Source organism: Apus apus, chromosome 2, assembly GCF_020740795.1.
Source record: "Apus apus isolate bApuApu2 chromosome 2, bApuApu2.pri.cur, whole genome shotgun sequence".
NCBI lineage: Eukaryota > Metazoa > Chordata > Aves > Apodiformes > Apodidae > Apus > Apus apus.
The window spans coordinates 31983799-32054272 of NC_067283.1; the positions used below are offsets into that span (position 1 = coordinate 31983799).

At 39.1% G+C, this 70474-nt stretch overlaps 1 protein-coding gene across 2 annotated transcripts; it reads left to right on the forward strand.

The window, feature by feature from the left end:
* Positions 1 to 392: 392 nt before the first annotated feature.
* On the forward strand, positions 393 to 48657 carry ITGB8 (integrin subunit beta 8). 2 transcript variants are annotated; one of them, XM_051609873.1, is made up of 14 exons: positions 393 to 843; positions 15753 to 15838; positions 18478 to 18652; positions 21382 to 21628; positions 23455 to 23620; positions 26013 to 26171; positions 31223 to 31318; positions 31412 to 31501; positions 34045 to 34179; positions 37139 to 37544; positions 39765 to 39990; positions 41596 to 41699; positions 42797 to 42960; positions 43060 to 48657. In XM_051609873.1, the coding sequence occupies exons 1-14, from the start codon at positions 714 to 716 to the stop codon at positions 43180 to 43182; spliced, it is 2307 nt and encodes a 768-aa protein (XP_051465833.1). In that variant the 5' UTR covers positions 393 to 713; the 3' UTR covers positions 43183 to 48657. The 2 variants fall into 2 exon arrangements, with proteins under 2 accessions (XP_051465833.1, XP_051465834.1); XM_051609874.1 differs by lacking the exon at positions 18478 to 18652 and having other exon boundaries at positions 766 to 843.
* Positions 48658 to 70474: the final 21817 nt, after the last annotated feature.

Here is a 70474-nt window from a genome sequence, read left to right on the forward strand (position 1 = left end):
CGCCCCCGGCGGAACCTGCCCCGCTGCCGTCTCCTGGCAACCGGGGGAGCCCGCGGGCCCGCGCGCGCCGACAGCGGCGGGGCGCGACGGCTTCTGCGGGAGGCCCGGGCGGCAGCGGCGGCCCCGCACCGCCGGCCGCCCTCCCGCGTCCGCCTCTCCCGAGCCCCGACCTCGCGGCGCGGAGAAGCGGCCCCGGCGGCGGCTCGGGAGAGCGGCGGGCAGCGCCCACCTGGCGGCGCGGCCACCCGGCGGGGGTGCGCGGAGAGGCCGGCGGGGGGCGGCATCCGAAGGGGCGGGGACAGCCGGCGGGCGGCTGTTTCTCGGCGGGTGGTGCGGAGCCGCCGCTCCCCGCGCGGTGCCAAGTGCCTCCCCGCGGCCGGGCAGGGTGGGCGGCGGGGCGCCCCTTGCGCGCCGGGCTGGAGGCAGATGGAGGGACCCACGCTCCGCGCTGGGCCGGGGCTCCGCCGCCGCCGCTGCCGCCGGGAGGCCGCGCCTGGCGGAGCGCGGGGGCGCGGCGGGCGCAGCCCCTGAGGTGCGGCAGCCCGCGCCCGCCCCGCCGCACGCCCTACCTGTGCCGGGCCCGCCGCTGCCGCCCCTCCCCCGGCCCCGCCGCCGCCCCCGCGGGGGCCGGGACTCGACACGCCGCGGCGCCGAGACGCGGTCCCGAGGAGAGGGCGAGGGAGCGGGAGCGGGAACGGTGCCGGCCGCGGCGCATGATGTGGGTGCCGCTGCTGGCGTGCCTCACCGCGGGGATCGTCTCCGTGCCCAAGTGCCAGCGCGGCCCCGGAGCCCTCCTGGGGGCGGCCCGGCTGCTGGCGGCCGTGCCGGGACTCTGCCAGCGCCGTAAGTTGCCGAGCCCCTCGGGCTGCTCGCCGTGCCCTGTGGCGGGTTGGGGTTGTGGCTGGGTTTGGGTTTGGCGCGGGGGCCGTGCGGGGCGGAGGGCATGCCCAGGCGCTGCCCTGACAGCTGCAGCCGCCCGGCGCCGCGGGCACACGCAGTCCCGCAGGCCGGGCGGAGGTGTGGGAGGTTACCTGTAGCGAGAGCCGGGCCGGGGCGGCTGGCGTCTGCCCAAGCTTCACGCGGCTGGAGCTCCGCTAGTGCGAGCCTGGGATTAGCTCTCCGTCCCGGGGAGAGCCTTTACGGAGCCGTGGCAGCTCCCAGGGAGTGTGGGGAGCCCACGGGGGAGTGTCGAGCGCCAGGGTGCTGCGGTCCTGAAGTGCCCGGTCACCCTCTGCGTGGCTCGGAGGAGAGGCACACCGAGCCCCCGGGGGATCATAAGCTGCGGGTGGACAGTTCTTAGGGAAGAAAATACTCGTTTACGTGGCGTTTAGTGGCAGGATTTAAAAGGGGTAGAGTTACGGGAAGATTGTCTTCTCTTTACCTTGGGGTAACGTGTATGCTGACAGCTCCCTGCTAGCGATGGTGCTGGTGGTGGCCAAGGCTCTGATAAATGTGAGTAACGCCTCAAATCGCGGAAGGGCTTCCCAGAGCCCCTGGCAGTAGTTTTGAAGCGTGCAGGCTGACAGGAGCCTGTGCAAATGCACCTTAGACCGTACAGCAGTTGATCAGACTATCAGCTCAGTCAAGTGTTTCCTAAAGGATCTTATTTAACTAGTAGTGCTCAGAAAAGCAGATCAAGTTGTCAGTCACCTTTCCTTATTTTTTCCCTTTGTGGTATAATTGCGTCTTCCAAGTTTAAGCCTGCAGTTAATTTAAAATGGTAACATGTAGCCTCTAAAAATAAGATTTACAATGGGAACAATGTATTACTCTTAAGTTCTTCATTGCATATGTGACAAATTCATGCCTAATTCAGTTGGATTTGCCTAGTGCTATTAAAAACAATGGAATAATTTGTTAACTTTCATAGGATCATTTACTTTTTTTGCTTCATCATTTGAATTCAAAACCAAAGTAAATGTCAATAGGAAAAATAAAATACAGTATTCTTAATTTTTTTATGAAACATGACATCTTGTATTTCGTATCCCAGATTCTTTTTCATGCAACATACTTGAGTTGAAAGGCTAATTGAAACTTTATGGAGAGAATAGCTCTGTGCCCGAGTGCAGTGCTGTGCTTGCTTACGAGTGTAGCTGCTGGGTACACACTAGTGCAAATAACGTACCAGAACAGAATGCCATAGAGGAAGACTGTGCCTGTGGCTTCTGAGCCAAACGATGCTTGCTCTCTGTTGTGCTTGATAGTGAAAATATACATGTGTGATACATCATGGGTTACGTGTATATTTTGACAGCAGCTCCCAGATTGGGCAGACTAACTCAAATGTTTTTTCCCTATTCATTTGAAACCTCTGCTAATTCATGAAAGCTGAAAGTCACACTGAATTCTTTCCTTCATACATAATCACTTTACAGGCTGGAGCAACAGTTGAAGCAAGAGTAGTGTCTTGTTTTTCTGTGAATGAACACATTAAATTTTTCATTATTACTGTTGTTGGTTTTGTGTGCTTTTTACTTTTTGTTGTGACTGCTCTATCAGCTAGTGCAGCACCACCTGGATTCCTTGAACTTCTGCAGGCTGCTCTGAGAGACGCTGGGCAACAGCTCCATGTACAGCTATTTGGCAGCTCAGCTTTGTTGAAGCAGCCACTCCTCTTTTCTTCTGCCTTGACAGTGCTGGGCATGGAGAAGAGCGTCATGCTGTTCCCATGCTATCAGCAAGTTTGGATTATTTATGTGCAGAGTTGGCAGAACCTGTATATCTGTTTCATTGAATCTTCAGTTCTAAAAGAGACTGGAACAAATATGAAAAGTACATGGAACTCAAGTCTGTTCATTCTTGTTGGAGCATTTGTGGCTCTTCTAATTGAAAAATGGATAGTTTGATGCTACCTGAGGTATTTGTTCTGCAAACTCCAGTTTGAGTTGTGAGTTACCCCTTGGGGATATGTAAAGGTAGAATTTGGCCCTGGGTTTGGACTTATGAGGAGCGCAAAAGGAAATCTCACAGCACTGTGAAGTTGCAAGTCCCAAATTAAAGGTTCTGTAAGCTCAGATAAAAAGGTTAGTGTAGCTGCCTTCTACAAAGGGTGCCTTGTTCAGTAAGTCTCGCCAAAGGAAATTTGCAGCTCACTAAGCCAACTAAAACAAATACCTGACATAAGAATGAAGCTAGTTCCATAGTGGTTTCTACAGATCCAGAATTTATATTTAAACAGTCAAACCTGACAGACTCCTAGAGATGTAAACCAGTGAACTGAATAAAAGCTGGATTATACAGCAAGAGCACGTGTATGCATTTTGTTAACCAGTTGTGTAAGTGCTCTCTTCAGTGGAAGCGGTTCCCTTGCCTGCTTCAGATACTAACCTGTTGGAACTCAAGTTTTAATCTGTTGTATAAGCATATGGAATATGTAGGGCTTAAATACTGAGAAATGACTGACTGGTCAAGGTTAACTGAGGACAGTAGTTCTAGTCTCAGCAGTGTCTCAAAAAAAAGTTTTTACATATAGTAAAATTTGAAAATTAAGGTATTTGGTGCTTCCAGAAATATTCCTGTAGGAACCTCAAATAAACAAGAGTTTACTTCTGATGTCCACCCAGAGATTGGATGGCATGAAGATCTTTCTTAAACCCTAATTAAAGAGTTGGAGAACAGTCACAAAACAATTCTGTTACACAGTCATGGTTGACAAATATCTTGACGTGTTGAAAGTTGGTATTTTCAGTTTTCTATGAAGTGTCATTTGGAAAGACCAGTTAGGGGGTTGGGGAAAGCAGGGGATCTGTGATCATGGCAGGAACAAGTGTTAATTGATTTATCCCAATAGCATGACTTCTGGTGCCAAACAGATTCATTAATGTTCCCTCATCTGGGTCTTTGGATTTTTGCCAGCCTTGTCACATCAGATTTTCATGTGTGTTCACTCTTGTTAGAAAGTTTAATAAATAACTACAATGTTACTTTCCAAAGGAATATGAATAGTCACTCAAACCACCCATGGAAGAGCTGGTTTTGAAGTGAGGTGGTCAGGAAATGTCCCTGCACACAAAAAATACAACAAACAAACAACAAACAAACAAAGAAGTCTGAAATAAATGATGTATCATAATAGCTTTAACCAGCGTTTGTTGATTCTCTTCTGTGCTGGCCCATTTCCTTTTGGGGCTCAGTGGAAGAAGCTGTGTTGTGTGGGATACCCAGCACTGAGACAGTTCTGCATTTCCCAAGGCTTAAAACAATCCAAGAAGAAGACAAAAGCCATTTTTAATTTCCTGAGTCTGTGTGGGTGATCTGCTCCCTGGGGGTATTGGGCCATCTTTGGGAAAGCCAACCTGGGTGTGTGAGAGGGCTGTAGGTGCAGTTCTGAGGAAGAGGGGGAGGTTTGCTTATCTGCACGTTGCCTAAGGAGCATAATATGCCAATAGCACAGACAAATTTGCTTTGCAGATTGCACACTTCTCATAATCTGTTGCAATTTCATGTCTCTTCAGGGGTTTTATATGCTAGGGTTTTTTTTATTGTATGGTTTTTGCAAGCTGAATGATGCTGGTGGTTGCATGTATAGCATTTTACACTGTTTCCATGCCACAGGTGTTTGAGATGGGGCAAGAGTGGGAAAAGAGAGGAGATGGGCATTCTACCAACTAGAAGAGCAGTATCTCTTGGTGTCCTGGGGAGGCTGACTCTGTCATTTAGGACATGGTTTTGCTGAAGGCAGCCTGAAGATTGCATTCAGCGGGAATGCTCTCTATAGCAGTTTGAGGAGGCAGTAGCGTCTTTTCTAGTCCTTAAACTTTCAACGTTGGAGTTGCAACAGAGAAATCAAGAATTATATACCCCATTAATCAAGAGGCCTGAATGAATAAATTAAATTTTCCATTAAAGTACAATCCAAGTTTAATTTACATCTGCAGAACTTCAGAAAGATGTATGATTGTGAGCTTTGGAGAAGCTTAAGAAAATCTTCACCAAGTAAGCCTTCATCTGCATGTATGTTCGAGGACATTAAAACATCAGATTATAATCTCCCTTATAATTCATGAAGCACATAAATGCTGCTAATATTTTTCAAGTCTTTTGAAAGAACTCATGATGACATGTCCACATTAGTTGTGTCTTGAATTTAGGACAATTTGTGTTAGTTGTTAATCTACAGTAGGAAGTATGAGAGAAGAAATTGTGTAAGTTGACGGGCTGCTGATATTTATCAAGACTTTCTCATAATCATTACTTTGGGAATTAAGTCCTTGGAAACTAGGGACCTCACTTCTTTAGAACAGGCCTTACATAAGAAACATTAGCCTTATTGTACTAATAAAATCTATGTTACATGCATGAATTATTTTGTTACCAATGTACATTTCAAAAACTGCATATAGCAAGCCTATACACTTTAAATATCAGGATAGGTGTATCTTAGGCAGTGATTGAGACTGAAGATAAGAAGGACAAGCTGAATGGCATTGGGTCTTGAGCTTTGAAGTTTGCTCAGTTTTCTTAAAATACACTGATGACACTAAAATAATATGTTTGCCAAAATTCATAGACTCATATAATTGTTTGGGCTGGAAGGGACCTTAAAGATCATGTAGTTCCAGCTGTCCTGCATGGGCAGGGACACCTCCCACTAGAGCAGGTTATTCAAAGCCCCACCTAACCAGCCTTGAACCCTTCTGGAGAGGGGGCACCCACGGCTTCTCTGGGCAACCTGTTCTAGAGTATTACCACCCCCACACTAAAGAATGTCTTCTACTGTCTAACCTAAATCTACCCTCTTCCAGTTTAAAACCATTACTCTTTGTCTTATCACTACACACCCTGGTAAAAAAGCCCCTCCCCAGCTTTCCTATAGGCCCCTTTCAGGTACTGGAAGGCTGCTGTAAGGTCTCCTAGAAGCTTTCCCTTCTCCAGGCTGAGCAACGCTAACTCAGTCTGTCTTCATAACAGAGATGCTTCATCCCTCTGATCATCTTTGTAGCCCTCCTCTGGACTCACTCCAACAGCTCCATGTCCTTCTTGTGGTGGTGTCCCCAAAGCTGGACACAGTACTCCAGGTGGGATCTCATGAAAGCAGAGTACAGGGGAGAATTGCCTCCCTTGACCTCCTGGCCACGCTTCTTTTGATGCAGCCCAGTGCACAATTGGCTTTCTGGGCTGCAAGTGCACATCGCTGGCTCATGTTGAGTTTCTTATCAACCAATCTCCCCAAATCCTTCTCCTCAGGGTTGGTGTCGATCCATTCTCTGCCCAATGTGTATTTTTGCTTGGGATTGCCCTGATACATATGCAGGATCTTGCACTTGGCCTTGTTGAACTTTATGAGGTCAGCATGGACCCACCTCTTAAGCCTGTCAGGGTCCCTCTGGATGGTCTCCCTTTCCTCCAGTGTGTCAGCCACACCACACAGCTTGGTGTAATCAGCAAACTGGCTGAGGGTGCACTCAATCCCATCATCCATGTCATCAACAAAGATGTTAAACAGCTGTCCTGTACCTTCACTGTAACTGGTAGTGCTGATATTTTGGCATAAAGCTGGTTTCTCAAGTCAAATGCACTGAAAACAAAATTCTGGAGAAGAATATAAATTCTTCTGCATTAGCAAACTTTTGTGGATTTTTAAAATCAAATTCTTAGGGCCTTGGTGTTTTTCTTACTACTTATGTCCTCCTTTCCAGCAAAATCTCTCTTCTAAGCTCATGGATGTGTCCATTACTAATTGCTGACTTACGTGTAACCAGTGGAAAGATGTCATACTTCTTTCTTATCTACATAAATAAGTGTAATTTATGGTGGACAAAGTAGGATAGGGTCTGTTTTTCTTCCCTAAGCATTCAAACTTTATTGAAAGATTTTTTATTTTTTTCTTTTGGCAGTTTATATAAATGGACTTGGGCTATTTAGTTTAGCTATTGGGAGGGAAGTAGGGCTCTCATGAATTAGTTCACTGTCCACTGTAATGGAACCTTTCTTTAAGAAGAAAAGTAAGCTTCTTGCCAGCCATTCAGGATTCCCCCTTGTTCTGGTGGCAGAACAAGAATAACCCCTTGAGCAATATGTGTTTCAGGATGATCGGAATTTACACCATTAGAAAGCTGCCAAAAAAACAGCTTCTAGCTGTTATATTTGCCTAAGATGAAAAGTTTGCAAAGCTCATAATTGACTTTTTTCTTCATATGTTTTCTGTGCTTCCCATGACTTCACTGGCATATGCCTGCTATCGCCCATGATGACAGTAATGAGTCTGATATATTTGCAATTATCAAAATGTATTAACACAGATTTTAACTTCAGTTATTGAAGGGGGAAAATTTTATAGCTTTGGGTAGGTGGAATGGTGTATTTATTTCTTTTCGGGCCCCTTCTCTGCCCCCTGACTTGGGACTTAAACTGTTAGCAGCAATATTTCATTGGGTTCAAATCTTGGAAACTGAAGTATTTTTGGTATTTTACTGCTGTTGTAGCTGTGTTATGAATACAGCTGCATGAGGTATGGTAGCATTGCAAAAGTAGTTCAAGTCTGGTTAAACCAGTAACTGCCCTTTCCAAAATAAATTCTCTTCCTTCTTGGCTTTTAAGGGAATGAGACTAAGTGAATTTCACTTGTTCTACTGTTCTTGAGTACAATTTACTTCCATTTCATCTCTGTAGGATGACAGGGGTTAGTACTGTGCTGAGGACAAGTTGCTTTTTTCAGGTGTGGGTTCTTGCTGGAAAGTTGAACCAAGATCCCACCATCTTGTACAAACAGGACTCCCAGGAAATAATAAAATTTGTGACACCTTACAGTACAAATAATGCAAAATTTTCTAAATAAAACTATGGACATCAGCAAGCATGCTCTCCCAATCTAAGCAAAGCTGTTGAATTGCATTTTACTGTCAGAAATGTTGTAGCATTACTTCAGAACATTAAATAAACTACTACCTGTTGAAAATCTTGAATTTGCATGTTTGAAGCTGTTTGTTACAGAGCATTCAAACAGCACCTGCAAACCAGACACTTGTGAATACTTAGTAGCAGAACCACATGTAGAAGTTTGCATTCAAACAGTATGTGTGCACCATTAGTTGAAGTTAATCTGCAACTCTGCGTATTTTATAGCCTGCAATATCAACCTAAAATGGAGTTTGGCCAATGTCTGTTCCTAGAGAATTATGTTTGGGTTTGGGGGTTTTTTATTTGTGAACAATGCATGTATTTCATACCTGAAAAGCTCATTTTTCTGCATTCTCTTAAAAGATCTTTGTGTTCAACCAATTTTTATCTGTATATTCAGGAAAGCACTGTAGTCTAATTTACCTCTGAAGAACTTTTAATTCAGCTGTTAATCATCAAATGGGATCTTAAGACGCTTTTTTGCTATGCTATCACATAGTTGATTAAAATATGACAATTGACTGTTTCTGCATTCAATGAGAATAAAAGTAACAAAAGTAATTTAGAAGAAAATCCCAGAAAGTTTTTACCACATCCCATTTGTCTTGGAGCCAATAACCATGTTAGCAGATTGAAAACCCTATTGAAAAGCAAATTACTGAAATACCAAACACTTTGTATTCCAGAAACAATAACGTTTTTAAAATAGCCCTGCTGAATAAATGCTTCTCCCAAATTTGTGCACTACATACTCTAAGTCCTTGAAGAACAGTGGTTATCTTCTCCAACACCAGTCTTAGTTTTTATTTTATATTCTTGAAGTTTTCTCATTGTGAGTGTAAACTACATATTATGTGTCCAGGGGGTTGTTTTAACCCTGACATGTCTTCCTACTGCACGCATACATGCAGTTTTTCATTACATTAGGTTTTCAGCTTTGAGAATTATGGTCTGAAATGCAAATTAAGTTTGTTCCAACTCATGGTGTATGCAGATAAAAGTGAAGTGAGCTGTTTGCATTGCTAAGGACTAAGATCGTGTCCATCAGGTGGGCTGTGGTGACACTCCTAGGGAATAAATAGCTCTGAGCTGTTACCCATCCTTTGCACTGCTTTTGGATCTGTGAATGAGGGCACAGAGTGAGGAAGAGGTAGTGCTCTTATGGGGCAGAAAACAGGAAACTGAAGAAGACTGATATGCAACAGAAATGTAGATTAGGGATGTGATTGAGGGCAGAGGGCCTGATTTGAGGAGGTGGAGCTATAGAAGGTGCTGGGAGATACAGCTCAGGTTTTTCTTTTATTCAAGGTTGAACTTCTTAACCAGGCAATAAAATAGTCATTTGTGTCTACCTTTGTATTCATCATGACCCCATATTTAGGTGAAGACTTTATAGTACACACAGGAATATACTGTCCATTCTAGGTTGCTGAGGTGCTACTTGCTAGCAGTGCTTACTAATACACAAGAAATTAAGTAAGCACTGAAATGCAGCAGTAGCCATTCCAGGCTTTACTCGAGCAGCAAGCTGTCCAACTCGAAGGGAGATTCTAGCAGCTGGAAATGACTAGAGTATAATGACTCCTATGCCCATGTTCCATCCTAAGAAACAAGGGAGCTAACACAGCTCTGAAGTTCCCTTTAAATCAAGGGATGTAATAAAAAAATATTTAAGCTCTCTGGTTCCATATGCTTTGCATTTTTATTGGTTCAAAGCTGTGCAAACAGGATCTTCCAACCTGTACCATAAAAACTAATGGCTGTGGGAAATTAGTCTCTTCTAATGATACAATCACAATAAATTGTTCTGTATGGTTTTATTTGCAGGAGACAGAACGGGTTGGTTTCAGAAGCCTAATAGTTTTTGACTCGTTTGCAGTCATGGATTTTATCAACAATATTTAATCATCTCCCATAAAAGCAGGAAGTGTCATAGAAAGGAGAGGCTACAAGTAAAGTTGGCCAAGAACAAAAACTGTGTTCTGAAAAATTTCAAGGTTACATTGCTTGTTTTCACTCTGTATTGCGGCTTGGGAACCAAGTCAGTTTGCAGTAGTCAACAGCTCTGTCTCCCACAGCCAAGGTCATGTTTGAGGTTGTGGTTTGAATGTTGTGTTTGTGAGTCCTCACTGCTATATCAGCACCTATTTTGGGTAGTACTGTTTCTAAAATGTTGCTATATGCATCTTTCTAACAAAATTTTAAAAATCCTTTAAATTGATATATATACATGAAAAACTTGAATTTATATGCATCTGTGTGAGACTTCAGTTCTCCAAGATTTCCTCTTGAATTATGTGTAATATTCATACAAGTGATGGAACTTTTCAGAGGGATGAGGCTGTGAAAGACATGCAGGCTCAGAGAGGTGTCAGGAGTACTTCCTTGAAGCCTAGTGTCTATATTGTTCCCTAATTGTGGAAGTGACCATGTGCTGCTTGGAAGCTCCATCTGAATGTGTCATTACACAGCAGACTTCTGATACATTTGCTGTTCTCCAGCAGGAGCTGTAACTGCCCTTGTCTGCCAGAGCTTTCCTAATGCTGTGTTGACTGAGGTCTCCCCTTTTTCCTCCTCCTTTGCCTTGTTCAGCTGATACCCAGCATCAGTTCTCTTGAGTCGCTCAGAGCTTGCACAGTGTGCAAAAAAGGAGGATCTTGGTTGTTTTCCTGCATAGTTTGTGAAGGCATGAACTCTCATACAATGAGGCAGATTGTTGCATTACTTTGCATTTTGATGGCTTTTTATAAAATTTGTGCCACCGTCAGTAATGCCCCTCATGTTCACAGGGCACTGTGTCCATATTGTAATGCAGATCAATTGGGGAACCCCAAAAGTATCAGGGAGATATTGGCAGATATTGGAGCCAATATCAGCCACTGGGACTGGTTTGCTAGTGATGCCTTTCCCTGCATTTAGCCTGATGTGCATGTATATTTCTTGTTTATGTCTCATTTATATATCTTGTCTTCTCTAGAGCCACATTACTGTGTAACTCTTCCAGTATACTCCATTTTTCTTTTTAGGAACACTGTAACATTTTGTTTGGTTGTTTTTTTGTTTGCTTGTTTTGATTACTAATGGAAAAAGAAGGTCTAAAGTTTTGTTCTTGTTGTTTCAGGGGGGTTTTGTTTGCTTGTTTGTTTTAATGGAAAGGTGTTTTTAATCACTTGCCATGTTTACAAAAGTATTTTTCCTTTAACTCACTTGCCAGGTTTACAGAAATATTTTTCCAGGGCTCAGGATTTAACAGTGCCAGCTGTATTTTGCACCTTCTTTTACACATATTTTTCTTAGCAAACACCTGTGTCTCTTGCATACTGAATTCTAGTTTACTGCTGTTTCTCTTGCTGGTAAAGGATATTTTCAAATCTGTGTACAGAAACTAAAGTGCACAACCTTTAACAGAGAAGTGAAACCTATTATTAAATCCAGTGTGTAAGTCAAAAAAAGGCAGAAAAGTTGTCTGGTTTTCTTTTGTCAAGTAATCTTAGGAACTTACTATAATGCATAATAGATGTACAGTTTTCAAGTTGAAATCTCCTTTTCTGGGCAAGGACCTGTTAAGGCTAATTCTGAGGTGTACCTTGTAACCCTCTTAGAAAAACAGTGGTGACAAAGCTTGTTTTTAAAGCATGGCATTGCAAAGCGTAGAGAGAATTATTCCTTGTTTGGAAGAGGGGGAGAAAACCCTAATTCCAGGATTAGGCTTTAGGAGTGGCAGTTAAAGCACAGGCACTCATTTTTTCCTTGTAATCTGAGCAAGTAAGTGTCAGACACAATAATAATGGAAAAAATTCCCCTTCCCCTGTAACATTTTTATAATGCTTTTCATTGTATCTGCACATTCAGCCGAAGTGAATTGAGAAGCTGTGTGTTAGCTGGGAAAGTTCCTGCCCATCCCCTCTACGGGAGTCATGTTTAGCTCTTGAAGAAAGGCAGCATGGTGAAGGTAACTGCACGATACTGCATAAAAGCTGCAGCTTTCCTCAAAAGTGATGTTACCCGCAAGTTATGAAGGTGATGTTACCTGTGGAGAGGGACAGCCTGGCTGATTGCTGCCCTAGAGCAAGATTAGATACAGAATTAAAGGAAAAAACCTCTGTAAAGGCTAGTTTCCTTTCTTCTTGCCTTAACTAGTGCTCAACTGTCTGACGACCATGATCAGGGAGTTTAAGCTGCTAGTTATGTTTTGGCTTTCTCTCTTAAGAAAGCAAATGGTACACCCTCCAAAAACAGCACAAACGTGTACCAACAGTGAAGTTGATATAAATCAGAATTCTTGGCTGTACTTGAACAAAATGCTGCCTGACTGAAAACCTGTTTAACATCCCCTCTCAAATGCCAGTGTACATTACTGTTATTCCATCTCTGAGATACCCTGATCATTATAAAGTTATTTTCATAATAGGGAGGCAAGATATGATTATAACATATATGAAGTTTGCTTTGCCTAGATCCCACTTGTTGCTGAGAGTTTAGGCTTGCCACACCTGTGATGACTGTAAATAGTTGCAGTTCTTGGAACGTGATTGTATTTTGTGGAGGAGGCTGGAAAAGTGGAGTTTACCCTGCTGCACTCATTTTTATTATATGCATATGCCTGTGCAGTTCCCAGCATAAAATTTGGCCCTTGTTGAAAATACCTTTTGGCATACATCAGTAGTAACTAAGCCAGCAGAAACTTGCCCTTACTTTGGCTGAACAGTAACTCAGTCTTGTCTGGATTGTTTTTGGTGAAGTGGCAGGAAAAGCCTCAGTTCTTTTTTCAGCCAATTCACAAAAATGTTTCTTGCTTTAGCATATGATTTTTAAAAGAAACCAAGAAGTTTATACAAAATCAGTTACGGTTTTAGAGTAGGCCTATAGCTAAATAATAAATATTTGGTGACTGAAAGCATGTCTGTAAATGTTATTGGTATAAGGGACTATGTACTTGGGAACTGTAGTAGTGATGGAGCCAGAATGTGTTTCAGGCATTAATGAACCTTTTTCAGTTTCTCTTTAGTCCAGAAAAAATCATCTCTTTGAGCCAATGGTACCAAGGTTATCAATTGCCAATCTGTGACTTCATATTGTGAAAATGGGGTTCTTGAGATTGGAGAGTTATCAGCAAAGAGATTTGTATCCAGCATTGTTAAAGCATTTTGTCTGCCACGATCACATTATAATCCCAAACTAGACATTAAGATCTTTTCTTCTGCCCTAGCAGTTTAGGAAGACACACTCCTACCCCACCCCCTTTTTTACCACATAGCTTGTAATAATAAACTAAAGCAAGCTTTAATAGATTCAATACCTAAGTAACCATACAGGAAAAACAAAAGGGACAATTATTTTCCATTCACTTTTCTGATGCCTCTGGAAATATGGTGCAGTTGTTCCAGTCATAGTCATATGCTTGCTTTTTTTTTTTTTCTTTTTTTTTTTTTTTTTTTTAGCAAATGCACATTATAGTAAGGCATGGAAGTTTTGTTACATGGTCAATGGCATTTAATTTTGGGAAATGTGTGTTGTGCAGCTAGGATTATACATTTTAAGAAAGGAGTCTCAGAAATTACTACTGGAAATGAGTTAGGCCAAGCTGATTGCTTAGCTTCCTTTGGTTTACTGATTGTGATGACCAGGAATTAATTTGGCTTATTCCTTACCTGTACAGCTAGATATATAGGTCTCTCATTTCTTCCCATTAACTATTCGTACCAGAACACCTCTGTGTCTTATGGTGCACGTTACTTGATCGGTAACTTCAAAGTTTATGTCATCTCCTCCCCGTTTTGTCCCATGGTGGTCTTTACCTGCTGTTACTCTGCACATGAGCAATTCTTATTTTTCCTTGTCCTTTGACACTTTTCCTGAATCCATCACATTACTCTCTTTTTCTTGTAATGTCTTTCATCACTGCTGTCTTTGGTATCAAGTTGAAGATGGGAGTGGTGTCTCTGTGCCAAGAACAATTACATTCCTTTTATTTTTACACCTTCAACAACTTTTTATCCCAGTCTTTTTGCTTTACCAATACTATCTAGAAAGGGATCTGTGGCAAGCTCTACAACTCTGCATGTTGGTACCTATCTGGAATCCCCTCCCTTGCTCTCCTTTCCTGTGTTTTATGGTATCCTTTTCTATGTATGGCCTCAGGTTTGCTCCTTCAGACTCCAGAACATAAAGTACTTTTGCTATCTTCTTATAAATGCAAAGAGATTTTATTGTGTCAGTGCCAAATGAGCTTGCTCTCATTTCACATCCAAGTCAAACTTGCTGTGTTTGTTTTTATAACGAACAAACAAAAACCTTTTGGATTTTGTCTTGTTCTTTTCTCTCTCCTCAGTGACCCCTCCCTTATTTAACCCTGCCCACCTCTCCAACCCTTTAATCAGTTTCCCCTCTGTTCCAGCACCTTCCTGGACTGCTTTTCATCTGTAAGAGTTTCTCTCTCTTTCACATTTCTTTCCTCACATTACCTGCACAGCAAAAATTTTTCAACAGCAGTTTGTATGAAATAGAAAGATAGGTCTGACTTTGAAAGGAATGAAATTGCCACTAACCTGTATGTTTTCAGTATAATGCTGCAATTGTTCTGTAGTAGGCTTTTCTATCTTGCTCGTAATGGTATGTGTGTTGTTAATAATAATGACTTGGAAGTTGTGATTAGTTCCTTAGATCATCCGTTTTTCAAAGTGACCTGTTGAGGACTAGCTGTTCATGTGATATGGGATCTCTTCTTTGAATCCATAGCTGAAATCAGTTAAATAAAGATTTAAAAAAATTATAGTATGTGTTTTCCTAATACATCTTTTAATGTGAGAAGTTGCTCTCAGTACTCTAAAAAGAGAGATGGTTTGCATTATTGCAGGTTGGAAAGAAATCATCTGAGAGACAGTACATGTAGCCAAAACTCTGGATGAAAAACAAACATTTCTTCAAACTGTTTTGCTATAATGATATACACATTATCATGATGGACCAATTAAGAAATACAGCCTTTCCAGTATGCAGTAATGCATTTTGTTTTGTTTCCAGTATATTTTATAATATGTCATACTGAAGGCACCACCAAGCAGTGTTGTTAAACAGCACTGGCAGGTGATTTCTGTCTTGTGTAGAGGCACGCTGGTCTGCAGGGGCTCTGTGCTGAGCGTGTTGAAAGGATCTGCTAATGCTGACATTCAAGTTGAGCTGACCTAGTGCCTTGGAGGGGCTAACTCTTCTCAATTCCAACTGCAAAGAGTAGTAACTTAAGCAGTGACGTATAAAACAAAGCCATGAAAAGGGTATAAAGTGCTTTACTGTTAGACCTGTTAGTAGGCAAGGTTTTTGCCGTTGTTAGTACAGAAATACGTGTCTTCAATCTGTGACAAGCGTAACGTTGGATAAATTTATACTTGCTTGCAAAAAAAAATAATTTAAAAAATCTACCTCTTCTGGGAAAATATTCATTCCAGAAAATGCAAAGGGGGAATATTTATAGAAGGTGAGAAAATATTTTGGGTTCCATGCAGAGTGAATAATGAATAACTCAGTCAAGTGTAAATGACTTAAAAAGAAAATGTCTATGAGGAGATAAGCTACCTGGTAAATTTTTTCTGTTAGGCAGTAAATCAGCAAGGTAAATGCGAAAGATAAACTTTCACTTCAAAATAATTCTAAGTCAGGATCTTAAAAATTTGGCCTTGAGAATGGATTTTATTCAATCTGTACATATAGTTCTAGACTGTAGATTTAAAAAACAATGCTCCATCTATCCTCTCATGAGCATGCCTTTGTTCTGTTTTACTTTTTTTTGTATATGTTGTCATCACTCTTAATCTGATGAAGTAATTTTTGAAATCTTGGTTTAAAATTAGATATTTTACAATTCCCACGTATCATTATAAATCATGAATATTTGGTTTTGTATTTCATTGCAGAGGAAAACAGATGTGCCACTTCAAATGCAGTAACATGCACAAAGTGTCTTGCTTTGGGTCCAGAGTGTGGATGGTGTGCTCAAGAGGTATGGCATTTCACTTTTTTACTTTTGACTTTATATTATAAGTGCCTCTGATCTTTATAAAGATAAAGGACTTCTAAACTGTGAAAACTATAGGAAGAAATAGCAAGAAAATCTTTCAATGACCTCTGGAGACAGAACCTGAGAAATCATGTGAAATATATTTTCTTTCCAAAGGAGAAAATACATTCTTTTATTTGGAAAATAGCAGTAATTTTAAATAAAGTGAGAAGTTTTTAATGTGTTCCATCTGCTTTGTAGACAGCTTTGGCAAACTTATAGTAGCTTTGAGAGCTCAGCAGTTTTTGGCCTAAAAAGCAAAATTACTTATCAGTAACTTATTTTAAGTCCTCATTATATATCAGAGCAAGTCTATACATGTATGCCTGTTGCATTTAGCAAAAGGTTTTCCTAACAGTAGAGTTAATTTTGACTTCACCGTATATTATGACCTTGTCACAGATGGAAAAAATTATACTTCTCTTATTTTGACACTTGAAACATTCAGTTCTAAGACTTATCACCAAAGATGGATCTTAAGTAGCAAGAATTATTCTGAAATTCTTATTGCTTTGAGAACTGTAAGAATATCCAAATTTCTGGTTTTGTTTGATAGAAAAAAAACCCAGTTGATTACGTGATTTTGAGTAAGGCTGGAACATTTTAAGCACTTCAGAGGAGCAAGGTTTTGAAGAATATCACTGACAATTACAATCTTAGATGGTCTTGAAGGTCACAGCCAAATTATGTGTAGTAGCTTTAAGGTTAGCACAGAAGGTAGGTAAATTCCTAGGGTGTGCCTGGAGGAGATAAGGAGCGTAAGGCACTGGTGTAACTTTACCTGAGATAGTGTTTCTAAGAATTATTAACTTAGTCTACAACAGGTGTAACTAATGCAGTAGAGGCATGGAGGGCTCGTTTACCAAGAGGAACCTTGGGGCACGTGTAGAAAGCACAATGGATTACAATGTGGAGTGGTCTGTTATTATGGCCTGATGTCCTGTCTTAAAATGTGCACTGATTTATCCTGCTACATCTGTATTTGGCATGGAACAGCACTTCTTAGCTTTCCAGGGCTATGGAGCTGCAGTAGTTCTCCTTCTGACCAGCTGCTCAGACCTGACCAAGTTTCACTTCAGCCCTGCTTCTCTTGCTTCATTTCTCGTATCAATCCTGAGAGCTGTTCATAGAAGCCAGGGATTTGTCAAACCCTCTTTACCCTACACTGTGATAGTCAGTTCACCTGTGCACCCATCCATGGTTGAGGAATGGCAAAACCCATATTAATGCAGATAAAAAATTTCCAGAGTAAAGTTACAGGAGCAATTTTCAGCTTAGTATATCTGCTTCATCTAAACAATGTTTTTAATGAGAAAATCATCCTTGAGGAACACTTGAGATACTTTGACAGTATACCCCACTCAGCAAATTTCAGAAAATGTTGCATAGCTATCAATCATTATTGATAGCAATGAGAGTGGCTTAGTTCTTGATACATTTATAAATCCACCTTTTGTAATGTATACACATAAAAAAGGATATATAAATAACAGTAACTTAAAAATGTTGTTTCTATTGTTTATGTTATGGAAGATTATGGAAAAAATGTATCTGAAGTCAACTAGAAAAATGGGTTGGAACTTGGAAAACAAGATACATGACTTGTTGAGTCTTATTCTTAGGGCCTTTCTCTGGTATTTTCAGTGCCTGGATGATTATTCTGTAATACACAGTTGGCTGTGTGCACTTTTTGATTGTTTATTTTCTTCATCTGCCTCTGAAATATCAGAGATTGTCCATTGTTTGGTCTCCAGCTGTGGCTGGGATGGACCAATGGTTTGAAAGAGTACAAAGAATCTTGTCTTCTTTTTTCCTTGCATGATCAGGATCATGTTAATTGTCAGATTTGCAGTCAGGAAGGAATTTTGCATTGGATCATGTTGGTACAATTTTGGCAACTTTGCCCTTTCACTTCAACAAACACTGCTTCTGAGATCATCCTACTACTAACCACTTTTCTGTTGTTACAGGGGCTTTTTTATGTTGGTGACATCTTACACTGTCCAGTCTTGTACTACATAGCTTCCCCCTTTCTGGGGATTGAAATGGTACAGTCCAGCTGGTTTTTGGATTTGGGGTAGGGTATGGGGTAAAACTTAATCATCCATGATAGAAAAATTCAGCTGACTTCTGTTGCTACTTTTAAATATTAGCATAAGTAACATTTCCAGTGGAGTCCTGTGACATCTAACCTGTTTTGATGTTGTGTGAATGGCACTTTCTTGGTATAATTCATAGCATAACACAGAACTTATTTTTGTGACACAATGATAGTACAGTTTCCTTTTTCTCCAAAGTCAGTTTGTTCTGATTGTGCAAGATCCTCTCTCTCATACAAAAATTTTGTCCTTTGTAGAAAATATGTCATTGTGGTAATTAGGTTTAACTTATAATTTAAATATTTTGTCTTTGCCCTTATTAAAAATGTACGGTTTCCATGAACTCGTTCTACAATTTGTGCAATTATAGTAGCGTACTTTATTGTTTCAAAGACCATTATTTTCTTTTTCTCTTGCCTTTGAAGATACTACAGCTTTTTTTCAGCTCAGATTGTTTTGTACTTTTTGTCTCTTATGAAACAGGATTTCATGGCCGACGCAACACAGAAGGGACGCTGTGACACTGTTTTCAACTTAATGAAAAGAGGCTGCCAGTCAGATTTTGTAGAAAATCCCACAGTTCATGTCACAATACCCAGTGACCATGAAACAAATACACAAGTGACACCAGGAAAAGTTTCAGTCCAACTGCGTCCAGGTTGGGTTGCCTCTAACACATTGATATTATAGTCAATTTAAACTAAATAAAGTAATATGAAATACAAATATTTTCTGAAGAAGCAGCTGGAATAATGATTTTAAAGAGTGCTGCTATAACATGATATTGTAGGACTATGATGGTGTTGTTTCCATATTCGAGTATCGTCTTCAGCAAGAAGTGTTTCTGTCAAACACAGCTGAAGGTCAGAATCATGCAAATAATAAGTGGAAAAGGGATTTTAAGTAGTCTTTTCTGTTGAGGTTTCTTGATTGTCTTTCTTTAGCTGCTTACAAAAATATTTTTTTCTTTTGTGTCTATAAACTGTATTCATTACTGAAAGTACATTGGATTAGAATTCCCAAATTCATTATTTGATAACCCTCTTGATTATTTGGCTGCTTTTAAGTACTTGACTAGACAACTAGGAAGACACCAAAGCCAATATGTGAGAAAGGACTGGATTCCTAAAGGAGACTTACATATTAACTGCCTAACATTTAATTTATAAAATGTGAGACACCTGGCCTTAATAGAATCTACAAGTAATTTTATGGATCTGATTTTCTAGTATATCTGTATTTGCCCTCAGCTGAACTCAAGTTAAATAAATTGATGTTCTCTGTCTTTAAAAGAGTTGTAGCCAACAGCAGAAGGTTATATAAAATGCAGGGTATGTTTCATATAATAACATTTAATTTACTTATTCTGCAAATGATAGGTGAAGAAAGAAATGTCATTTAAGGGGGATCAATCTTTGGTAGAAAAACATTAAGTGAATAGGAAAAGTCTGAGTCATAGTAACTTGTTGATCTTCACTGTGTAAAAGGTAATTTCTGTGAATTACAAGGGGAAAAGGAAGGATCTGCACAAGTGTAAAGCACAAAGGAACTCTTGGGTTTTTTTCATCTTTTTAATAATAAAACTATGAAAGTAACTTCATCACTTCCTCTCCTTTCCTGACTCTCCTTCCAAAGAAAAGACTGATACTCTGCTTTGTACTGAGAAATGGTCTCAGGAAGTGATCTAGCTATAGAAGTGTCTGTAATTGTGTTTATTTGCAGAGGCATACTGGATTCATAGAAAACCCTTAGCTTTCTAAAATTTGTTTTAATGTACCTTTTTTACGAGCAAACAGTGGAATTAAGTTTGGGGTTCCATATACTTTGCTGAAGCTCTTGCATCAGAATAGCAGAAGACTGAAATTCCAAGGACTCCAAAGGAGTAACTTCTGATATTTAGACATCCTGCCCATATTTTATTCCCCGGGGAAATCAGCTATAGCTCTCCCTCAAAACAGAAATTTGATACCATATAATCATGCAAAGATGTTTTTGTTTTGATACTGGGTTTCTTTGTAACAGTTTGCGTATATCCAACTGTCAGGATTTATGTGGGAAAAAATAAAAGCTCATAGCTTTTATATTAAAATATAGCTCAGCAGCTTGCTCTATGCAAACTGGAGACCTACAAGGGTCATGTAAAAAAGTAATTTTATTTACATTGTCAAAGAGAAAATGCATAAGTTACAGCAGACTGAAATTCTGTTTTCTCTATGCAAGACCTGATACAGGCAAATGCTGAAATTTCCAGGTGGATTATGTTCAGAGAGTGTTGGAAGAAAGTACTTTGCATGTTTAGCTTCTTTTGGTCAGATCTTTGCTATGTATACTTTAGTTATGCTACCTAGCAGCGTCATAAGCACCAGCAGTTGTCATGATATGAAAGTCATATTTCAGGTCGTTTTTTTAGTGAATCTATTTTTGAATGTGTCTAGGGAGCTTGTATTGAAAACCTAGATAATTCCTCTATAATGTCTCCCTTCTCCCCGTTCTGTGCTATATCTTCATTGCATAATACTGAATTACATGCTGAACTCATCAACTAAAGATCCTAGTCACTCATTTGTTTCTTCTGTAAGTTCACCCTTGGGATGAACAACTTGAAGTCATACATTACTACGTTGCCCATACTCCAATCACTTCACTATTTTTACTGGCATTACAGAATATTAGCCATGCAAAAATGTGGGGACTATTTTTAGTGGCTTCCAAAGCATTAAAGTTTTTATTACATACCAGAGCGTGATATGGTTCCGCAGGAGACGGAGACATTTTTCATCCTGAACTAAAAGGAGAGTTCTGTTTTGTATGCAACAAAACATGGGCTTTTTAATACTAAACCTCTTAAAAATAATATTTTGATCCTACTGAGTTTTCTCATCAAATGCTTGGGAGTAGATTGATACAAACTTGAAGCATACTTGAAGTAAGTTTCTCAGGCTGCACTGTCTTTGTAGTATACATGTAGTTTTAGACTCCTATGACAAACTATTTGCAGGATACATTTATGTAGTTAAAAGTGTCAACCATGAAGTGACTGACAGCAATTTGTATGCAAACCTGTGTCCTTTGTGAGTCATAGCTGCTTTTTGGTATAATGCCAAAGGGATTGCATAATCACTAATGTAAAAGAAAATGGGGAAAAGTCAGATTTTTACAATAAATTGCACAGTGTTCCTGCAAGAAAAAAAAAAAAAAAAAAAAGCCAAGATATTCTACAGAGAGCCTGTTTATGACTTCCAAGTGTCATTACTTTTGGGAGGTTTTCTTGTTTGTTTTCTATTTGCTGACACAAATGACTTTGTGCTGAAGTTGCTGCAAAAAAAGTGTTTTTCAAAGTGTCCATTCAAAAATAGTAAATAAACTTCTTTGTTTCCTTTGAATCAGGAAGTGAAGCAAACTTTATCGTAAAAGTTCGACCTCTAGAGAAATACCCTGTGGATCTTTATTATTTAGTTGATGTCTCAGCCTCAATGCACAACAATATAGAAAAACTAAATTCCGTTGGATTTGCTTTATCTAAAAAGATGGTGAATATTTCACTTGATTTTCGACTTGGATTTGGATCCTATGTAGATAAAACTGTGTCACCCTATATTAGCATCCATCCAGGCAGAATCCATAACCAATGCAGGTATGTAGTCTTTACATATATTTACTGTAATACAGAGAATTTATTGAATTACACAAATATGCCTTATGGATAATTATTTTTAAGGCTCTTCACAATCTTTGTTTCATTATACCTTGGTTCTCCAGCAAGTTCCTAAGAAAAAGCTGAAAATTATTATACAGTAATTACTTCTAAAATATCTGGTGAGTGATTTCAGAACAACTGTTTCTGTATCAGAAAAAATGTGCAATATTTTCTTTAGCAAAACGAGCCAAGCAACTTGCTGCTTTGGTATAGTTGATGTGTAGTTGATACGTTTTGCATTGTATTTTGTAATCAGCTATTGTTTTCTTAGTTATTTTGGATATATGTTGCCTAGATTAATCACAAAATTTTGTACTTTTTGACTTTGGACGTCTCTTCTGGTGAATGGCCATGTATTCATTAACTTTGAATAGAGCAATTTTTTTTAGAGTGATGCAGTTTCTTTTAGTTCTTTTAATGAACAGAAGTGGTCCTCTGATCTAATTCCACAGTTCTTATATGAATGAACTCCCTTTTTAAATAAGAAAGGTTTTCTGCCTTGCATTTCATTTTCATGCCATGTCTTTTATGCTTTGTGTTCAACACACCAAGTGAGGGATCACTTTCAAAATCTTCTGGAGAACAAGATTATTCATAGTCAGTTCAAGTCTGTATAACCTGTAATACTTGGAGAAGTGACTTTTAACTATTCATACTTTCTTGCTCATTGTTATCTTGACTGGGAAAACATCCCAGGATCCAAAGTTCTGTGAAGTCCATAAGTATCTTTTTTTTAATTTAAGTGATTTTTTAATTCGGCACTAGCAGTGGGTTTGATCAGATGGATATAAATGTCTATGTCTGAAGTAGTCCTCCAGACTGTCTTTATAATAGTCAGTGGAGATCAGTTAGCATTGCCAAGACACAATTCATTTTGCTTAAAAGTAGACATCTGCAGAGGTATTCATCCTTACAGTGCCAGTTTCTCCTCACTGACTGTGAACTGATTTGGGGGCAGGCAGATTATAGGCCAGATGCCTACACCATATGCAACAGAAGGTATGTGGGATGAAACCTGCCCAGCATCTCCAAATCAGATGAACACCTCAGCTTGCCCCTTAAATTCCATTGCCCTAAATGGGACTCAGAGCAGCAACCTGTACAAGTGCAATGGCATTAGCTTACTTACATCAGACTTCTTCCTTTCTCCCTTTATATATAATTTCAAAATAATTTACAACTAAGGTGATACAGTAAATGGAGTGTTCCATCCATTTAATGGCATAGTGTCAGTAATCTCAACATTAGTTTTATGTACATTTACTTAATAATAATGGATGTAGGAAGTTAAACTGTTTTTTAATTTTGATCCGATGGCCCATGTACTGAGCTAGTAAAAGATCTTAATACTGAGGAGTAATGGCCCTTTCTCAGGAAAATGAAAGCAAAGCCCTACTGCTCTGGAAATATTTGAAAAGGGATGATATACTCTCTGAGATCGTACCATTGCTCACATCATGTTTCTTCTTGTTCTGTACAGAAACACAACATATGTACTGTTACTATATGAACTAAATTTTATTGTATATATTTCCATTACATACCAAAAAATCTCTTGTTCATAGTAAATTCAAACTAATCCCCACAGAACTTAATCTCTCTTGAAGTTGTTTAGTTTTTTTTCTATAAGTATTTCTTTTACTGTGCATATATACTTCTTCATTAGTCACAGGATTTTGTAGGTTGATAGGAAATGTTTACATTTCCTTCAAATGGAAAATATGGAATGTGTTAGACTTTTTTCTTGTTTTGTTTTTATACAGTGATTATAATTTAGATTGTATGCCTCCTCACGGTTATATTCACGTGCTCTCCCTGACTGACAATATAGCAGAATTCAGAAATGCAGTGAATAAACAAAAGATTTCTGGCAATATTGATACACCTGAAGGGGGTTTTGATGCGATGCTCCAAGCAGCTGTATGCCAGGTAAGGAGCTTATTAACAAAAGACTAAATGGTAGTTCACACACTGAGGTAGGTAGGTAGGTAGGTAGGTAGGTAGGTAGGTAGATAGATAGATAGATAGATAGATAGATAGATAGATAGATAGATAGATAGATAGATAGATAGATACGGATGGATGGATGGATGGATGGATGGATGGATGGATGGATGGATGGATGGATGGATGTGGGTACTACAGTGCTTGCTCAGTGTTCCTTAATTCAAAATGTCAGTTCTAGAACTGGTAATAGTAAGATTTTCTCCTCCTTTTCCGTTATCTCTCCTTTAGGTATACATTTCTTTTTCTTATTGAAACTGATAAAGGAGAGGATAAGGAAACATTTTTCAGTATTGGTTAATGATGTTCATTAACCAGCCTAACCAATGAAGGATGGACAATGAAAGCAGCTGCCTTTTGCTTGAACAGGGACATGTATTCATTTCAGCCAATTACAAAAATTGTTTCAAAGATTTTTAAAGCCCTCCTTGTGCTCCTAAGTGAAGACACATCATTTGACATTTCTTCTACTTAAAAGTGTACTTGAAAATTAAAGGATCAGTTACATATATGCTCATGTAGATAAGGAAAACAAATGCATTTCAGTGTTACTGTTTAAAGAATTTAAAAGCAATACAAATCAACTAAAAATTAACTTTGTATATTGATAAAATTTCATGCAGAATTTCTCATGCAGAAGAGAGTGGAACAGATCTATATCATTTGTTCCCAAGCTATTATATAATAAGAATTTATTTGTTCCAAAGGGTTCTTTTGTGTGTTTTTTTGTGTGTTTTGTGATTTTTTTTTTATTCTAAGCATAGTAGTGCACTAGAAATTTTGAAAGTTGGCTGATTCTTGTGTTTGCTAATGCTCTATACACTCTTTCTGGTGTTTTTAATGAAAGTGATTCAACTCCTGTCCAAGTCACAGGCTTGGTGTGCTTCTTAACTCTTGGGATGACATCAGGACAATCCTTTATCTTGTCCGTCTTCATGTTCTCCTTTGGAGCACTAGAATTAATCAAGGCCAAAAAAGAATCCAAACTATGTTAAAAATTAATACTTTGGCACCAGTTTTATTTTATTCATTTTATTTTGATGAGCTGTAAAACAGGTAAATAAAAGCTGCTCTTTGCAGACTCTGTGATCATAGCTGCTATAAAAAATTGTTTGGAAGCTTTGGAAAAATTCCTTAAAAATCAGTGTTTCACATTGGACACATTCCACAATTACGACATGTGAGCTCTAGAATAATATATGCTTCCTAAAACAATAGAATGGAAACAGTCATGAGAATGAGGAGACTTTCCTGCTAACTAGCTGAATTGTGAACCAAAATGGATGAGAACAATGTACAATTCATAACCACCATAATGAACTATAATTTACATTAGTGTGCACTCATTTTGCCTACAACAGAACTTAATAACTTGCTCCATCTTGCTTTAACCAATACATCCCTGTTGCAAGCACTAGCAGGTTAGGACATTAAGATTCTTTAAAATTTTGGTTAATGTGATCTATGTAGGTAGGAGTCTTGAGGTGACAAAGTGATGATGGACTTCTGCGACCACTAAGTTTCTATGGTGGTGGAGAAGCATTTGAGATTATTTCAGATATAACCTGTTTATAAATAAAAATTAAAATACCCCTTCTGTAGGAGCATACTGTCTAGGATTGGCTGAGGGAGGCTGATGCCTAATGTGTAAGCTGGAAAAGACATCACACTCCTCTGCACTCATTATCCCTACTGTCATGAGATACTTAATCCCCGTTCAGAGCTAGCAGGGAGTGAGCATGAGGAGGGAATTTCTCAGTTTGCAGGCTCATTAAGGCACTCAAACTTTATTTTAGTGGTTGATCATATGCCAGTGTCTTTTCCTGAAAGCTGTGTAGGAAAAGGAAATTATAGAATGATGAGAATATAAAGTAAATAAATATAAACTAAAAATCGAGGAGGGCACCAAGTACCAATATGAATGAATGTGTATTTGTTGGTTGTTATACTTTTTGGATCCCAGAAAGTTACATAAATGCTATGCATTTGCATTCGTGTGTAATAATGATACACAGTGTAGCAGCTGCTACCCAAGCCCACTACATAAAGCATAACTTTTATATATTTTCATATTTTTTTTTTCAATAAGCAAATAAAGTATTAAGTAGATCTCTGACTCGCCAAAGTAGTTTCAGATGTAGGACATGATGTATGTTTCCTCATAAAATGCTTAAAAAGCCTGGTTTAAAGTCAGTGCTGCTAAACAGTGTAATAGCTGAAACTAGACTTTCACATTATTTTTTCATGTTGTTATTTATTATTTTAGGAAGTAGATAGTTACTGCTTTCTTATTTCTTATTTCTTTATTTTATTTTAGAGCCATATTGGATGGCGTAAGGAAGCAAAGCGACTGCTTCTTGTGATGACAGACCAAACTTCCCATCTGGCCCTTGACAGTAAATTAGCAGGGATTGTAATTCCCCATGATGGAAACTGTCATTTGAAAGATAATGTGTACATCAAAGCTACGAGTATGGTAAGGTGTATGTCATGCATTCTGCCTCCAAAGAAGCAATGTCAGACTGCATAAATGGTTGTTACCAAAGTGTTGCTTTGAATTCAATTATTAGAATGGTGTTTTCCCAGGTAGGCAAGATGTGAAATGCGGAATCAGCCATTGGAAAATATTGACATTGGTTTTGTCCAGGATAAAGTATTTTGGGATCTGAGACACAGCAGAGGGGAATGTTACTGGGTTTGGTGTGGGGTTTTATTACCATTTCATAATGATGAGCAATTCTTAAATATGCATTTAAGAATTGTATGATGCTGCTAAAGAGAAAAAAGTAGTGGTCATGCTTTATGGTCAGAAGATGCATAGTTGCAGTGTTTGAGTAAGCTTGATAGAAGTAAAACAGAAGACGTGCAACAGCAATGAGCTAATTCAACCATGATGGACTAGAAAATATTCTTGTGCCTCAAAGCTTTGCTGTGGTAATGTTGCATTTAATGCACTGGAATCTCATGGTATAAAACCGAAGTGTGGTAATACGTATCAGTGCAAAAAGTTGCATCAAATCTGCTGTGGTGAAATAATGTGCTTTCAGCAGATATTTTTAGCTTTCAAAGTAATTTCTTCAATAACTTATGAAGTAGTCGTGAGTGATTGCATACAGGTGTGGGTTTTTTTCCTAAGATTTGTAGGTTTTAATTGCTTTGGCTGTTTCCTTATATAAATATGAATAATTTATTTAAGAAACATGAATTTCTACTTTCCACATAATCGCCAGAAAACAGAAAATGAACTCTAGTGTAATTAGATCACATTACAGTTTTATTCTCAATGCTAACTGCACTTAGTTAAAGTATATGGCCTGTGCTCAGCCCAAGCCAGAAATGTGATAGTGAAGTCAGAGGGGGGTGTGTGTAAGTTAGGCTAGACCTGAGTTTAATTCCAGCAACTGGTGTTTACAAGGATGGTGGGGCAGCAGGAAGCAGACGCCGTATGGTGTGTGATCATGAAATATGGGAGGTTTCTGGGAATTGGTGGGTGTTCAGGACCTTGCTGAGCGGAGGAGGGAGCTGAGTGTGTGCTAACAGGGAGGTTGTTTGGATTTCCAATTATCTGATGTTCTTTCATTTATATACTTCGTCACCTCTTGGATATTCCCTCACAGATGTCAGAATTATTTATTTCCCTCTAGCCGGTCTGTTATTTTCAGTATTTCTACAGTGTCCCTGGGGTAAAAACAGCTCCTTCCTTTATTCTACTTAAAGAAAATAATCCCTAAACTTTCCTTTCCCAAAGCAGAGCATACTTACAAGTTATGGAATCCCTCTCTCTATTTTTCTTTCATTATTTTCTTATTTCCCTAATTTCAGTGCTTTAAATGAGAGGAATTTTGCTCTGCTTATTAACAGTTGCTGAGGATACAAATATTATTCTGGAGTTCATGATTCCTTTGCTAATAAAGGTATTGTCCCCTTCAGGAAAAACAAACAAACAAACAAAAAAACAACAACAAAAAACCCCCACAATGCAACAAATAAACAAAATCCACAAAAAAAATCCCAAACAAGAAACACAAACAAAAAAACTATAGAACTATAGTTGTTTTCTGTCCAAGTTAACTTCTGTTTCAGCTAGGAAGCCTTGCAGACAAAATTACTTCATCACTTTTTAAGGAACTGTGACAAACTGATGGCTGACTGAAGAATGTATTTTCTGAATTTTGCTCTGAAAGTTCTTCATTTTTCTGTCCCATAGATAGAAAAAGAAATGTCCATTATTATTACTAGTGAAGCCATTTGTGAAATGAGTTAGTCTTTTTAGCCACCCAAGTGAAATTACCTTGAAAGGTACTTAGATCTGTGGTGGCACATTTTGGCCCATGTGTTTTCTGGCTGCTAGCTCATACTGTTTTTAACCACAGGTTAAGTCTTGCATGCCCACATGTAATAGTAGACATGCATATAGTCATATAAAAGGGGTAAAATGGAAATCTTTCTCATTGCTAGATATTTTCTGGAGTAGATTGGCATGGTAACACAATAGTGTCTGTAAGGACAGGTGTACTGGTTTCCTGCTTTTTTTTTCTTATCAATGGCATGTACCTGTGATTATTTTAGTCATAGAGATCCATAAAGAAATTTCAAATTAACAAGTAAAATCAGAAAAAAAAAAAAAAGACTACTTGATAGTTAAATGAAACGTCATTAAAGGCCATCAGCTTTTTAAAATATGAAGCCTTTTTTTTGTTTGTTTGTTTTTTCCTCATCAATGCACTTCTGTTGTGCTATGATAAATTAAAAGAGCCATCTGTAATCTAATTGCTTTCCTACTTTGATTCTTAGCTTCTAGTAGTTGTGAGATTGCATTTTGGCAAATTTTATTTTCTCCTTGTGCCAGTTAAGAGGACTTTGCTGTATTTATTTGCTTAAGCTTAACCTTTATGTCAGAAGTACTTCCAGTTAGTCATTCTTCTGCCTGTTTCTTTCTAAGTTTTACTAAGAAGTCTCACAGAGGTCAGCAAAAAAGGATAAGACAGGAAAGATATCTGGTCCATTTTAATTAGAACTGTCCTTGGTTAACCCCCTTTCTGAAATAGTTAACATGTGTATTAGTTATCTTCTCAGTTCAACACAGTAGGTTAAAATAATAAAATGAATAATGTAACTGGAACAAGAAAGATGATCTAAAATGAAAGTATGCTTGCCTGACCGGTATTGGGAAGAGATAAGATTAAAGTACGTGAAGTACAGCAAGGTTTTTACAGCAAGCAAAGTGAGGCTCCATGAGTGACCAACAGTTGCTTATGTCGTTTCTCTACATGCTTAAAATGAAAAAGATAATGAGGGTTAGTTGATGCTTTTTTCTTCTTTTTTTTTTTTTCAGTCTCTTCTAATAAATTTTTGTTTGTTTGTTTCTAATCTGAAGTGAGACTTTAACGTAGAACTAGCCAAGCTGGCTAGTGAGGTAGAACTAACAAGAAGATGAAGTTCAGCTTTACTTGTAAGCAGACTACGTAGTTTGGGGTTACAGTCCCTGCAATGCTTGCGTGTCTATACATGTTGTCTGTTGACTTCAGTAAGCTCTATCTGAATAAGTTTGTTTCATGAGGGCTTGGAAACCAATTTCTGATACCACTGATCCCAGGGTGTTCTCGTTAGTTGGAGAGATATTGAAGAGCCACTTGGCTGGAATTCGGATGTGTCTAGTGTCACGTGTTGAGTAGGAGACCAACTTGATCCCTCAACACTACCCCCATCTTTCAGAAATATACAGTGCAGGAGGTATTTGCAGAACACCTGACTTCACTTACCTGTGTCCTGGGAACACGTGGTGTGTCTGTGGTCTGCCAGACAGTTGCATATGGCCTGTAGGGTTGTGCAGCACATGTGAAGCCCCACCACTGTGGTCTGTGGTCATGGAGAAGGCAGGAGGCTGTGGTACCATGCTGCAGGCTGTTGAGAGTAGCATCAAGGACACTGCTGCTGCAGTTCAACTGCAGCTGTGCTATGTGGTAGGAACGCACGCTGGCCAAATCCTCAGGTATGGTACACTCCCCAGCTGGAGCTGTAAGAAGGCCTATTTATGACCATGTTACCTACCTTTCAGCACTCATTTTAAGGATTATAATCTCTAACCAAAGGGCAGAAAAGTTGAGGGGGGTGTGGTCCCTGGCTAAGATCAAACTGCAGCAAGAAACTCCTTTGTTCTTCCTGCACAAGGCCCTTTATAGTGGTGTGATATGATGGAAATTGGATTTTTGGCCCCATGCTCGACTTTGTCTCAGCTGTCTTGGCATTCAAATTACTGCTAGGAGAGCGGCTGACTTGCAGGGTGCCTTGAGTAACAAGTGGCACTGTAAGGAGAAATTAATTGTGCAAGGAAAGAGAGTGTGTTTGTACAAGAAAGAGACAATATGGGGCAGATAGTGGAAAACATAAGGAAGAGAAAGACAGCAGAAGTATATGGGGAAAAAGGGTTGAAGGACTTGACATAAGTGGACGTGTCCAGATGAAATCTCTGTAATAGGAAACACAGGCCAAGGCCCCAGTCACTTCTCTATGTTTAGTTATGAATTTTAAATGCTGAATTTACTTCTTGAGAAGTAGTCACAGATGTGTGGTTAATAAGCAGTAACTTTCCAATTACAGTTTGTTTTAGAGTACTGGATTGGGAGAGATCTCACATAGCCCAGGGGTACAAAGCAGCCCACTGGGACCACACAGACATCCTTGTGCTTCTCCAGATCTTGAATGAAGGGACAGCAATGCATCTCTTGTTCTCAAGTCCATGTCAGATCTCTCAGTGAGAGGTGTAGAAGGGCAGGTCACTGGCACAGAACATGCCATTGTAGGTACTTCACCAGGTAGGAGCAATATCATTACTGGGGAGAGACATGAAACTCATTCTACCTTCTTCAAGCACAAGTGTGGCTAAGAAAATGTAGCAGGTCGTCACAGTGAGGACTGGAAACATCGCTCTGAAGGCAGGTCTTGGACCTACTGAGATGAAGAAAGCTGTCAGCTGTAATTGAGATATATACAGAATATTGATATTGCTAGAATCTGACCTAGAGGCTGCATTTAGCTGATGTGTATGATTCTTGGTGCCAAAATAAATTTCTGAGAAACAAACTTCTAACGACTCTCCTTGCTGTTCCCCAAAGCACACCTCATCTTAGTGCCTTCATGTTGCACTTTCTCCCTGACTTTTGCACAAGAACCCACTGTCATTCCCACAAATCCTGTTATTCTTCCAGGTAGACCATGGAAAAGATCATATCAATTTATTTGAAGCATCAGACTCAAACCAACACAATGGTATTGTATTGTATGAGATATTCCTTATGCTGTGCAGCACGACCACACAGCTGACAACAGATAAGCCTGTCACAGCCTGGCTGATGCTCTGATGATTTTTTTCTCTCATGATCTTTTTATTTGATTGGTCCCATCTTCTTTTGGATGTAGGCCTAGCATTTCTCTGCACATTTAGAAAAAAATTATCAGGGTGGTTGTGTCATATATTAAGTGTAAGATTTTTGTCTACAGACTTCTCTTTTCTGTTGTATTTTGCAGGAGCATCCATCTCTTGGGCAGCTCTCTGAAAAATTGATTGACAATAACATCAATGTTATTTTTGCAGTTCAAGGAAGCCAGTTCCATTGGTATAAAGTAGGTTAGAAACCTGATTTATTTTTCCAAATTTGAAAGCACAATATTTATATTAAAAATTAAAACTGCATAAAAAATTGTATTTTTTCTCAGGATCTGTTACCTCTGTTGCCTGGTACTGTTGCAAGACAGATAGAATCACAAGCAGCAAATCTCAATGATTTGGTGGTAGAAGCCTATCAGGTATGATGAGAGTGATGATGTTGTATGCTATATTTGTGCAGGGAATTTTCACCTTTCATAGCCTAAAGTTGGAATTTCCCAGATCTTGTTTCTATCTGAAGTCCACAAAGATAAGTTCCCTACTTTTCTGAATGTCCATGTTTGTGGGTGACACTGTCCCATGATAGCTCTCAAATTCCCAGGCTGTCAGAGTCTCAAACACAAGAACTAGCACTTTTGCTTTTCTACGGATGGTCCTAAATATGCTGGTTGATTCTCTGCACCTCTTGCCATATACCTCCAAAAGAAACATCTGACTTACTTGCGTTTTTGCATCTCTGATCTTTAGTTACAGACCAGACACCACTGTCTCAGCACCATATACATTCAGAGGAAAAAATATCTAGAGGGTTTTACAGCACAATTCTTAGCAGAGGGACAATATGGGGAATTTACAAGGAGGTAGTTTAACAAGAGCAGACATTGTGGAAAGCTGTATTTACACAGCACAAAGCTGTATAATGACTCAGATTTTGAGGGATGGCAGTGAAGAAGAGATTACTGAAAGTAACAGTATGGGAAAGAGAAAGTAACAGTAGGGGAAAGAACATGAAGTCATTTTTCACAAATGGATTTCACAGGGAATGGCAGCTTGAAAGTGGAAATTGGCATCTTGATAGTGAATGAAAGACAGTCTGGGAAGCGGCGGCATAAACAGCTTTGATATACATTTGATGTCACAGAGCAAAGGGAGCCCGTACGGCAGCAGCAGCAGCAAAATGAACATGATGGGTTAGATGGTTGAACGCGGTTAAGGTATGCAAGTTACACAAACATGCAAGTTACAAAAAGCTGAAAAATCAGTGGCAAAGCTATATGCAAGGCATCAAAGTGTATAACATACTTTTAATTCCACATGGGAGGCTGAAATGATCCATTGTACTATGTTAACTATCTAAATCAGGCTATTTGTTTTCAGCAAATTGGCTAAAACGATCACCCAAGCTCCATTTCTCTTTCTAGTTAATAGAGTGGGTTTGGGCACATTTTTCTCACTGTCTGTTGAAAACAGAAGGCAAAGACATTAAAAAAGCAGAGGAAGTTAGGTATAACTGAATTGCAGAGAAGTTCTCGCTGGTCCTGTACTTTCTTCTACAAAATCAAGAAATCTCATTTTGAATACGAATTTTCACAGGAGTTGCTGGCAAAAAAAATTTTAAGATCAGGGTCTGTCTGTATGCCACTTTTACACTGTCCATCCTAAATTGTATCCCAGTTTTTAAAGCACAGTGCAGGGCAAATATTCCAGGAGAGGAAACAAAAATTTACAAAATAATTATTTAGTTCTATGGAAGATTATACGGGACTTTCCTGTTCCAGCCACCCCCAGTTTGTTCATGCCTTATTTTCATTTTTTAGAAAGTATCTTCCTTCCCACCCTAAATTGCATTGGCTTTGATACTTTGAGATTTCTATCTTAGTTTTATGCACCTCTAATACAAAAAGACGCAGTGAAAAGGGCTTAAATGTTTTACTTTCTTGAAAGCAAAAGTACTTAGATTAGAAAATAAATTTAGTGTTGATGTTTGATGACAGTGGGCCTCTTGCCCTCTTGTTCTAGGCAGGGAAACCTTAGGCTTAGTTGTGGGAAATCCTGGCTGGAAATCCCTGGCTAAAAAGCCAAAGATGAGTCACTAACTTTCAAGAGTTACTAATATAACCATGTGTTCAGATTCATGTAATTAAATTCCCATTTGTAGCAGAAAAAATATCCCATTAAAGTAATTTTTTTTCAATACAAACATGACAGGAATTTCAGTAATCTTTATGAGTAGTTTTCACCTCATCGTTTTCTACAGAACTTTCATGCATTTTTAAAAGTCAAGAAGCAGTATTCTTTCTTGGACAGCCATAGGTTTTTAGAGCATGCAGTAAATGCAAGTTTCAAAGTACCTGGCTTTTTCATTATTTTATATTCCGAAAAGTCCCAATGAGTATCAATCAAGGTGACTTATATAGTCATATCTGACCCAAATAAATCAGAAAGAGTAATCCCAATAGCCTTTAGATCACCCTAAGATTTGTTCAGAGGTAACTTTTCAAGACAGATGCAAAATACCAGAATTTTTTTAAGTGTAAAGTCAATTAACAACCTTTTCTACTGGATAACAATAGTTGTAAGTATGTTTACAGTTTTAGTTTAAATATGTGGCTAAAAGGCAGTGTAGTCTCTCAAACAACAAGCAGCTTTTTTTGTGCACCAGTTCTTGGAATAGATTTTCAAATTGATTAAAATGCAGTCTCAAAAACATTTTAGAAATGCTGGAAAAGTTTTTATCTGGAAAACATAATCCCCTTTATCAGAATTACCAGCTCACTGGTTGTGTGCATTTGGAATGTAATCGGGTCTTTATGTGGGAAACAATGCTTTAATTCATTCCTTTGTTCACACAGACAAGCTTTCTTCGGTTTTAGTCAGACATAGTAGCAGTACTTACAGCTAGTCACTAATGCACATTCTATGTTGAGATTCAATGCAACTAAAACTTGTTTTCTGATTACAGAAGCTGATCTCTGAAGTGAAAATTCAAGTGGATAACCAGATCCAAGGTCTTCATTTCAATATCACTGCAATCTGTCCTGATGGAAGTAGAAAAACTGGCATGGAAGGATGTAAGAATGTGGGATCCAATGAAGAAGTATGTTGATAGTTCTCGTTTTTCAAGGAGCTGGAATGCTTGTTTTTCTGTTTGGTTGGGTTTCAATGGTGTGAACACTTCTAGGGATTTACTTAAACTGAAAATGGATTTCTGTGATTAATGATCACAGACTCTATTATTCTCTGGTTTTATTTTTCCTGAGTCTTATTTTAATTCTCGCTAATCTCATGAAACTAAGGCTCAAAGCTTTTCCTGAAAGCTATAGTCCATTAAAACTCTCCTCCTTTGTCCTCCATGGGGCACAATGGCCATGTTCATCAATGTGATGAAATCTGTTCATAAGAGGCTGAAAGATAATCACCCAGTAGAAAGGAATCACTGGAATTTGTGTTCCTTGGGTCTGTATGATATGCCACCTTTCTGGCTCCTTGCTCTAGTAGTCTTCATGCACACACACACCGGGCTGTGGATAATTAATTTATTTTATACATCAAATTAATAAAATTATTTATCTGATTTTGGTTCAGTGCCACCTACTGAATGAAATGGATTGTAAAACTGGAGCATCACACACCATGAAAATGCGGGGGAAGATGTCTGGCTAATATAAAGAATATGGTTTTCTTCCCAGAACAACTTCTCTGTGCCTTGATACATTGATTTAATTGCTTGGACTAGTAGAGTAATTCATTTAGCTTGCCAGGAAGAGGTCTGTGTTTCTGGAGAGCAGGGTCAAGGAGTTCTTTCCTTCTTTACATGTACACACAAGTCAGCTGGTGTGATTTTACTTACGTCTCTGTGTAGAAATAGCAAAACAAATCAGCAGATTAAATGTGTGAATTTTAAATATGTTAATGTAGATGTATTTTATATGCTTCTGAATTTTGTCTGCATTACTCGCTCCTGATTAGCTTCTACAGTTTAAGAGAGATTTGCTTTGTTTTTCTACTTAACTCATATCTTCTCTAGTGTTGTTCCCTTTGCATGTCATAAGAAAGAGGACTGGAATTTGTTCTGTTTAATGAAAAGAAAAATATTTATATCTGTTTCTTTTTAATAAAAAGCCAAGCCAGTTGATTATAAAAGATTGCATGTGGTCCTAAACCTCTGCTGCTCTTGAAAATGAGCCATCCTCAAGAGATTAATTTCTTTTAACCATAAATCCTCCTTTCAGTATTTGTTTACAGGCAAAATGTTTTTCCTTAATTCTCACATTCCTTTCATTGTCTAATCCTTCTTCCTTCCTTTTCTCAGCAAAACACAAAGTGTGTTATATTCTGGGAGAATCCTACAGCCTCTTCAGGGTGCAAAACTAACTTTGGCTATTAGCAAGTGTCAGTATTCACACTGTCATGATTGTTTAGTTGCAATGTTTCATCTTTCTGCTGCTGTGTTCAGAGCCATTGAATTTCATTACTTGTACACAAGATATGATTTGTCCTTCCCTCCCGTCTCCCTGCCATTGCTCCAGTGCTGTGTTGTGCTTGAAGATGTTGAATAAAAGAACATTCTCTGTGTGCAGCCTGTCCTCCCCTTGTGAGATGCACCTGCCATATGAATTCATGCATAGCCTCACTTTTGCCCTGTAGCTGAAGGGAAGAAGTCCCATGTACGGAGAGCGTAGGCAGCTGAGGGGTTATGTGTGTAGTGGCACATTTGAGAAGAATGCAAGAAGCAGCAAAGAAGAAAAGCAAAGGAAGAGACAAAGCCTGCGTGCCCCCTCGATATATTACGAAGCCCATGCTTCTGCAGAGCATTCTTTTCCTGTTGTCCATGTAGGCAGCCGCAGCCCTGCTCACCACAAAGCCACCATTGTCCCTGAGGGCTCGGCTGCTCTCGTGTGGGGGCACAGCAAGAGAGGGAGACGGTGATGAGAAATGAATGGTCCCAGTCTTTGCGAGTAGTTTCAACTTCATATGTAATCAGCTTCTTAGCTTTTCTCTTTTTTTCATTGGAAATCTTCATTCCTTGGTGGTAAAGAGTAAAGGTATTTGCTTCTCTTGGGTTTCTTTCTTGCCTTTTCATAGAACCATCCTTGCTGGAAGGGACCCTGAAGATTTTCCTCTTGGTTATATTTTCTTTGTGAGGAAGCAAGAAAGAGTTGTTTTCCATCAGCAGGCTAAGTAGCCTTAGTGAGCACACAGTGTCAGAAGCCTACTCGTTAGAAAAATACCAACAAAAAAAATAATGAAATACAAAATTGTTATCCAGTTAAAGTATTACAAATATCAGAGCAGTCAAAGAGATCTGATATTGAGTCCTGTGCCTGGACTCTGGAAAGCCATGGGAGCTGCTGCTGCTGTGGGCACTACTGGGGTGAAGACCTGAGGCATGGTGGTAATGGCCGTGACAGCCAGGAGCTAGGCACTGGGTCCACTCTAAAGCAGCACTTGGTCTGCCCAGGGCCACAGCAAGAGCAGCAAAACTATCTTGCTCCGTTCCCATTATAGGAATTGGAAAAAATAAGCTAATACTAAGGTGTGAGCCATTTCTGTGTTTTAGTAGGAATAGATAGGGCCATCCATAAAACCTTTGTGGTTTCTATTTGCACAGACCATTTCTGCAGCAAGGATGTTCATTATAGGTTCTTTTTATGAAAAATATCTCTGTTCCTGTTTGTGTATTGTCTTGCTCAATCTATTCCCACTTCTCATCTGAGTATTTCTATAGTATAACAGAATGTACACATTAAATAACAGGAGGATGACGATGGTAATTCTATTACCATTTAACTTGTATAGAACTTGTCTTCTACAGTTATGCTTTCTTAACATGAAAAGTGGAATGCTGTTAGTCTTCTATTGTTAGGATTTTAACTGTGTTTGTGATGCCAATCATTACTAACATATTGTATTTGACAAATAGCCACTCTATATCTTGTTATTAATAGTCACTGCACATTCATATACAATGTAAGATTCTGCTTTATTTATGCATTTAAATTTTTAAGCTATTTTTAGGAAATAATAATGATGTAAAATCTGTCTTTACTTCTTAGGTACTTTTCAATGTATCGCTTAAAATGAAAGGATGTGATACAACTGGAGGAAGAAAATATGCAATCCTTAAGCCTATTGGTTTCAATGAAACTGCCATCGTTAACGTGCAGGAAAGCTGTGCCTGTCAGTACGGAGACAGTGCAAGGCACAAAAGAGTATGGACTGATGAAACTTTTTCTGATGGCAAGCAGTCCCAGTGCAGTGACAATAACTGTAGCTCCAACAGCATTACGCTTCCTTCTGAGGCGTGCAGACGAGACCAGGACCAACCCATCTGCAGTGGTCAAGGCAATTGCATAGATGGGAAATGTTTTTGCTACAAAAGCAAGCTAGGCAAGGTGTATGGCAAGTACTGTGAAATGGATGATTTTTCCTGCCCATATCACCAGGGTAACTTATGTTCTGGTAAGCTGCTGTGTTTGTGTCTATGGTTCGGGTTTTCTGTTTAGTTTTTGTTTTCAAAAGATTATATACATTTTGTAGCTTAAAATGGTAATATAAGGCTCTCAAGTACAAGAATTGTGTGTGCAGAATTAGTGTGGGAAATGTCCTGAACAGCCTGGAAAGAACTTGTGCTTAGGTTTTCTTCACCACAGAGGTATGCACTGTCTTCTAAATGTCAGCACTGCTTTTTAGGGGGTTGATTGTTGTGATTTTTTTCTAAGTTTAGCTATTTGAAGTTTTAAATCTCCAGCTTCTTCAGAGATAATGTTCCTGATACATGGAGAAAACAGTAACATTATTCCAGACAGGAAGTTGATACATTTCAATCTAATGGGAATCTGAGATACCAAGAGATTAGGAGGAACCATAACTTCCAAATGAGGTTCTGATTCTCTAACACCCTAACTCCGTCTTGTCAGAGATACAGTGACACTTTATTTCAAATACTCATGAACTTATGCTGACATTGTTCAGAACACCTTCTCCGGAAAGAACAGTGGAATTGAAACATAAACAAGGAGATTTGTTAGAAATCCTTGTTCTTTTTGTGGCTGAATTTGTGTTTTTTAAAGCATGCAAATGGAAAATACATAAGGACCAACTACAAAACATGTACCTTTTAAAGTTATTACAGAGAAATGAAATAGAAAGAATATCATTTCTGTATCTCTACCAGAATATTTTTTCCCACTTAGAAGTCATTAATTATCTAAATTAATACTGCTGTCCTGCATCCTTTCATTTCACAGTATACTGACCAGTAAGTGAATATTTTTTTCAAATGCAGTGGGATCATTTGAAAGTAATACTGTGGACTTCAGTAAAGTTATTTTGGTTTAGCTCTGCTGGTGACTTGTGAAGTTTACATAAAAAAAAAAGAGAAATAATATTACCTAATTCTTTAAATACTTCATTACAACACAACAAATTACAGTTCATCTTCTCACTCTTCTTCCCAACACACTTTGCAAATTTACTATTGCTTAACCATAAGCAGATCTTTCAGATTTGTAAGCTTCTAAAGCCTGAGATGTGGTGCCCTGGCCAGCAGAGGATACAGGGAGATCTTTGTCTAAGAGGCCTTGGAGATTGTCACACATGATGGAGTACTATAGTACTGCAGGAGGAACCTGCTGCCCAGGGCCATGGCTGAGCAGTGTGCCTTTTCATGGGATATTTTTCAGTGCAGAGCCTGGCTCTGAGATGTTCTATGATCTCCTTTCCCACTCCTTTTTGCCCAGCCCAGGCAAAAAAAGAGAGGCAGCATATACTTTGGCCTCACTCACATGTAGGGGATCCCATCTATTGGATGGGACTGTCTCCTGGCAGCTGCTCTAGGGATCTGTGGAGGACAAAAAGGGCCATCACAGTCTGTGTGAAACTTAGGTACTGCCAAGGCATAGTTGAAGAGTCCTTATGAGATTTTCTAACCATACTGTATGTGCTTTCAATTTCTATATTTCCTAAAGGTACTCTCACATGCTGTAAAAATGTGGGTAAACACTATCAGCATGTCATTCGTACACCTGCCTAAGTCTGCTGCAACACGAAAACATATGGATTTTGCCCTAAGTCTCCCACTGCTTTGCCTGGAAAATTTTAGGAGCCACCGGAGGTACTTCATAGCTTTTGAATCCTTGAGGCTGTGCATTTTAAATTCGTATGAAGCAGTCATACAAACCTACAGTCCATAAGCACAGCACAGTCACCTGCCCAGCTCAGCCATTTATCCTGTAGGAAGGCAGAAAAGCAGTGCTGTCATGTGTGCTTCTGAAAAGAAAAAACCTAGCATGTGCACATGAACTTCCTCCAGTGAATCTTGCTGTTTATTTGAATTGAACGCTTTCTTGCTAAAGAGAAGTTTGTTTAGTTTGCCTGAAGACTGTTTTCCTGATAGTTTTTTAATTTTTAATCCCCACTGCTTTGTTACAAGGCAATGGGGAGAAGTTCTAGTAGAAGGTTTTAGAATGACATCATGTAGAAACTTTTTCTCAAGCAGCAGCCATAAATACTTATCATGTAATTTCAGCCCAAATTGTTAACTGAAAAAATATTTAGCAAGCCAAGGTCTAAATTAGCTGTATTTAAGGTAAAGCACCAGCAATACAAACGTATGCATGTAAAAATTGCCTTTGTATGTTTTCATAAAAGATTGTGTCTCAAGGCTGTCTGATGTTGTAGGTAATGGTGAATGTGAAGCTGGTAAATGCAAATGCTTTGCTGGCTGGGAAGGTGACCGTTGCCAGTGCTCGTCACAATCAGGAAAGCACTGCCTGAATTCAAAGGGCCAGATTTGCAGTGGAAGAGGAAAATGTGTATGTGGGAAGTGTGAGTGCACAGATCCAAGAAGCTTTGGCCGTTTATGTGAATATTGCCCTACTTGTAACAAAGCCTGTGAAGAAAACTGGTATGTTTCTTGTGCTAGACTTGACTTTTTAACTCTCTAGTGTTGAAACAAGGAGAAATACTTCTGCTTGGCTGGATGTCTTGCTCTGTTTCTCTAGATATTCAGACTGTAGGAAACTGAAACAATTAATACTTGATACTTTCATCTATGTATCTGAAGGGTTCACACTGGCAGTTAAAAGAATTGCATGTCTGTATATTTATTCATTGCTTTGTGTTCAAATGTCAGCTTTCTGAAGTGAAAGGAGGTGTGTCCTAAAAACATACATTTTTTCATATATTAAAGGATGGTTCTTCAAGATAAATCTTCTGGGTAGGAAATCAAGCCCATAAATTTGGAGTTTTAAAAATGGTCAACAGATCCTACTCTTGAGTGCCACTAAGTTAAATAATATTCTCCACATTTGTTTTTGCACACTGTTTGTGCTTCTCAGCTGAAAGGAGGAGGTGTGGAAACAAGAGCAGTACCTGCACATTATCGCTGCCATATGTCAGCAGAGCTGGTCTCACCCAGGGAGCCCCATTCTCCATTACTAAGTTTTAAACCACTTTAGTCTTTGCTCTGCATGTCATTTTGACTTACCCATGTAAAGGAAGGGACAGTGCAAAGGTCAAAATCAGCAGCAAGAGTAAGAGAGAAGCTAGTCAGAGCTGCCAGTGGCACACTAAATGGTGCTGGCTTAAAGAGTCAATGAAGCCCTGTCTTTGGGCATGACTTTTCTACACTCTCCCATCAGCGCATCCCACTGTGGCCAAGAAGGTGAAAGATCAGCCTTTAGTCAGAAAGGGAATTGTCATCAAAACAGAATCGTTGTTTATTCATATTCATTTGAATTATAGCTCCTCTGGTGAATATACTGGAGACAACCTGGGCCATGTTTGAAAAAGTGACTGCTAAGACTTCACTAGATAAAAAGCAGTTAGTCTTGCTGGCTAACACTTGTTCAAAGTCGCTGTGAGATGTGTGTCTTTAATAAATTCAGACAATGACATTGTTTTTTTAAAAATTCAGTCAGGGCTTTTTCAGGATCCCTTGTGATGTCCATCTTCTGCAAAGCTGAAAAGTGCAGATGGCAAGACTGAAAGTGCTGCGTCCCTCTGTGTTGCTGACCCTCTGAACTGCCCAGCAGTGGGAACTTACATGGCTTTGTTTTAACATATCATCCAAAAACTATTTCCAAAACTATGTTTCCTACACCTGTCTCTTGCCTTCAGTTCCAGTGTGCATCCCAATGAGATTGATAGACAAGAAAAGACTAGGACTGAACTGGAGGCTGATAGCTGAAGGAAGGGTGCTGGGCCCTTAGGTACCCTCCTGAAAAGCGCATCACAAAATGCAGAGCAGGAGCCAGATGAAAGTGGCTCAGAGCCAAAGACATGATTTACTTTACAACTTCTGACTAGTTGGTTCAGAGAAGCATCATAGGGATAAAATGCTGAGAGAAGTATCCCATTTCAGAAAAAATGAATAAATAAAAATGTTGTAATGTATTTACTAACGACAGGAAAGCATTATGTGCAAGCAAAATGTCAGCCTGTTGATACGTTCTCTTTAAGGGGACAGCAGAGAAAGATGTAGGTTTTTAACTACATGTTTATTTTACAGGAATTGTGTTGAGTGCCGTCATTCTAACAATGCATCTCAAGCTAAACTTGACCAGTGCACAACCTCATGCACTTATGTGCTGCATTATGTTGACCAAACTTCAGGTATGTGTTATTTTCTAGGTAATTTTAATAGGAAATGAAAGTCTGTTGGGACTAATAATTGAAGTCACCACCTTTAAAATGTCTTTCAAAAGTATGTCAAATTATTACAATAACAAAGAAAGAAAGCAAGAAAAAGAGAAAATTCACTCTTAGCTTCAGGGCGAGTAAAAGATAAATAATAACAGGAAATGTGATTGTCAAGCATTGCTAAATCACATCCCTAGTCTTTGAGAACTCACATCTAATAATAATGAATTGTGCCTGAGCAATGCTTAAAGAAATATTTATAAAAATCTGTTATGGCATCTGTATGTTTTATTACTTTGGATATGCTTACATTATTTGACATTACCAGAAATGAGGAAGAATGAAGTAGAATGCTTACCTTAGGTTCAGTGATGTTTAAATATTCCTTTCAAGTATTAAAAACTCACTGCACAGTTATGAGAGCTGTGGAAGAATAAAGTGTTTTTAGATAAAAATCTTGTAAAGCTTTATCCATCTACCCTGCAACAAAAAATACAAGTAAATGGTTATCTTTTATCACTTCAAATTTTTTTTACATCTTCTTATCTTGTAGTTCTTCATAACTGAGAAAACTATCTGCAAATACTTTTCTCATAACTTTATTATTACTTAAAGGAAAGCTTGCTGTGTGAGAGAGGTTTACAAGTGAGGAGAGCACTGGACAAAAATTCAAGAAGCTACAGTTTCTTTCATATTTTGCCAGTGATATGCACTGTAATCTTGTCACATACATTTCTAACAATTCATCCAGTGTATTTCAGCTGTAAACTCACACCTTTCAGAGAATTTACAGTGGCCAACACAGTGAAGCTGTAGATTAAAGGAGTAATAGTTTCACCATTTTTTTACAGTGGATCTTTATCAGAATTGCCTTTCTTCATATGCCCCACCTCAGAAGCTTGCATATGGCAACTTTTCCCCTTAACTTCCCTGAAGTAATTTTCCCTTAGCTTTTATCAGGCTCATGTTACATTTACACAATGTTACTATGCACTGGTAAGTATGACAGTTTGGGGGATGTGCCTATTCCATATGTTAGACTTTACACTTGTGTTTTCCTTTCATTACAGAATGTTTCTCTGGACGAAGCTACTTTAGAGTATTTTCCATAATCTTTATAGTTACCTTTCTGATCGGGTTGCTTGTTGTCCTTATCATCAGGCAGATAATTCTGCAGGGGAGTAGCAATAAAATTAAATCTTCAGCTGATTACAGAGTATCTGCAACAAAGAAGGTAATTCATTTCAGAGCCATCATATTCAGTAATCTTTTTCTTGCACATAGAAGTTTTATTTATTTATTTATTGATAAAAATTGTATCTTCTCCTTCAAGGATAAGATGTTTTTGCCTACTGTTTGTACAAGAACAGTAACATACAGACGTGACAAACCAGAGGAAATAGATATCGACATCAGCAAGTTACGATTAAACGAAACTTTCAAGTGTGAATTCTGAAGACAGTGGGTTTTCTACAAATGTCTATTTCCATCATGCTTGACTTTTAAAAGGTTATGACTGTTGTCATATGGGTTTGTGTCATGCATTTTGTCCAATACTGTAACAAATTCACATCTAAGCATTTTCACATGATGTGACTATGTTTGAAATTATAGCTGCTGTATTTTATTGGGTTTTTTTTGAAAGAGAAATGTGCGTTACTACTGTTCAGGAACATTAGTGTTGATGTAGCACTTTAGCATATTCTAATTTATTTAGTCATTGCCTAGAATGTAGATATGAACCGGTCTGACAAAGCACTGATCTCACTCTACCTGTAGCTAGTACTGATGTGCTCTGTGAGAATGGACAAAAGCTGTGACTGAAATATTAACATTGCTGTATATTATAGCAAGAGATAAAACTATTCAAATGCTCTTAAATAGAGTAAATGGTACTTTTATAGTTCTCTCAGTTGACTAAATTTCACTGATATTTCTGCTTTAGCCTCTTAGCTTCTCGTTACTTAATAAAAGTTACTGGATTAAATGAGTCCTTAATTGATGATGTGGATGTATAGCTGTGTGTGCATGCACGTACATGCATGCACACACACACAGAGATAAATTATATATGTATAGTTTTTATATGTTGTTACGTCACTTGAAGATAATTTATATCTGGTAAAGAGTAATGATTAGCTTTTTTACTTGTTTCAACATAAAAATTTATATATTAATTTCAAGGTATTTGGAAACTGAGTGGTTACAGAAAGCAAGAGAGTTCCTCTGTCCAGCAGCATAGTCGACATGATGATCTCTGCCAGCTGACTCCAACTTTGGAGTCAGCAGCATTAACTCCATTTCAAGCAGATAAATTACAGCAGAGCTGTGTTTGGTTTAATAGCTACTTGTTAGAGTTTTGCCAAATAAGGGCTTTGTTCTTTTTGTATAATGTCAGATATGTCTGAATATGCACATGCTCTTTTTTCTTATGTAAATTAGTTGACAGGCTTAGATTTCGCAAATCCTTACATAACCACTTCAAAATTTGTGACTGCATTGAAAAATATGCCCAGTGTGGTGTGGAAAAGAACCTGCAATTTGGGAGAAGGTGAGGACAACAGTAGTCTTGTTCTCAAGGGAACATAATCATTGACTTCATAAATGTGGAATCAAATTCTGCCTTCAGAAATGAGCAAAACTCTTCTAAATACAGTGGGACCAATATGAGATTATCTGAGAGCAGAATTTGAGCTACAAGGTAAAGCAGAAGCATTCTGTTACCCTTGAGCCCTTCTATAGTGGCAGAAGATGTTACTCTTGTATGCTAGTTGGAAAAGTCAGCCAACAGCTTGATTTACTAACTTTGTCCTGCCAAAACCCTACAAAAATCTGATCAACATGTAGTGCACTAGAGTCTTGCTCATTAAAATAATCACCTCAGTAGTGTATCATTTTAGCAACATTAGTTACTGATAACTAAATATTAGTCTGTACTGGTCATAAATAAGAGTTTCAGAAACAAAGCAGGAGCTCTTTATTTGCAGTTTTAGAAGTAAGTATATATTTGTATTTCTTCTGCAAATTCCCACTGAAATCTGAGGAGTATACATGTGAAAGGAAGGCAAGATGCAGAACAAATGACTGTAAGTGTTCAGCTCACCCAATTGATTTATTGCATGGTTGATCAAATGAGGGGTCAAGAAAAAGAATACAGAGACAGTGGGGTTTTTATTAAATGGTAATGAAGGCTTTAGATGCTAAGGTTTGGTAAAACAAACAAACAAACAAACAAAACGCAATGTATACTGGATCGTCAAATACTTCTATAGCAATTTTCAAAGTAGTCCTTGACCTTTCTACCATACAGGTAAAAAATGTCTCATTTAGAGAAAAGGAGGTTTCGTCACACTGACCCTGTTTTTACTGATAGCTCCACTGCAGTATCTTATAGATTAATTCTGTAATCTATCAAGTATACCTTAAACTTTCATTTTCTTTTAAAACATGTAGAACTATTTTCCTCCTGTGTAAATTAACAGATTGGAAACCATTGGTTTCAGTGGGATTAAGATAAAAGCTTGATAAAAGTTTAGCTGGTATTTTTAAGTGAGTAGGAAACAATATCTGTTTCACTTAACAGAGAAAACAAATTGAAATGCTCAGCAGAGAATATCTGAGTGTATAAAAAAAGATGTTGTTATCTTCTTTAAACAGTGTGATTTTTTAAGGGTTTTTTAGCAAAAAAAGATTCCTCAGAGTTATTTTCTCTAATGGCACTGAAAGCAGTAAAGCATTTTCTGAAGTGATAGCTAATGTTCTTTCTTTAGAAATCACTTTTCAGTGTTAGACAGAGCTAAATTATGTGGTTAGAGGACAATGGAGCTGGGTTCTTTGTGGGAGAAGGATTTGAGCTACAACACCCATCTTCCAGACACATCACACTGCTTCTACTTTTCTTCTGTAGCACTTAGTCAGCATTGCAGTGCTGCCTGTGAAGGGCCACGGCCAGTATTTCCCTATCAGATACCTGCCTAAACTTTAATATGTTCTGGTCAAATAGCACAGGCTCACAGGACAAATTGCACTGTAAGCTGCTTGCTGTCCTAAGGTTAAAAAAAGCTAAAGGGTAGTGTTTTAATGAGGAAAAAAAAAAAAAAAAAAAAAAAAAGCAAGCTTCTTTGCATCTCCCTCATGGTTGTGCTGTATTGTGGAGGAGGCTAGTGAAAAAGAATGAGCTGCTGCTAATGTGACAGGTCAAGGCTTTTAGAAGGCCCATGGGGAGCTCATACAGAGCGGCATCCTTGGGAGGAGGCTTTGTTTCTAGGGATGGAATCTATCCATGAGAAACTCTGGCTTTGCTTGGTACTTGTTTCCCTCTGCCTTTGACCATGTTTTTCAGAAGAGCTGCTGCAGGAGATGAATAGCCTAACAAAAGCCTCACTATTTAGGGAGCTGTGTTCCCTCAGCACATGACCTTAAATGAAAAAGCAGACTGTAATTCACAAGGAATTTCCCCAGCAATTGCAGAAGGACTCTGCTTCCTATAGTGCTTAGTGTGGGAGATATTAAAGACAAATTAGTTCATATTAGTTTCCAATGTATTGTGCGTCAAAGACGCTTGTAAAATTAGGGGAAAAAATATCTAGCCTCAGAATAGAATGTTCCAAACTTCTTAAATAATACATCTTCTACTGGGCTTCTTTAAAAGTGAAAAAAAAAGTCAAATAATTTGATCACATCCCTATGCCCAAAAATATACTGGCAGATACTGTTGCATCTCATCACTGGTTTTAGGAGTTCTTTTTAGATTTGCTCCCACAAACAGAGCATGTACATGACTTTTCACAGCAGATTTGTTAATGTTAAAATCCATACGTATGATTTTCAAATTCTAATCCCACTTTTTTATCTCTAACTGGTTGTTTGTCTAACATTTCAGAAATGACATGTTTGCACAATTAAATAGCATGCATTTTCCTCCAGATTATTATTTTTTTTTAACTGTAAAATGAAGCAATACTATGAGTGTATTCTTTCCAAGCATCATGAGTACATTAGTAACATTGCCACAGAAGTGTGTGGGAAAATAGCTGCTTCATCCAGAAAACGTGCACATGGTATGCAAGGAATTTTCATTGTGCCCAGCTGAAATTCCCTTACGTTCACAGGGAATGTTGAAAGTGAACCTTAAAAAGGAAGGACTTTTGTATAGGCATAGTTTACATTTTATCCATTATTTTCAACTGGATTTATTTTTTCCTTTCTATGGTGTCATGAAAACCTGCTATGTAAAGTATTCTTCAGACTGCAGTGGAAAAAATTTATTTTCCCAGACTGATCATACATAATATTTATTTCCTGTTTATTGTGCATACCTAAAAGTATGTGTGTTGCCAACAGTGGGAGTGAAGCAGCTTCAAGCAACCCTTAGTCCTGAAGTAGCCATAAGGCCCTGGGAATGTCCAAGGCAGAGAGATGCAGGGTACTGCTGCCTGTGCAGGGACTCGTAGAGGGATGGCAACCTCAGCAGATGCAATGTGTCCTACAATTCCCAGAAATGGGAATGAACCTATGGCATCCCTACGGAGGTGGGGATCTGAGATCATGCTTCTCTATTTGTTAGGGCAGGAAGTCTCTTCAGAGGAGATTGGCTTGGCAGAGGTGGTACTCTTTCTGTCCTAGGCACTTGGCCACATTCTGTCCTTAGTATTGCAGGCTTCTCACATCTTTACTGATCAAAAAATGCTTGCACAGAACAGATCTAGGGAGTTCCTGTCAGTACATACTGTAAATGTGGATGCTGCAGATCTCCACTAAAGCCTCTGGGAAGTCTTTAGGCCTCTGCCCATTGACTTCCAACCACCCCCCAGGATCTCCACCAGCCAGCTTTGGCAAGAGAAGGGGGAGATCTGTTTGCTAAACAGAAATGGAGCAGTAGTTAAGAAGAACACTACTTTTTACTGATGATTTTGACACTGCTCTGATGCACAGACATCTTATGGATCTTACAGAGACTTGAAATTCATGGAGAGGGGAAAAACAAGTTAAAATTAGCAGGTACGAATGCATTTCTCAGTAGGGTTTCACTGAGTGCAAGCCAGGTCAGAATGGTTGGGTTTTCTGGTGGAACAAAAAAAAAACAACCAGAAACAGAACCGAAAAAGAAAATAAAAAAAAAAATTTAACAAACAAACAAACAAAAACCAAACGAAACCAAACATTAAGTTCATACATTCTTAAGCTTTAGAAATGCTACTGTGGGTTGCATGTTCTCTGTTTCCTTTTCTGCACACACTCTTAAAAAATAAAAAGGTACCTACTTATTGAAAAGATTAAATGTCTGGCATTTGTTAAAATAATGGCTTCTAGCCAAATGCTAACATTCATCCTGATACCCAGATTGTGTTTGGGCTGTTTCAGTTATATTTTGAAGGGAGATGTTGAAAGATGGAGGATTCTTTTGGGAAGGCATTAGTGTTGGATGAATTCACTGTGCTAACATCTTCTTCACTTTTACCTACTACTGCTTCAAAAAATAAATCTACTTTAAAGTGTCTTAACAATGGCATGACAGCTATTAATACTACAGTTTTTAACTTTCTATTTAACATACAATACCTTTTGTAAAAAAAAATATATAGAAATAAATGTTTCTCTAGATTTTATGCATAGAGAATGTTAGTAAGGGGAGAGGTTTTAAATAAATTTATAACTTCTTACTGTTCATTTTACAATTTAAATGACACTTAAATCACTACATTTTTTTTGTCTGGAAATATACGGAATATTTTATTATTTAAAATAGTATACTTTTATAGCGGTTTCAGTTGACTACTAACTTCTATTTTGATATTTATTAATGAGTTGACACTGTAGTATATTGAGATGTTTATTTTTCTATCAGAGCTGTAACAATTATGACATAGCATTATTTTAATGCAACATCATTGTACTTGCTCTCTAAAAAATAAAATCAATATGTAATCCATATGGATTTTTTGTATTTTTAATGTTTGATACATCTCCGAGGTAAGTTAAGGGAGAGACACTCACTTCCTTTTAAAAATATAAACCATTTTCATTAAGGTTCACAAATGTCTGCAAAGGGAAGCATACAATTACAGTAATTTTAAAATGGAATAATACTGTCTCAGGGGAAATAAAATACGAAGAGCAGCATGTTTACCAGATGTAGGCAAAGAGATGAATGCGTGTTCAGGATGACCCTTGAGAAGGTGGGAGGAACACTGTAGCAGTTAGCAGTTTGGAGGTGCAACTGGTTTAGCTTGCCCAACCCATTCTCAAAAAGAAAATGCACCAGCAGGTTTTAGCACCTGGGGAGAAGATTATACTTCTTGTAGAGACAGAACCTATAGGTTGATAGGTGGTTATTATATCTTTTCTTCTGCCTTGCTCTGCTGGGTGGCAGAAGAGCTGGTTTTCTGGGAATGGGTAAATCTCTCCACAGATGCCTCATCTACATGTCTCACTGCAGGCTTGGGTCTCTGCGAGTACCGGTGAAAATGTATCATGGGACTGAGAAGGTCATGTTCTGTTCCTGAGCAGAATCAGTAGCAGCATTTGCTTTGCAAAATGCGACAAAATTTCTCATGAAAAAAGGACTTCAGACATGCTGTGTGTAAGGACATTCAAAATTTGTGCTGCAAGACCATGGGGCTTCAGTAAGAGACAGCTGTGGCACAAAGACACCTGGCAGGCATCAGAGCTAAAACGAGCTGTTCGTGCTTCTAAAATTATTCAGTTTTTGCCCTGAGGAGGAGAGAGCAAGCTAGAATCAACTCACAACTGACAGATGCCCAGTCATCACAACACTCAGTGCCCAGGACTTAACAATATAGTAGGAAAACCTAGGAGAAGCTGTACAGCAAAACCAGAAAGAAAAAAAAGTAAATATCACCCATACAGTCTGTTCATCTTTGTTACTGCAAAACGAGGGAACATAATCCCAGTGTAGGTCTGATGAGACTGAGGCTGAGACATTTCCTTTCACAGAGGCAGGAGATTCATCAGCATTCACTGACACACAGAGCAAGCACCTGCAGCCAGTCCCATAAATTGAGAAATACACATTTTCCTTGAAAGCTCGTTCTAGAGGGAACATCAATGTTGTCATCAACTCAGAGTAAATATAAACCTCAATCTGAATTTCAGACATATAATTTAAGCATACAACTTGAGCTGCAGACATAGGGCTTCATTTTGCCATTTGGTAGTAATCTTGAAGCTAAAGTTAATGCTAACAGTAACCTTATGTGTCCTATAGACAATGATCCTAGCACCAAGCTGTGTTGCTTGCTGGTAAGTATCAAGTCTGTCTTTCTTCCTATGTCCTGAAACCCAGCAATTAAAACATGCCTATGTACTACCTTAAAATGTCCAGGTAATGGGAGGGGTTTTGACACTGGTAGCATCATATTCATCCAATTTTCATTCACACCCACAAAGTTGTTAGTGAAGGCCCAACAGTGCCCTAAATAGGCTCTAGTGTAACACAACTGCTATTTTGTTGCAGATAGCATTGACAAGAAAAAGACTTGCTGCTCAGTCTCCAAAGAGGAAGGAAACCTAAGTTACAGCTTCTAAAGCTGGAGGAAGAAAGAGATCCTCGTTTCAGCCACTTTTTTGATGCCAGTCATGTAGGTGCACATAGTTACAGAGTTTCCCTCCCTGCATTATTCCCTTTGTGGTAGGTGCAAAAACATGCAGTATACAGAGATGATGGCATTAGGAACAGCAGGTTTGAGCAAAGACCTAAATATGCATGATGACAACCAAAAGGAAATTACTAGAATTAAGAATTAAAAATTTGTTAAACAGATTGATTTTAACTAGTCAGGAATTAATCTGGGAAGAGGGTGGTTTCTTTTACTTTCAGGTCTCCTTCCAAAGACAAGAACCTTGGAAATACATTCCTGGTACCCTGGGTTTAAAACAAAACAGTTTAATCATATTGTATGAATTAAATAAAAAATCTAGTTTTACAGAAACCCCAATGTTTCAAGCTGTGTGAAGAGGACAGGTACTTTCCATGTGGAGGCTGCTGGCTGCTTGAGAGTCTTGGAGTGGCTCAAGTTGGGTCGGTCTGTGCAGAATTCATGTTATCCAGGCATAGGCTGTCAGTCTGATTTATTAGCACTAAAGACACCGCAACATTATCGTACTGACCCTGGGTAAAGTGTGGTGGGTGGCAGAAAGGAGTGTCTTCCCGTTAGCAAACCATTCTATCATCTACTCAGCCCAGAGCATAATTTGGCCTCTCATTACTTTCTGGGCCTTGAACTGCATGATTCATGAAGGACAGTTACTGTTTAAGAAAGATTATGTGTATGCAAGTTGATAAAACAAAATTATTAACCACAATAACATAATATTGCCAAGTTACGTCACGTATGCTTATTGGAATCAGTGCATGTGATGTATTTCTTTCAGCTTTACAGCTTGCCAAGTCCCCCTTTTGGGGCCCTAAGCCTCATCCTAAGCCTCTTTTTTATGCCTCAGCAATCTGGAGAGCCCAGGACCTGTTCCTGAGTGGGATTCCTCTGGTCTCAAAACTGCTCACAGGAGCAGCCTTTCCCACAAACCCTCTTCTGACTTTTTAGCCTTTGACTATAGCCTCAACACATCCATTCTGAAAGTATCATCAAGGCTATAAGATACATGGTTGAACTGCGAAGGAGACAGAGGACATGTCAATGGATGGGTTTTTCCATAGAACTTTTAGACACTCCTGTGCTTTATTCTGCTTTGAAAAAAGCAAGAGTTTCAGAGACTTCTACAACTGAAATGTGGTGCTCTCTAGATTAGCCCTGTCTTCAGAAGTATTTTTCTTTTGTTGTTTTTTTCAGAAGATGGCTTTTGTCCTTGAATCATCCTGCAGCTGCACCCAGACTCCCTGTGCTAAAAATAAATAAATAAATACATACATAAAGGCAGCTAAGATAAATACTTCTCATCTTTCTCAGCTTTTTGTGCATCTCTTCATATCTAAATTGGGCTATCAGAGAAAATTTTCCTTGCTCTGCTTTTGTTGAAAATTGCAGACACTGGATCAGAGTGGCTTCATTTGCCAACAGCTGATGAGGACAGCTTTTTTATTTGGGGGCAGACAAGAACAAGTGGAAGTCTGTAGTGCAAAGCTAAATGGAGCATCTCTGAGCCTGGTCAGATGCAGTCACGTTCCTATGCTCCTTTCCATTGTCCATTGGTGAACTAGCCAGTCCTCAATACCCACACGGATTCTTCTGCTGTAATCTTCAAATCTGATACCCTCACAGCTTCTGCAAGGCACACGTACCACACAAAACCCAGATACACAGTTCCCTTCCATACCACCATTCTGATGGCAATATTTATCATCTGTAAATATTTTTTCATCTATACCTTTAAGTGTGTGTGTGTGTGTCTGCATATTGCATCCAAATTAACTTTTCCTCAGCATCAGGAAGTCCATCTCTGCTTGCTAAATACGTACTATATAGACAGTTTTACATACCTTTTTTGTATATATTTGTATCAAAATAAAATTTGTATCTATTTAAAATAGTTAATTTCTCATGCACAGCAGGATCTTCCTTTAAAAATCCCTCTACATATTCCAGCTTCTGTTAATGGCTAGGCTGTTATTATGTTGAAAGCACAACATGAAGTGTTTCCCAATGTTCATCTTGAGTCTTTATGCTTTTATCTTTTTTGGCTGCTAACTTGCACAGTAAGCCTAAAGCATGGAAGAGAGACATGGCACCATACACAGGGATTCTTGGTTCATTAATAGGTTCTAATAATGATGTTTAAAATAATAAACTAATATTTCTTTAGCCAATTTATTCCTCTTGCCTTAAAAAGGAAAGAATCATTAAGTCACAAATAAAGAGAAGATAATGTGACAGATCATTTTGCAAACCAAAGAAGTGGCATTCTCAGAAGGAAGATTTAATTTCCAGTAGGAAGTAGAATTAGAAAAGAATAGAAGAATTATTCTATTAGAATAGAGGAAATAGATTAATTTCCAGGAAAAAAAAAAATTAATAATTAAAACAAAACAAAACAAAAAAACCACAAAAAAACACCAAAAAACACACAAAAAACACACACACAAAAAAAACCCAAAAAAACAAAGCAACAAACAAACAAACAAACAAACAAGGAAGCCTTTAGTTTCAACAGTGTTGTCCAGGGTTCAATTCTGTGAAATTGCTGGGCCCTTGCAGTTCAGATGAAGACTGTGTTAGGAGTGAACAAGCTGAATATCTTTGAATATCAAGTCCATAAGTTCCCCTTCGAGATCAGATATAACAGATTAGGAATGTTAATGTAACGTGTTTTATTCCTTCTTTGAAAAAAAATTATGTCTTATAGAACCTGTTTGGCAAACCAAAGCATAAGAAGCTTTATTTATTGTCTTAGCTGATGTTCCCCCTTGGACCACAAAAGATTGATGCTAGCAACTATTGTGGAGTATTTTCACAATTTCTTTTTAGCCCCTTTCACACACTGAAAAAATAGTTTGGATTTGAAGTACCTGAAAATTATGTAGTGTATAATTCAGTGTAAATTCCTGTTCTACCCAGGAATTTTGCTTGTTTAGTTAGCTGGCTTTTTGTCAAGCCTGTTACTGTACCAAGTTATTTTTTGAGGAGGAATAAAAAAGGAAAATGTAACAAATGGCTGTCAACAGAACTTGAAATGTCTTGAAGGAAAGTGTTACTGAGTTTGTTGCTGTCCCTTCAGATATTTGATGCATTTGGTGACCTAGTTCCTATGGAATTTGAGGGCTTTTACTTTGCCAAATTTTACTGCTTACTTGGTCTGCCCAGTTACTGCTGCTTCCCCAGTCAAATGCAGGTGTTTGCCAATAGAGTAAAGTCTGCAGTGTCCTTTGAAGCAGCAAGATAAGGGAATTGTTATTCCTGAGCAAGCTTTGGAAAAGAAGACAGTATTACAGTTTTGCTATGATTACAACACCTGAGTTATTGAAGTTTCATTGGATATGAAACTTCATTGGATAAGAAATTTATGGCGACTCCTGAAGCCAACCAGTCTGAAATCTTGCTGATTATTCTAAGGATTATTGTATGAGGGACTTGTTTGAAGAATCTTTTTGTTTTCAAATTAGAATATTTTTGTGATATTCATTGGAATTATATTTTTCATGTATTTCTTTTCCCCAAGGTGCCTCCCTACAAGATGGTAAAATAGGATCTCATTTACAGTATTCCCAAGGAAGGTGAGCAGCACCATGCCTTCCTTACCTTAGGGACAGAGAAGCAACAAGTGTTCTCATAGCACCAGGACCATGTTCTGACAAGAGTAATTACTTTTGATACTAGTTCCCCATGAGAATTGCCAGATTTTTTCAGACCTAGAGTCCATCTAGCCTGGTGTAGCTGTCTCCACCAGTGGAGACAAGCTGCTGTGGGAAGTGTAAGCACACTCCAAGTGTATACTTCTTCCTTAGGTTTCCACCAGTCTACAATCATTTTTCAGCTTAGGAAAACCCCTGCATCTGATGTGTTTGTTTAATCAGTAACTCTCACTTTCAGGTATGTGCCATTGAACTGTTTTTTTAAAAGAAAAAACCCACCAAGTTTGGAATTGCTGTGTGAAGAACTGCTGCATGGACAAATGCTTCCTTTTGGTTTGAACCCATGTTGTGGTTTGGGCCCAACACAACAACAAAGGGTCAGCCACATGGCTGCTCACTCAACTCCACACACACACACACTCTGGGATGAGGAGGACAAAGCTCAAGGGTTGAGACGAGGGACAAGGAGGGTTCTTCGCCAATTAAGGTCCTGGGCAGAACAGACTCAACTTGGGGAAATAAATAATAATTTAATTTCACACTAATCAAACGGACACAGGACACAGATAACACAAAGAGCTGGGCTTGCATATGTTACCCCACCCCTCCTTTCTTCCCAGACCCAAATCACTTTGTTCCCAGTTTCTCTCCCTCCTTCCCCCCAGCAGCACAGGGGGACAGGGGATGGGGTTTAGAGTCAGTTCACAGGCTGGTGGTTCCTGCTGCTCCTTCCTCCTCAGGAAGAAGGATTCCTTACAGTCCTTCCCTGCTTCCCCATGGGGTCCCTCCCATAGGAGAGAGCCCTCCACAAACCTATTCCTTTGTAAATCTTCCTAACCTTTGCACTACTTCATTTGATACAGAATTTTCATGTCTTTCTTCTTAACAGAGGTCTTATACTGAATTACCATCCTACCATGTTTAGCTCTGAAACCACTGAATGAAGGAAAGCTGATCACTCATAGCTAGCAGTTTGGTTCCTCTTTGGTTCAAGCAGAATCTCTCTCTCCTTCATGGCTTCTGCTCAATCTGCAGGTAGAACCATTCCTTGTGAAGCAAAAATATCCTCCAGATACCAGCCTCCTGGTATTACAGCTCTGCCTTTCTATTTCTGTCTCCAGTACTGCACAGTGTACAGTGAATGTTTCAGAGAAAGTTCCCACTGGTCTCCAGCTTTTTTTCAGAGTATAAAAGTTTTTGCCTCCAGAATCTTCTACTTTCCATTTTCATTGTGTGGTTGACACTCACCTGAGTACTACCAGCTGCAACCCACTGCCTTTGAGGTTTACCAGCTTTCCACTGAATAGGCAAGTTGTATGTTTGAATGTCTGAAGCCCCGTACATCTCTTTGCTGTGTGAATCTTTCCTCTCTTGTCTTCCTGCTCGACATCGTAAATCCAGAAAGGGACTCATAATAAGAGGGCACATATATAATCCAGCTGAGAGAAACCTGTTACTGTACTTATGATTCCTTTCATTTACCAGTATGGCATTTCTGGATATCTCCTCTGTCAGGCTAGGTTGCAGCAGGAGTATATTACTTTTTTGAAGGCTAAAGTGTTCATCAACTGCAATATATCCTCAGTGAACGTCTTACTTAGCCCACTTTCCTCTTGTTCAGCTATACTACCATGATATCCATACATTCAACATAGGACTCCCTTTCTCCTTGCAGGAGAAATACTTCTAGTGTTCTTCCCTCCTTTCACCTTTCTGAACTGGTGCAAGAGCAATTCCTAAAGCAATCTCTTTCCTTTTTCCATAGCACAAAACACAGAGACCCACCAACCTCTTCTGCTCCTATCTCTCTACAAGAGTGAAAACTTGTGTCTAGCTACTTACTTCTAGACTCCACTCACTCCATGCTAGACCTGGCCTTAACAGAGAAATGAAGGCATCCGTGCCTTGCCACTTTCTTTGTACATGTGGCCAGCTGGCCTCCTCCCGCTTACCTCCCTCCAAACTCTTTCCAGACTGGGTTATTGTCCTTGAATGGCCTAGCTTGGCTACTTGATTGGCTAGTTAGTACCTTTGGTCTATATAGAAGGTTCTTGAAAAGAGAACATTTCTTAAAATTTATACTGAATTAGTCCTACAGCCTACAGAGTGGTAAGAGGGATGTGGAAGCAAATTTTATTTAAGGGGATTATAAGACTTACAACTGAAAGGATTGCAATACTTTTCATTTTCCTGTAACAGAACTAAGTTCTTCAGCTTCTAGCTCAGTCTATTACTTATTTTTAGATTTTGTACCTACTAGCCAGTCCACAAGTTCCCACAATGGCAAAGGTACCCATAAAATCGTGATTGCTCAGCAAACATGCTACATCCTGGCTAAGTTTCTCTGTCCATTCCCCATGCTTCATAGCACAGCTCCTTCAGAGTCTAAGCCTGGTTTCCTATGCATAGATTCTGCATCCTTTGGGATCTACCCCTTCCAGTCTTCAGAACTTCCACAGAAGTATTTTTAGAGGAGGGAGGGAAATAAAAATACTCCAACCTTAATTTGTGGTTGGGTAATTTATATTCAAACTCAGTCAATCTTAGAGGCAGAGTCTAGAAATCTGTGGAGATTTCAAGATTTGGGGGGCAGAGTGAAGGGATTATGCCTGAGTCACATAGAAGATGAAGATTTTATACACGGACCCAAAGCTGTCCTGCCGTAAATTATATTACCTCACATGCAGGTCATTCAGAAAGTGAGACTCCCTGAATTATAAGATAAATTTTTAATTAGACACAACTATGGCAATTGAGATGGATTGTTTATAAGATAAATTAATGTGAGACAGAAACAAGGGTGCATCTGATAACAGTGAAAACAAGGATTATTGTGTCTGCTACTATAGTGACCATCACCTTAAAAATGGTCTTTTTGGGGGTGGGAAATAATTATTTCACTCCTAGGCTTTTTTCAAGGTCTAAAGATCTGAACTTAGGAATTTTGGCTGAGATTTCTCTAACTTTTGGCACAGCAGAGGCCAAAATGTACGCATACATTTGTTGAATCCCAAGAAGCGGAAAATTAAAAAACAAGAAGAGACTATTGGGATAACTCTGAAAGTAAAAGTCAGCACAGTGGAAATCTATTAAGATATTTTCCACAGTATGAATCTCTAAGGCTTTTCTGCATGGGGTGAGTATTTGGATTAAGGTAGATATCTTGACAGGCTGGAGGAGTCAGCCAAAAAGAGCCTCACAAAATTCAGCAAAGGCAAATGCCAAACCCTCCACTTGGGGCAGACCAACCCCTTGCACCATTCCAGGCCACGGTCTGCCTGTTTGGGAAGCGATTCTGCTGGAAGGGCTCTGGGAGTCCCAGTGGACACAAGCTGAATGTGACACAGCAGGGAGTTCTGGCACCAACACGTGCCAACTGCATCCTGGGCTGTAGTGACAGGAGCATAGCAACCAAAATGATGGAAGCGATTGTTCCCCTTTACTTATCACTCATTAGATTACATTTAGATATTGCACCCACTTTTGAGGTTGCAGTAAAATAAAGACCTTGAGAACCCTGAGCAAGTCCAGTGGAGGCCACTGAGATGGCTGGGTTTGCAGCAATTGCCCAGTGAGAAGAAGCCAACAAAGCTAGACTTATTGAGTCTGGAGAAGAGATGGCTTCAGGGGATCAAAGGGCAGCCTGCCAGGGCCTGTGGGGAGGTTATCATGAAGATGGAGCCAGCCTCTTATCCAAGGACCATGGTATGATAATGAACATTAGCTGAAATAGAAGATTGAGACTGGATATAAGAAAAAAATGTTCATTTGGAGGGTAATTAAATATTGTAAGAGGTTGCTCATAAAAGCTGTAGGGTCTCTCTTCTTCAGTGTTTTCAAAACCCAGATGGGCAATTCCTGAGCAAACCAGTCTGATGCAGTGTTGATGCTCTGCTGAGAAGAAGGTACTAGAGACCTCTCAAGTCCCTTCCAATCTGGAAACGTCTGAGAGTCCATGACAGATGTGGATTCTGATTAACTCCCCAAAAGACACTGTTGTTCCCTTCTATATTACCTGCATTTACTTCAGTATGCAGGTGGTAAGCAGCACTGCTTGCAACTGTTTACTAAGAATCTGCTGGGAAGGAAATTTTCAAACTCCTTTGCAAAGCATGCAGATCTTCTTCATTGGAGAAACAGCTATGTGATGAAACTCAATACTGTGGCATTTATAGCATATGTTGGTTTTTTGAATGTGTATTTCTCATCTGGCCATGGAGGAGGTTTGCCATTTAAAGCAAGAGAACATATTCTGCTCTGAGGCACATACAAATCCCCTTAGCTTCAATGGGAATACCATATACATAACTGAGGGCATGGTTTGGCCCATGGTCAGTAGCCTCCAAAAAGCTTTTTTCCTACATTTTTTTCTTGCAATATTAATCTTTTTTTCCTTTCCAAAGGTTCTGATGTCATTCCTGTTGCTGCAATTATAGAGTTCAATTTAGTGGGAACATCTTTGAAGTCTAATTAGATTTCTTAAGCAAGACCATGGGTAATCTGAAATGCAAATTCACAAGATCACTTCAGGCCAGAAAGTGTCACGTAGCAATATTAGAACAAATACTGTGCATTTTTTTGCAATTTACACTCTCTTCCCATTCATGAGTTGGGTTTGAAAAGCTTGTGGAATGTATATGACATATCAGAGAAGTGCCAAACATTCCTCATATAGGCCATTCTCACGTTTCTTATGGAAAATGTCTCTTCTCACAATCTTCCCCTTCCTACATTAAGCTGAATTTTGTCCATTACACCAGAGTAGCACCATCCATGTCCACAAAGTTGCAAAGCATAACTACAATTTAGAAATACTGTAAAGGGTATTGCTAATTTATAGGGAATTTAAAGGGTATATATTTCACAACAGACTGACATCCACCATATGTCAGCAAAGCATGGAGCACCAGCATAGAAAATTTTCTATACAATATCAACACTGGCCAGAGGTGGAGACTGCCACAAGGCAGAAGAAAGTAGCAACACAGGACAAAATGCACTTAGGCCTTTCCTTGCTGGAACTGGCTGGAAATGGATGCATGGACACGATAGCTCCTATGACTTTCTCAAGGAAAGCTGCATGTGTACACAAGATCTGTCCCAGCTGCAGCGTTCAAGGCCAGGTACAGACTGCATCCATAGAGTTAGCAAGATACAATACTATAAAGACAAGACAGCTGGCATCTGTGCCCTTTTTCTAGGTATGCAGAAGTGATTATGCAGAATTATTCACTTATTACTACAAAAAACCTGAAAATTGAACTTTACACTTGTTCTGAACCAGCCCTGTCTTGGTGTTACCCTATGAACACAGGAAGTTCCACCTAAACATGAGGAAAAACTTCTTACTGTGGCAGTGACAGAGCCCTGGAACAGGCTGCCCAGAGAGGTTGTGGAGTCTCCTTCTCTGGAGACTTTCAACACCCATCTGGACTCGTTCCTGTGTGATCTGCCCTAAGTGTTCCTGCTGCAGCAGGGGGGTTGGACTCAATGATGTTCAGAGGTCCCTTCCAACCCCTAGGATTCTATGAAGATATTAGGAGATCATAGTCCAGAGTGTGTCATGGTTAGTCCTATGTGGGGGACAGAAGGGGGGGCATTCCCCACAGGGTGGTACAGCCAGAAGTCATTATTAACACACACTGAAAAGACTAGGGAAAAATGGTTGAGTAAAAGGTAAAGACCTTGACAGGATACAATAGAAACTGTAAAATTACTATGTGTTGCTCAAGGTCATGCAGAAATGGTTTTTTATTATTATTATTATTATTTGTTTGTTTTTCCCTCTCTGGGAATCTATAATACTGCCTAAACTACCAGGATGCAACAGTCATATTTTTCTTATTAAATTGAGAACCAAAGAGGAAACCTCTTCTCATAAATTTTTGAGGTGAAAACAACTGCAGGGATGGCTATAACTGAGGCAGAGACTTAAGCCCTTAACTGCTGACTGATAGTTTATAAAAAAACAGAGTCTGGCAGGGAACAGTATGATTATGAGAAAGCTTAATCCACTGTCAAATACTTTATTGCATTTCAGAATCAAATTGCAAGCTCCAAGCTATTTTAAATATTAAACAGAGGAATTTAACAGAGAGATTCTCTAAACAAGGCAAAATGTAAAGTCACTCACAATAACTTTAGGAAGGCACTCTGATACTAGAGCAGTGAAGGTAGATCGACTTCATGGGTAAAAAAAGACATTAGATACATGTGTATTTTTATTAATGGTTTTCTTTTCCTGTCAAAAAATTGTCTGACTGTCAGTCTGAATTGAAACTGCAGTAATGTTGATATATCAAATAAAATAAAGAATGACTATTCTGCAATCTGGTGTTAATTTCCCATGTTATGTAACAAAAATATCAACAATGAGAATAAAGAAAAGTAGTATTGAGTTTAACTTAACTTTTGCATCTGTGCCTTCTCTGATATCTCCAGATTCCTTTTTAACTTGTTTAACAAACAAGGAGGAGGGTAGAAATCCTAGATTAGGACAAAAAGTGAATATTTTCCAAAAATATGCATTATTAACTTGATTTGTAAAGGATGTGTTTCCGTAGCTCCAATAAAATGTTATTTAAAATAAATTCTAAACAAATGAATAGTCATTAACCTTCCTTGCAATTCAATAAATAACACAGTTTATAGCTGTAGGAATTTAAGTTGACAAAAAATAGAGTTGCAATTAGCTTTGCAGTGCTTAAAGTTAAAATAAACTAGACCTGCATTCAGATGGGGTATATATTTTTAAAAAATACATCATTGACTTACTGTCTTCTATTTTTCCATGTTTTCAAGCATGAATGCAACAGCTACATCTGACAAAACTTGGTCTCTTTGCAAGCACTCCTGGATAATGGGCCAGTGTATACTTCCCTGGGCAGTGTCTGCAAGGGCAAGACTTAGAGAGGTGACCAATGACTCACACTTTTATCAGCAGGCAAAACACATGGTTGTAGTCCATGTTATTTCCTTTATTTAAGGAATGTGGGGAAATTTAAGATGGCAGAAGACACCTTTTATCTTTTTTTCTGTTTTGTTTTTTTTTTTTTCTTACAACTTAATCTTGCGATAGGTTTAAGTACTAACCTGGGAACAATGGGTACAAACCACTCCTGACATCAGTGTTCCCCATATCAGCAATGTGAGGTTCTGATGTTTGTGTTCTTCACTTTGCATTAGGATCATAAAAGTGAAGGGCAAAATCTAGCAAGACTTTTATCAGTAGCAGACTATTATGTCAGTAACACTGTTATTTCATCAGGCTTACAAGGAACTCAATGTTGCAACCCAGAAAGACAGCCACCTTAAAGGACAGCACATGCTGGTTTCCTAGGCACTGTTTAGTTGCTGGTGTCAGAAGAGTCCTTTGTGCCTCCGGCCAGGACATATGGGTTCTTCATATGTAAACTGTGTAGCACAGACCTGTCATATTTGCATTGCAGGAAGGGCAAAAGCAGTGTGCCATGACTAAGCCTGTCTCCCCTCCTGGGGAGACGCTTGGCTTATTTCAGGTGGACATTTGCTGTTTGTGTGACCAGGAGAACGTGGCTTCAGAGCAAAACATTAAAGACACCAACTTGTCAGTAATTATACACTCATAAACTTCCTGTGGATGCTGTATTTACATCCCACAAAGCTATCACACATTTAAATCTTCATGTAACAGATTAGCACCCCATGAAAAATATTAACAACCCCAAATATATTGTCTAACATTTCTGTTTTATAGCACATTCCAATTCTTGGTTCATAGTTGCAGTTCTTTTCTTAGCAGCAATACTAGATCTGTACTGAATTTCTTCTAGTGGATTCATGGCCATGAAAGTTAAATTAACTGTTAGTTTTTCAACAGGTAATAACTCTGATAGCTAAAGAAAAACAAACTATCAAAACATTAGAAAGTGAGATTCATCCAAGCATCCCTCTAATGTTACTCTAAATGCCATTTCTAAAACTGGAGTTCTGCCATAATGAATCAGGCCTCAAAGATATGCACTGCAAACAGATGGTTGTAACCAAATATAAGCTTTAATTCACATGAAGGGAATGTTGCTGTTTGTGGGTTGCAGCATCAGTAAAGCTCTGAGAATAAATTAGGGGCCTACAGTTCATTTATTCTATGGGCTCTATTCTCTTGACAATGGTTCTAAATTCTTTATGAGAAAGAAGCACTGAATTTACAGAATAGAAGGGTTTTATCCACAAAGCTTTAATTTCAGAGATGTAAAAAAACTGCTTATTTGCCTGTGAATTCAGTAGGTCCAAATATCTCTGCATGCACCTTGAACTCTGTTCAAAGTAGGATTATTAGTTATAGTGCACATGCAGGCAAGACCCTGGTTACTCATCCGTTGTGCTGTGGGCAGCACAAGCCCAAAACAATCCCCACCCCAGCACGTGTGGAAATCAGGATCATTCATTTGGGATGATGTGGACAGGAGGAGCATTGGTTTGGGGGTGTTTGGTGAGCACCGCAGAGTGACAGGGTGAGAACCCACTCTCCATCATTTGGGTAGGGCCAAGCAGACAGACACAGATGCATGCAAAGCAGCAGGAGAGCTGGAGGGTAGAGGGTTGGGTAGGACCCACCCTGACACTTCACACTTTCTGCCCCACTTTCTGTAGCAGCTGGTTTATAAAACAGGAGAGGGATGAGACCAGCACAGCAGTGCTGGGGGGCTGGGGCCATCTTGGGCCATCTCAGGAGAAGCTCCACAGGAGAGTCCCAGTCCCAGCTCAGGATTTGGGCACTGTGACCAGTGCCCCAGCATTACAGCCCCACTGCTCAGCAGTAACAGCAGCATTGCCCACATAAGTCAGCTGCTGCCCTCTATATTAGTGTGTCGTTCTCCTCTTTGCCTCTTTTCCAGCATTATATATGCTCTGAGGAGAAAGAATTAAGATCTCTAACTCATGTGCCTTCTATAGGAGAGCCAACTTGTGCCCTACAGACTAGTGGTGTGACAAGACGTCTCCTTACAGAAAGGAGAGCTCTTCCTTTATACTCATGCCTCGGGTTTGTGTAGGAGTCTTTGGTATTATGAAGTACAGGCTTCTTTTCAGTTTCAGCCAGCAGTTTTACATCTCATGGGTACTACTCTTTTTCCTCATCAAGGGGATCCCTCCTCCACACAGGAACTGGTCAGCTATTCATACAAATACTGTTTATTCTTCAGGTTTTGAATTATGCCTATTAAAGAATTTGCTTTGCTGCGAGAGCAGTGTCCCTGGGATTTGGAACTGGCCACGTGCCACCATTTCCACATGCAAACCCTTGGAGCTACTCTCAGCCTTTCCATTGTGGCTTTGTGTTTCTACAGCCTTCGCAGGTATCGTTCTTATTTACTTTCTCTTTTTTTGATGTGTATCTGAAACCAGGCATCTGATTGTGCCTTTCAGACTTACAAACAAGTAAAAACTGCATGAGTCATATATCAAATGAAGTCTGGTTGTTTTCTATCCACCAGAAGCCTCTCTGTCTTTCCCAAATAACCCCAGCACACTGTCTCATGTCCCTGTTTATTTGGTTGGCACACCAGAGGCTGAAGCAATGCATGCACCAATCAGCAGGCTGGTGTGCCAACAGGCCAGAAACAGCCAGATTTTGGAAGGGGGAAGGTGACACTCCTGTTTCCATGTCTTGTGTCCCTAGGTATCATTTAATTCCACCTCAAACTGGGAGAAACTTCTACATTTAAGGACTGCAGGCTGCTGTCTTTCAGAAGTTATTACAGGCATGTGGCCAACTGAAAAATCATGTGATCATGCAAATCTTTCATTCTCCCACTTTTTTAATTGTTGTTTTTTAGAAAACCACAATGGAAGTTAAATCAGCAGTTCTTAAGCTTTTTTTCTGTGGTTGATTTGGGCAAACAATGGTGCCCACCCACTTCGCAGTTGTCACTGGATTTATATCTCCCCTTGAAAAAAACGGTCAAAATCACAGTTGAGAAGGGAATTGGGGAGGAGAGGCCACATATGAGCAACAGACTCTCAGCAAAGCCGATCAAAAGGACACTGTTGTTGCTGTATATTGTTATTGTACTACTAAGGTTGAACATCTGCCTTATATGACTGCATTTTTCTTGAAATACTACTTGGGTAACTAGTAACATATCTCACTAGAGGCCATCATTGTATGTCACAGTCTTCTGTGCTGTGATAAATAGAAATCTTCCTCACTTTTCCTCAACAGAGGAAAAAAGGTATGGATCTGAAGAATGACAGCAAGAAAAAAAACACCTGTAATTATAGAACACTCAACACCTTGAAAAAGAGGGCTTGAAACAAAATTGGCAATGGAGTTCCAAAAACTCAACTGGGAAATTAGGAACACTGTAATTTCTATGTTTAGATCTATTCATTGTAATTTATTTTAAAGACAGTAAGTATTTGATCAGGAAGCTTAATTCTATTTTGTCAGATCTTTGCATTTCTACATTTTCAGCCATTTTTTTTCTTTTTTTTCTTTTTTTTTTTTTTTTCCATGGTTTTGAAGACATCGGAGCTGCATAGACGAGGGCAAAGGCAAAGTTCAATGCTTTGACAATTGCTCAAAAATTCGTTTTGGTTGATTGATCTATTAAAGTAGTAGTGTTTGTGGGACATCATAAACTGCACAATGACAAACTGTACTTCCTACCTAGTGTATGGCTTTGTTTTTCTAGTTTGGTTTATTACATTGGAAATAACTGCCTTGCATCTGGGTGGATTTGTTTGTTCACTTGCATCCGAAGAAAAAAACAACCCAGTTTTGCAATAGTTAAATAGAGCAATTGTGCCATCCAGTGGCTAGATAAGTTAACTCTTTTCTCCACTTTCCACATGATGGTTTGGTATTTCTTGTTTCTTATTAAAAGATATGTAATTATTTTAATGTACAGCATTCATTCTATTGCTGCATCCCACTAACATATGCAATAAAAATATTAATTCCATTCACACTTCTTTTCTAACAACCTACTTAAACTGAAGGCCCAAAAGAGAGGAAGGATGAACTATATATACCTCTGGATTAATTAGAAGTAAGTTACAGGTTAATAGACAACGTATCATCAAATATGGACCAATGACAATTGTGAGCCAAGAAAAAAATAGCTCTTGACTCAGCTTGTCTACTGTACCTATGGACCATGGCAGAACCTTTGATGAAGGGTTCTCAATATAACTTCTTGTAATGACAAACATAATTAAGTTTAGAAATTGGTTTGTGAAACATCTGTGACTGTTTGAAAGAAAATGTCAGAGGGGACAGAAATATGACAAAACAATCCTACCGTATGATTACATTCTTACATGATCCATCTCATCTCACCACCATAATTTCTAAAGCAAATCTCTGGATCACAAGGTGAGATCTGATCTTTGTTGCCTGAGTCTGTACCGAGCAGAATGCGAAATGTGGCCATGATTCATGACTTGAAAAGGTTTCCTCATTTCCAAGCCAAAGTCTACTGTAATCACTTCTGAGGAAGAGAAACCCTTCTGGTTGCAATGTTGTTGGTGAGCAACCAGCCTGTTACAGGAGAAAACTTAGCTGCATAAACTAACTTTTTGGCATCCATGTGAAGCCTCCAATTTGGCCAAAAGCAATATGTGGGAAAGAAAAGAAAGAAAGAAAAAAAACAACAACAAGCAAACAAACAAAGAAAACCACCAAGCAGAAGGTGATCAGTGGAGAGGAAATACAAGAGCCTCAGATGTGTAAACTGCCACACAGTTGCTGCAGTGTTGAAGAAGGGAGAGTGATTCAGAAGTACTATGCTGGCTCCTTTTCCTGCCCCTGCCCTGAATGGACAATGAGGAAGAATTTCTTCCCTATGAGGAAGAAATCAAGCAGAGGAGGTAGGAGACATGCATGGATAAGTAAGGATCTTCCGGAAAAACTGAAAAGGAAGAAGGTAATTTACTGAATCTGGAAAACAGGACTGGCCACTTAGGAGGAATATAGAAATGTAGTCAGAGAATGCAGGGATGCAACAAGGAAAGATAAGCTCACTGGGAATTAAATCTGGTGAGGAGAAATCAAGGACAACAAGAAGGGTTTCTTTCAGCACATCAATGAAAAAAGGTAGACTAGGGGAACTGCAGGCCCACTGATGAATGAGGCAGATGCCCCAGTGGCAGAAGACACAGAGAAGGGGAAGTTATTGAATGCCTTCTTTGCTTCAGTCTTCACTGCTAAAGCCAGCCCTCTTGAATCCCAGACTCTGGATGTAAGAGGTAAGATCTGGAGAGAGGAAGACTCTCCCTCAGTAGAGGAGGACCAGGTTACAGAACACTTAGCCAAACTGGACATCCATGGGCCCTGATCCATGAGTTCTGAGAGAGCTGGAAAATGTTACTCCTAGGGCACTCTTTACCATCTTTGAGAGGTCTTGGAGAACAGGAGAGGTGCCTAAGGACTGCAGGAGAATCAATGTGTAACAGGTGTGACTCATTAAATCCCAATGTGATTCCTCAAGGATTAAGTATTTCCCAATATATTTTCTTGAACACAAGCAGCAACTTCCCCTATGCCCAAAAGAACTTCCAGGGAAAGCTTTGGGTAATTGTGGCCTGCCTTTTGCAGAAATGAATCACTGCACATCGTTGCCTTATGTACTCTACCATGCAGTGATATGAGAGATTAGAAGCACAGAATCATAGACTCATTAAGCTTGGAAAAGACCTTTAAGATCATCAAGTTCAACCATCAACCCAACACCATAATGCCAAATAAACCATGTCCTGAAGTGCCATGTCTACACAGTTTTTTAAAATCTCCAGTGATGGTGATTCCACCATTTCCCTGGGCAGCCTGTTCCAGTATCTGACAACTCTTTCAGAAAAGAATATCCAATCTAAACCTCCCCTAGCACAACTTTAGGCCATTTCCTCTTGTCTCATCACTGGTTACTTGGGAGAACAGGCAAACCATCACCTCACCACAACCCCCTTTCAGGTAGTTGCAGTGAGTAATAAGGTCTCCCCTCAGCCTCCTTTTCTCCAGACTAAACAATCCCAATTCCCTCAGGTGCTCCTCTTAAGACTTGTGCTCTAGACCCTTCACCAGTTTTATTGCCTTTCTCTAGACATGCTCCAGCACCTCAAGGTCCTTCTTGTGGTTAGGGGCCCAAAACTGAACACATTATTTGAGATGTTAATACCTCAAACACAGTATTTCGGTGTGTTAACACTAGTTAATTCAACTAGGTAACATGCTGATAATCCTTTTTCTATGGAGGGACAAGAAGGCTCTCACTCAAGGAAACTCTGAAACAATATTGTGTCTTGGCCTGAAATTTAGAAGGTGGATATTGATTTAAAGAGTGTCTTGATTCCTAGAAGGCCCTTCTAAGAGGAACTTAAAACAACCTTTCTCCTGGCAAAAAACCCAGGATCTTCAAGGCTTCTTAAAAATGAAGGAGCAAAATCACTGATCACTTTTGAAAGTGAGTTGTTTGAGAAATTTGTCCCTGATGCACACAACTCAAATTAACAGAACAGTATTTGTTCACACTGTACCTCCACACCTGAAAAGAACACGCTATTATTTTTATTTTAGGTATTACGAGATCTTCAAAAATTAGAAGGGAGGGGGGAAAGAGAAATGTTATATGTAATATATACTATATTATATATAGATTACTTACATTACATTATGCTATGTCATTATATGTTGGTTATATATTATACTGCATTATGGTATGCTGTGTTTACTATATGACAAATAATATACAAATATATTTTCAGAATTATAACAGCTAAATGCAGAAGTTCTTTTCTAGGTGATTTATTTCTTTCTAATGCATTTTTAAAAATAAAAACCAAAGCCAAGCATGGCAAGGTCAGGAGGGATGGTGAAGCAAGTGCTTCCCAAGCCTTTTTCTCACTTCCTCAATGGCAACACTCTAAGGAAACCAAATGAGAATTTTAGAAATTTTTTTTGGAAAAATGTCCTCCCCAAAAGCAAGACCCAGCCTCCCAAACAGATCAAGAATTAGCTGTTCTGGGGCCCTTTGAAGATGGAAAGTGCTGACAGTTGTCACTATTTTACTCCCACTGAGCGTGTGTCTGCTGGGCAGACCTCTGTCACCTTCCTGCATGGATCCCATTGATCAAACCCAGCTGAAGTTGGGGCCAGGAGTAGATACAGATTTGAGGCTGAAATCAGCGTTGCTGCGATGACCTTGGTTGAGATCAAAGGAGAAAAATGTTCAGTTTGAGTCCTCTTGAAGAAACATTATTGATTTTTTACTGAAAAATATTTACTGAATAGATGATCTAATGCAGTCTGGGAAAGCTTAACAGTTTCTTACAGCCTAAATGAGTACTTTATAGATTTATAGTAGACTGCAGGCCCCATATTTTGCACCAAGAGAAAAAAGCAGTATTAGCACTTTAATATGGCAAATATTCTTGCCTTGAAGTTAATAGTGAGCAAAATGAAGAGAAGTGGTGGTAGGGATATTTTTCCATTCTCCCCATATTGCTAGGAGTGTTAATGCAGCTTTTTGAGTAAATTTGGAGCAGGAAGGAGGTAAGGGCATGATCATTAGCTAGAGCAAGTCCTCCTCTCAGAGGCTGTTACAGTAGCTTTCTGATTTGCATGAACTTCTGAGCATTAGACCTGGTGGGGGAGATTTCTTGAAAGGCACATAAGGGGTTTTGGAGTTCTCAGAACTCCCCCATGGTATCTATTAACCAGAAGAAAATCAAAGCTGGTGCTTCAGTGGCACTGGGTGGTTTTCAAAACCTTACTGCTTCACCCTGGAACAGTTCATTCATCTAAATTCCTTAGCTGTAGTGAAGTCCCAGTGATTTCAAAGCAGCTGTGCTGCATTCACAGAAATATGCCACCTGCACCCCAGAAACCTATCACTTTTCACCCCAAGACTCCAATACACCTTGCCACACTGCAGCCTTTGAGAAGGTTTCAGCTGACTGCATCCACCATAGCTGTCAGGTCAGATGAAAAACACGTATGCTCTCTGCTCCAGGCAGTGCCTCAGCTTCCCATGCTGAGAGAGCTGTACACTGCAGGCTGGCATGAAGGATTTGCCGGGACTGAAGCCCTGAGCTAGCATGGTCACTCGTGGCTGTGCATTATTAGCAGATTCATCGTGTGCCTGAGGAAGGGGAGGTGGAAGGGAAAGGAAGCACACTAAAAACCCTCCACCTGGGAAACCCGCTCTCTTGGTGCAAAGTCTGGACCTGCAAACGAGAGTGGTCACTGGGCTGAGCTTCCAGCTCACTGTGGTATGTGTGGCTTCAGTTATCCCACTGCGCTCAGATTCCCATGTGCTGCTTTTTCATGGTTCCCTAATTAAGTCCTTCTGCTGCTTTCCCATTCATTTTCTCCTTCCTAATCCTGGCTGCCCATGTCCCTTTTCATCAGGGAGCTCTTGGCTATGCGGGCACAAATTCCTGTTGAAGTTAAAGCTAATCTCTGATAATTTTGATTTGCCCTGGTCATCTTCCAGGGTCCACTCTGTGAAAGTAGAAACACAATGATGAGTCAGTATCATGCTTTTTAGGAGTGTATGTTTGCCCCATCTATGTCTTATCTATAACAGAAGATAACAGCAAAGCCTGACCTCTTCTTAGGACACAATTGTTAGCACAATGTTAAATTGTCATTTTCATTTGTGATAAAAAATAAATTGCCATGATATCAAGTTTGTAAGGAAAACTGTCAAAATCAGTCATCAGAGATGATTCTCTGTTTTCTTCCAGCTATGAATTCTTCTGTAGCAGTAGTATTTGTGAGCTACCCTGACACAAATTGCTCTTGAAAATTAATTTCTCTCAGTCTGAGCAGTCAAGACCCAGAGTAGGGTGCCAAAACTCTTTTTGTGCTGTCTCATTAGTCACAAGTAATGAACATGTGTTCAAATTGTAACTCCCAATTCCTAAAACCTCAGGCAGGGAGGCAGTGTCAGGAATAAACTACCAGAACTCAGCAACAAGATTGCTTTTGGCTGCACTGTTCTGTGTTCACATCCAGATCTACAGCTACTTGGTAACCTGTGTTCTCTCATCCTTTCTCACCATCTAAGTTTATTGAAACAGACTTTTTCCTCCTTTTAATTCTGTCATCCCATGCATCATTTTCCTGTTGTGTTTTCCAGTGGAATTTTTATGTGTAAGACTCTTATTCTAGGAATTGATGTTCACTTTTAGAGAAATTACTTTTTTTTACTTTACTTTAAAAGTCTTCAGGAATATGTTGCATCAAATTCTCAGGACCAGTCAGCAATTACTGCTCACTCTCAGTACTTGACAGTTCCTCAACTTCTTTCTAACATTCCTGTTCTCCTGGGAGTATTGCTGTTGCTGTGATTGCTGATTTATATAACATAACTGTAAAGAAAAGCAGATTACCTGCAGAATAGTCCTAATTTGTAAGAGGTTCCCTAACCTTAATTTTTCACAAAGCTGCTTCCAGAACTTCATGTGCACACCTTCTCCTCTTCCACATCTGTAGCATCAGTAA

What these genes read in the sequence shown, in the direction of transcription:
- ITGB8 (XM_051609873.1), top strand. Translation starts at nt 714, where the DNA reads ATGATGTGGGTGCCGCTGCTGGCGTGCCTCACCGCGGGGATCGTCTCC. An exon ending in TTCAGTCCAACTGCGTCCAG is followed by an intron (nt 18,653 to 21,381) that starts GTTGGGTTGCCT and finishes CCTTTGAATCAG; the next exon opens with GAAGTGAAGCAAACTTTATC. An exon ending in TGGTGGTAGAAGCCTATCAG is followed by an intron (nt 31,502 to 34,044) that starts GTATGATGAGAG and finishes TTCTGATTACAG; the next exon opens with AAGCTGATCTCTGAAGTGAA.